We start from the raw sequence: 72,089 nt of genomic DNA on the forward strand, positions 1-72,089 counted from the left end.
TAATGTATTGGTACCCTCTTTCCGATGAGATCTAATATGAGGCGCGGCAACCCTCTCCGGTAGATATAAAAGATCACATGTAACTAGTAAATGGTAGGAGAAATCTCCAAGTGTCTTAGCTATCATTTATTCTTTTGCCAGTGTCACTGAAAAGTTACGATTTAGTGGGACAGGGCCAATGTCAAATTTCCGTGACATCATGAATTTTACCTTTTCATTGGGCTTCATTTACAGCATGTTAACAAGCAGCTGAAAGAAGAGAAAAGAGAAGATCAAACACAGACATTCTTCGTTTGGAGATGAAGACCCCACGCCAGGAAACTGGCGCAAAATGGCAACCGATTCCCCGTTTTGCTGGGGGCAGCAGGGAGACAGCGTAGAACCCGCAGCTCTAGCTGCCGATATGGCCCTGAGAAGTTCCAGTTTCGTGGCCATGCACGAGCACGGCGGCAGCCTGAAGCGACCGCGCTGTGTTCCATGGCAGACTCAGCCCGCGGACTCGGACTGGAAAAGTAGTGCCTCCCTTTGGCCGCTTGCCGCCTTGGACCGCCCGCCCACAGTGCCCTCAGCCCCAAATCAAGCCACCCCTGCCCATGAATCGGCCCTCCCCCGACGGTGGCGGAGCCGGACTGAGTCCGCAGAGGCCACGCAAGGTTCCCGGACGGTGTGAGCACAAATAACCCACGCCGTCAGGGCTCAGCCGGCCGGGGATAGAGTATCACAGGGCAGGCCTCAGGCAATGGCCTGAGGCCATGGATGTGTGGCGCAGCGTACTCTTAGAGTACGCCGCTTTTCAGGGGGCAGAGAATACAAAATCCTGCACCGCTCCCGATATTGGCATCAAAACAGATTCTCCGCACCGTCGCCGAATGCGATTTTGGCGTAGGGGGAGAATCCAGCCCAGGGTGTGAGCTCAGGGTGGCAATGGCTTAGACTTTTTTTGTGTGGCCCATAGGAGCACTCTTACTCCTCCTGATCCCAAGGGAAGGTTAAAACTGAGAAGGGCATCTGAAAGGAGGACTGTCAGAGAATACAACAAAATATAGATAGATTGGAGAGTTGGGCAGAGAAATGGCAGATGGAGTTCAATCCAGGCAAATGCGAGGTGATGCATTTTGGAAGATCAAATTCAAGAGCGGACTATATGGTCAATAGAAGGGTCTTGGGGAAAATTGATGTACAGAGAGATCTGGGAGTTCAGGTCCATTGTACCCTGAAGGTGGCAACGCAGGTGGATAGAGTGGTCAAGAAGGCATACAGCATGCTTGCCTTCATCGGAAGGGGTATTGAGTACAGAGTTGGCAGGTCATGTTACAGTTGTATAGGACTTTCGTTCGGCCACATTTGGAATACTGAGTGCAGTTCTGGTCGCCACATTACCAGAAGGATGTGGATGCTTTGGAGAGGGTGCAGAGGAGGTTCAGCAGGATGTTGCCTGGTATGGAGGGTGCTAGCTATGAAGAAAGGTTGAGTAGATTAGGATTGTTTTCGTTGGAAAGACGGAGGTTGAGGGGGGACCTGATTGAGGTCTACAAAATTATGAGAGGTATGGACAGGGTGGATAGCAACAAGCTTTTCCCAAGAGTGGGGGTGTCAGTTACAAGGGATCACGATTTCAAAGTGAGAGGGGGAAAGTTTAAGGGAGATATGCGTGGAAAGTTTTTTACGCAGAGGGTGGTGGGTGCCTGGAACGATTTATCAGCGGAGGTGGTAGAGGCGGGCACGATAGCATCATTTAAGATGCATCTGGACAGGTATATGAACGGGTGGGAACAGAGGGAGTAGACCTTGGAAAATAGGAGACAAGTTTAGATAAAGGATCTGGATCGGCGCAGGCTAGGAGGGCCGAAGGGCCTGTAATTTTCTTTGTTCTTTTGTTCTTTGAAATATTTATCATGGATTTTACAGTGCAGAAGGAGGCCATTTGGCCCATCGAGTCTGCTCCGGCTATTGGAAAGAGCACCCAAGCCCACGCCTCCACCCTATGCCCATAACCAAGTAACCCCACCTAACCTTTTTGGACACTCAGGGCAATTTAGCATGGCCAATTCACCTAACCTGTACATCTTTGGACCATGTGAGGAAACTGAATGTAAATTGTCATCGACCAGTGGGACTGGAAGATCCTGTCTAAGGCCAATGGTGAGGCACATCCGTCATGGGAAAACCTGCCATAGGGAAGTCGGGAGGGGGGCGTGAGGGGAGCTTGAGAATTCCAACCAATGTTTCAGATCAATGCAGTGGAACTCTCTGTTGACGGGGTAGTCCAGTCGGCCGGTAGTGTACCCAAGCCTGCGGGTTTCCCGACAGCGTGGAATGGCCACAATGGGGAACCCCATTGGCTGGCTGCGGCAACGGAAAATCCCGCTGAAGGCGGGGGTGCGCCGCACTGGTAAATGCAGCTGGCGAACCTGAGAATCCCGCCCTGGATCTTTCAACATAACTTGGAAAAGTTAAAAATGTGATAGGCTTTGAGTAAGGTGTGGGCGGGACAAGGGCAGATGAAGGTCTGTCATAGAGTGGAAGACAGTAGAGAATGAAAGACAGAACAGTCTTCCAGGGCCAAAGGGGATGGTGATGGGGCAAGAAAATAAACAAAGAAATTAAAGATGTGACTAGAGCAGGTGCGCTGCTGACTGAAAGTAAAATCAAGAGAAAAACCCAAACAAGCAGAGAAAAGGAAACACAAATGGGAGCAGAGATTATGGTGTGAAACTGTTGAACTCAATTTTGAGTCTGAAAGGCTGTGAAGTGGCCATTTGGAAGATGAGGTGCTGTTGACTGGAACAGTGCAGCAGGTCGAGGACCCAGATGTCAGTGTGAGAGCAAGGTGGCAAATTAAAATACCAGGCCACCAGAAGATCAGGGTCATGTTTGCAAAATAACATTCAGGCTACATGGTAGCAGAATTCATTGTTAAATATAACAAAGGATGGAAATTAACTGAACAGCTCTTTGAAATTATTTGGGAATATTTTATCCAAGCTGATAAGGGGCAGCAGGGTAGCATGGTGGTTAGCATACATGCTTCACAGCTCCAGGGTCCCAGGTTCTATTCCCGGCTGGGTCACTGTCTGTGTGGAGTCTGCACGTCCTCCCCCTGTGTGCGTGGGTTTCCTCCGGGTGCTCCGGTTTCCTCCCACAGTCCAAAGATGTGCGGGTTAGGTGGATTGGCCATGCTAAATTGCCTGTAGTGTCCTAAAAAAAGTAAGGTTGAGGGGGGGGGGGGGTTGTTGGGTTACGGGTATAGGGTGGATGCGTGGGTTTGAGTAGGGTGATCATGGCTCGGCGCAACATTGAGGGCTGAAGGGCCTGTTCTGTGCTGTACTGTTCTATTCTGAGTAAGGGGAAAAACAACAATTTGACTTAGAGCACTAAACTGTGAACCTTCCAAGCCCGTGTCCATTAGTGGATTCCTCTACAGGACTTAAAGACATTGTCCGCTTGTCTCCGTTCCAGGCCCCTTCCACTCCTCATCTCTGTTTGGCCCCTGGACTGGCTTTTTCCGCACATTTTTCTCCTCTTTTTCCCCACCTGTTTTGCTAAGGTTGGGGGAACGAATTGCTGAGTTCTCTGGCGAGTTTTTGATAAAAAGTGGCCATTTTGCAGGTCTGCAGGAGGAGAGCCAACTGTCATGGTGACTTCTCAGCACATCGTCGTCACCGGACGTGATGGTCTCCTTTTCTGAGGAAGGATGTTCTAGTTATAGAGGTAGTGCAGTGAAGGGTTACCAAATGTGGTGGTATGATTAGCATAGCTGCCTGCCATTGGTGCAGAACACCGGCTTACCATTGGCCCTGGTCAGTCATGTGCCTCTCGACCGATTGGTTGAGACCAGTCATGTGACGGCTCCCCGATTGGTCGAGAGGCTGAGTTAACCCCGCCTCCAGGGCGGGGTATAAATACCCAGTACTCCGGCGGTCGTCCTTATACTGTAATCGACCGCAGGGCTAACATCTAGCTGATTAAAGCCATACTTTGTACAGCAACTCGTCTCGCGTTCAATTGATGGTACATCAATTTAATCAGCTAGAATTTTGAAGATGGAGCTCCGGATCAAGCCCGAATGCCTCCGCATCAGCCCGCAAACTCCGAACGCATCGGAAATCTTCAAACATTGGCTGGCGTGTTTCGATGGCTACCTGGCGTCCGCAAGCAGCCCCCCCACCATGGCACAGAAGCTTCATATTCTCCATTCCAACGTGGGCATGGCGGCCTACGCGATGATAGGGGAAGAAAAAGATTACGACGCGGCCATGGATAAGCTGAAAGGACAGTTTCTTAAGCCGGTAAACAGAGTGTTGGCCCGACACCTGCTGGCTACCAGACAACAGCTCCCCGGTGAGTCCTTAGACGATCTTTACCAGGCCCTCACTGTCCTAGGGAGGAATTGCACCTGCCTCCAAGTTTCAGCCACTGAGCACATGGAACTTTTGATTAGAGATGCTTAAGTGGCTGGGATGTAGTCTGCCGCTATCCGCCAGCGGATGCTGGAAAAAGACGACCTCAGCCTAACTGAGGCACGGACTCTCTCCACCTCCCTGGAGGTCGCCGACTTAAACGCCCGCACCTATGTCCCCAGCCGTGCTGCAGCACCCTGGGCCTCCTGGCACGCTTCCCCACCGCCATCCACCGCTTCCGACCCCCCTCAGGCCTGCGCCGCGGGACGCCCCGACAAGTCCGTGGGGCCCCGCTGCTATTTCTGTGGGTTTGCGAAACACCCTCTCCCGCGCTGCCCGGCCCGTTCCGTCCTTTGTAAGAGCTGCGGGAAGAAGGGCCATTTTTCATCGGCCTGCCAGGCCAAATTGGTCGCTGCTGAGCCGCGCAGCGACCGGGGATCCCCCCCTCCGGGCCTTTCCGGGCCCTTCCAGCGCACCGCGCCAATCTCTCCCCCCGCCTCCGGGCCCCTGCGCCCGGCCTGTGCGCCTCTCTGCCCCCGCTCTCAGCCGCTCCGATCGGCCCGCCGGCACCTGCTAACCCCGCCTCCAGCAACCATGAGGGTCCCCCGGGCGCCGCCATCTTGGGCCCCGGAAACCACGTGTGGGTCCTGGGCGTCGCCATCTTGGGGCCCCGACTCCACGTGCGGGTCCTGGGCGCCGCCATCTTGGGGCTCCGACTCCACGTGCGGATCCTGGGCACCGCTATCCTGGACTGGCACACAAGGTCCTGCCAGCACCTACTCGGCTGACAACGACTACGACGATGGATCTTCTCCACGGCTCGCGGCCATTCAGCTCAACCAGTCACGTCCACGCACGCTCGCCAAGGCGACGACGCTAACCCACCCCAATGGGCATGAGATGGGCTGCCTGCTGGATTCCGGGAGCACGGAAAGCTTTGTACACCCTGACACGGTAAGACGCTGCGCGCTCCCTGTCCATCCTGTAAAACACAAAATCGGGTTAGCCTCAGGTTCGCACTCCATCCACATCACCGGCTGCTGCATTGCGGACCTCACGGTCCAGGGGAAGGCTTTTAAAAATTATAAACTCCTTATCCTCCCCGACCTTTGCGCACCGGCACTCCTAGGACTGGACTTTCAGTGCAACCTGCAGAGCTTGACCTTCCAATTCGGCGGCCCTATACCCCCCCTCACTGTCTGCAGCCTCGCGTCCCTCAAAGTGGGCCCCCCTGCCTCGTTTGTTAACCTCACCCCCGATTGCAAACCCGTCGCGACCTGGAGCAGACGGTACAGCGCCCAGGACCGGACCTTCATCAGGTCCGAGGTCCAGAGGTTGCTGAAGGAAGGGGTCATCGAGGCCAGCAACAGGCCCTGGCGAGCCCAAGTGCTGGTGGCCCGGACTGGGGAGAAAAACCGGATGGTCATCGACTACAGCCAGACCATCAACCGGTTTACGCAACTGGACGCGTATCCTCTCCCCCGTATTTCCGCCATGGTAAACGAGATTGCGAAATACAAAGTCTTCTCCACTGTGGACCTCAAGTCCGCCTATCACCAGGTCCCCATCCGCGCGAGTGCCCGCAAGTACACCGCGTTCGAGGCAGATGGGCGCCTCTACCACTTCCTCAGGGTTCCATTTGGTGTCACAAATGGGGTCTCGGTCTTCCAACGGGAGATGGACCGAATGGTCGACAAGTACGGATTACAGGCTACCTTCCCGTACCTCGATAATGTCATCATCTGCGGCCATGACCAGCAAGACCATGACACCAACCTCCGAAAACTCCTCCAAACCGCAAATCTCCTTAACCTAACTTACAATAAGGATAAGTGCGTGTTTAGCACCGACCATCTAGCCATCCTCGGCTACGTAGTACGTAACGGAGTGATAGGCCCCAACCCTGAACGCATGCGCCCCCTGATGAAACTCCCTCTCCCCAATACCCTCAAATCCCTCAAACGCTGCCTGGGTTTCTTCGCTTACTACGCCCACTGGGTTCCCAATTACGCCGACAAGGCCCGTCCCTCATTCAGTTCACGACCTTCCCGCCATCGTCAGAGGCCTGCCAGGCCTTTAGCCACATCAAAGAGGACATCGCAAAGGCCACAATGCGCGCCATCGACGAGTCCCTCCCCTTCCAGGTCGAGAGCGACGCATCAGAAGTAGCTCTGGCGGCCACCCTGAACCAAGCGGGCAGACCCGTGGCCTTCTTCTCCAGAACTCTCCAGACTTCCGAACTCCGCCACTCCTCAGTAGAAAAGGAAGCCCAGGCCATAGTTGAAGCTGTGCGACATTGGAGGCACTATTTGGCCGGCAGGAAGTTTACCCTCCTCACAGACGAACGGTCAGTGGCCTTCATGTTCGATAATGCACAGAGGGGCAAGATTAAGAACGACAAGATCTTACGGTGGCGGATCGAGCTGTCCACGTAAAACTACGATATCTTGCATCGTCCTGGGAAGCTCAATGTGCCTCCTGATGCCCTGATGCGCCAGCGCGCAGATAGACCGCCTCCACTCCCTCTACGCGGACCTCTGCCATCCAGGGGTGACCCGTTTCTATCATTTCATAAAGGCCCGCAACCTGCCCTTCTCCATCGAGGAAGTCAGGACAGTAACCCGTGACTGCCACATCTGCACAGAGTGCAAACCGCACTTCTACCGTCCCGAGCGCGCGCATCTGATCAAAGCATCCCGCCCCTTCGAAAGTCTCAGCATTGACTTCAAGGGGCCCCTTCCCTCTAGCAACCGCAACATTTACTTCCTGACGGTAATCGATGAATACTCCCGCTTCCCCTTCGCCATTCCCTGCCCCGACATGACCACATCGACCGTTATTAAGGCCCTCCTCTCCATCTTCTCCCTGTTCGGCTACCCCGCGTACATACATAGCGATCGGGGGTCCTCATTTATGAGCGACGAGCTGCGTCAATTCCTGCTCAGCAGGGGCATTGCCTCTAGCAGGACGACCAGCTATAACCCTCGGGGTAACGGAGAGGTCGAGCGGGAGAATGGTACCATCAGGAAGACCATACTACTGGCCCTCCGGTCCAGTGATCTCCCTATTTCCCGATGGCAAGAGGTTATCCCCGATGCCCTACATTCTATCCGCTCACTCCTCTGTACCACAACAAATCGGACACCTCATGAACGTCTTCTTGTTTTCCCCAGGAGGTCGTCCTCCGGATCCCCTCTCCCGACGTGGCTGGCTGCCCCCGGACCCATCTTGCTCTGGAAGCATGTGCGGGTGCACAAATCCGACCCGTTGGTGGAACAAGTCCAGTTACTTCACGCTAACCTGCAGTATGCGTACGTGGAGTACCCCGACGGTCGGCAGGACACGTTCTCCCTCCGGGACCTGGCACCCACCAGCGTGCGGCCCTCCCCCCCTTCACCACAGACCCCCCCCGTTCTTTTTCCCCCAGCGCCCCACCCAGGCCACTCCTCCCCCATCCATGGCGTCTCCACCACCAGCCCGGGTTACGGAGACAGTTCAAGGACCATCGCTCCCGGAGTCCAGGACATCAGCTGAACCACCACCATCAGCTAAACCAGCGTCACCAACTCATGTGCGGTGGTCTACCAGGACGTCACGGGCAACGAAAAGGCTGATCGAGTCCATTTAACTTTCAACACCACCATGGACCTTGTATGGACAGTATGTACTGTTGTTAAATGTCTGGGCCAGTGGGAAGCCAAGGATACATTTTTTTTTCCTTCTCTCATTACTACTCATACCACCAGTTCTCCCCCCCCAGCTCTCGTTGACACCCACCCCCCCCCCCCGGCTTCTTTCTCCGCAAGGGGTGAATGTGGTGGTATGATTAGCATAGCTGCCTGCCATTGGTGCAGAACACCGGCTTACCATTGGCCCTGGTTGGTCATGTGCCTCTCGACCGATTGGTTGAGACCAGTCATGTGACGGCTCCCGATTGGTCGAGAGGCTGAGTTAACCCCGCCTCCAGTGCGGGGTATAAATACCCAGTATTTATAGCAATTAGAAAGGTCGTCCTTATACTGTAATCGACCGCAGGGCTAACATCTAGCTGATTAAAGCCATACTTTTGTACAGCAACTCGTCTCGCGTTCAATTGATGGTACATCACCAAACTGATTCTTGGGATGGCAGGACTGAAATATGAGAAGAGATTGAATCGGTTAGGGTTGCATTCGCTGGAGTACAGAAGACTGAGGGGGGATCTCATAGAAACCCATAAAATTCCTACAGGATTGGACAGGGTAGATGCAGGAAGGATGTCCCCGTTGGTGGGTGTGTCCAGAACCAGGGGTCACAGTCTGAGGATACGGGGTAGACAATTTAGGACAGAGATAAGGAGACATTTCTTCACCCAGAGAGTGGGGAGCATGTGGAATTCGTTACCACAGGAAGTAGTTTAGTCCAAAACATTGCAGTTAGGTATAGCACTTAGGGCGAAGGGGATCAAAGCATATGGGGGAAAGCGGGATTAGACTATTGAGTTGGATGATCACCCATGATCATAATGAATGGCAGAGCAGGCTTGAAGGGCTGAATGGTCTCCCCCTGCTCCTCTTTTTCTGTTTCTAAGGGGATTTAGACAGGCAAAGTGATTGAGCAAGTACTTTTAAAATGCAACATAATGTGGAAAAATGTGAAGTTATCAACTTCGGTGAGAAAAAAGCAGAAATTCAGAATATTTCTTGGATAATGGGAGATTGCGAAGTGTTGGTGTCCACATGTACCTGAAGTCCTTGTTCACAAGTCACTGAAAGTTAACATGAAGGGGCAACAAGCAATTAGAAAGGCAGATGGTATGTTGGTCTTCACTGCAGGAGGATTTGAGAAGAGAGCACAGGTTAGACCACACCTGAAGTGTTGTATGCAGTTTTGATCTCCTAACGCAACGATAAAAAGATTCACCAGGCTGATTCCTGGGATGGTAGGATTGTCCTGTGAGGAGACTGGGCCTGTATTCTCCACAGTGTAGAAGAGTGAGAGGGGACCTTATTGAAACATGCACCATTCTTACAGGGCTCAACAGATTTAGGAAGGATGTTTCTCCTGGCTGGGCAGCAGTGGACACTTACAGTCTCGGAATAGGAAGTACACCATTTAGGACCAAAATGAGGAGAAATTTATTCACACAGATGGAATTCTCTACCCCAAAGTTATTTTTATTTCATGTTTTTATTCGGTTTTGTATATACATAACAAAGCTAAACACTAAGGATCTAGGAAATATGTAACAAGACATATTCTTCTATTTTCTTCTATTCTTCATATCCGTGGGTTGGAAGGACCCGTGATGATTTCTTCATATCTCTTCTATTTTCTCTTTCTTTTTACAGAACATCAAACTAGGATGAAGATGCGCCGGGGTAGTGCCCCCTAATGCTATTTACATTCTTTGATGCAGATGCAGATGCCTCGGCATCGGCCTTGCTCGTTTCTACTTGCCATTTTTACTTACTTTCACTTGCCGTGCTGTGGTTGTTCCGCCGTTGTCTTCCCCTGTGCTCTCCCCCCCCATTTTTGTTCTCTTATCTCTTCCCCTCTTCTGGCTCTCCTTTTTTGTTCTTCCCCCCTCCCCGCGTCCCTGCCCCCCTCATTCCCTACTCCCTCCCTTCCCCCCTGCTTCACTGCTGCCTCCATTAGTTTCCTGCTGGGTTTGGCTACCTCATCTTCCTCCTCCTCCCCTCCCCCTGGTCCTCCCTCCCTTTCCTGATTTCTATCTTGTCCTGGCTATTTATCCCTGGCTTCTGGCTACTTATTTATTTATGTGTTGGCCATAAACAGGTCCCAGACCAGCGAGTGAACGGCTCCTATGTTTGTGGAAGTCCTCTTCCAACCCACGGATGGCGAATTTGATTTTCTCCGTTTGGAGGAACTCTGACAGGTCGGTCAGCCAGTCTGCAGCTTTAGGTGGTGCTGCTGACCGCCAGCTGAGCAGGATTCTATGGCAGGCGATCAGGGAGGCAAAGGCAAGGGCATCCGCCCTCCTCCCCATTAAGAGATCTGGCTGGTCTGATACCCCGAAAATGTCACCTTCGGGCATGGCACCACCCTCACCTCCACCACTTTGGACATTGCCTCAAAGAAGGCTGTCCAGTACCCCGCAAGTCTGGGGCCAGACCAGAACATGTGGGTGATGAGACCATCAATTCACGCGACACGTGGTTAGAAGTGAACAGTGGTTTTAATCGTCTTACAACAGAGCCTGCCTGTGATGGGATGAACTCGAGATGAACTGGCAGCAGGCTCACAGCACTGATCTTTATACTTCCGGCTGGGGGACGAGCCATGGGTGGAGCCCAGTACAAACTCCTCATCTCCCCCTATGGGCAGGGCCGCGCGATTACACACAATCCGGTACAGAGTACAGGCTCAATACATGTGGTACAATACAGTGTGAATTACTGAGGTTTATAATTCACCACATTCACCCCCTGTGAAAAAAAATCAAGACCGGCGGGGGTGATGGGTTTACAAATTGAGTCTGTCCGGTGGCCGAGTTGTCCTTTGTGATTGGCAGAGCACCGGAGTTGCAGCCTCTTCCGGTGGCTGGACGATAACGGTTGGTTGGGGTACGATGGCGGACTCCGGGGGTGATTCTGTCCGGGCTTCGTACCCGCCTGGTTCGACTGTAGACTGGGGGCGCTGGAAACTTGTGGGCGTGGGTGCGTGGAACATGGGTAGCGAACTGGTATTGGGGTTTCGAGTGGAGTAGCAGCACTCTTTCTACGAGTGGGTCAGTTTTGTGTGCCCTGACGTGCTTCCGGAGGAGTACTGGGCCCGGTGTCTTCAACCATGCTGGGAGCGAAGCCCCTGTGGTAGTGCCCCTGGAAAAAGCAAAGAGCCGCTCGTGAGGGATCTGGTTGGTGGCCGTACATAGGAGGGACCAGTAGCATGGAGCGCGTCGGGGAGGATCTCCTGCCAATGGGAGTTCGGGAGCTTCCTGGACCGGAGGGTCAGTAAGACGGTCTTCCAGACCGTCGCGTTCTCCCTCTCCACCTGCCTGTTCCCCCTGGGGTTGTAGCTGATAGTCCTGCTCAAGGCGATGCCCTTGTCGAGCAGGTACTGACGCAGCTCGTCGCTCATGAAGGACGAACCCCTGTCGCTGTGTACGTAGCTGGGGAAACCAAACAGGGTGAAGATGCTATGCAGGGCCCTAATGACTGGGTGAGAGGTCATATCGGGGCACGGGATAGCAAAGGGGAAGCGGGAGAACTCGTCGATGACATTCAGGAAGTACACATTCCGATTAGTCGAGGGGAGTGGCCCTTTGAAATCGAGAGCGAGGCGTTCAAAGGGCCGAGAAGCCTTGACCAGGTGGGCCCTGTCTGATCTATAGAAGTGCGGTTTGCACTCCGCACAAATCGGGCAATCCCTGGTGATGGCTTTTACCTCCTCAGTGGAGAAAGGCAGATTTCGGGCTTTGACGTAGTGGGCGAGCCGGGTGATCCCCGGGTGGCAGAGGTCATTGTGGATGGCTTTCAGGCGGTCGTTTTGCGCGCTGGCGCACGTACCGCGGGACAGGGCATCTGGGGGCTCGTTGAGCTTCCCCAGTCGATACATAATGTCGTATTTGTAGGTGGAGAGTTTGATCCTCCACCTCAGGATTTTATCATTTAAAATTTTGCCCCTTTGAGAGTTGTCAAACATGAAGGCAACCGATCTTTGGTCGGTGATGAGGGTGAACCTTCTACCTGCGAGGTAGTACCTCCAGTGTCGTATAGCCTCCACAATGGCTTGTGCTTCCTTTTCGACCGAGGAGTGTCGAAGTTCCGAAGCGGAGAGAGTTCGGGAGAAAAAGGCGACTGGTCTCCCTGCCTGATTTAATGTGGCTGCGAGAGCGACCTCTGAGGCATCGCTCTCTACCTGAAAAGGGACAGATTCATCCACCGCCCGCATGGCCGCTTTGGAGATGTCCTCCTTGATCCGAGTGAAGGCCTGACGAGCCTCATCCGATTGAGGGAAGAGTGTGGCCTTAAATAGTGGGCGGGCTTTGTCCTCATACTGAGGGACCCACTGGGCATAATACGAGAAGAATCCCAGGCACCGTTTGAGGGCCCTGGGACAATGGGGGCGAGGGAGTTCTAAGAGGGGGCGCATACGGTCCAGGTCGGGGCCCAGGACACCGTTTTCCACGACATAGCCGAGGATGGCTAGTCTGGTAGTGCTGAAAACGCATTTCTCCGTGTTGTAAGTGAGGTTGAGTTTCTGGGCAGTCTGGTGAAATCGATGGAGGTTAGCGTCGTAGTCCTGCTGGTCATAGCCGCAGATGGTGACGTTATCCAAGTATGGAAACGTGGCCCGCAGCCCGTACTGGTCCACCATTCGGTCCATTGCTCGTTGGAACACCCAGACCCCATTCGTGACGCCAAAGGGAACCCGGAGGAAATGGAAGAGGCGGCCATCGGCCTCGAACGCCATGTAGTGGCTGTCCTCCGGGCGGGTTGGGAGCTGGTGGTATGCAGACTTCAGATCCACCGTGGAGAAAATCCGATACTGGGCTATCTGATTCACCATGTCTGCAATCCTGGGGAGGGGGTACGCATTGAGGAGCGTGAACCGAATTTTTCCCCGGTCTTGACGACGACCACCTGAGCTCTCCAGGGGCTGTTACTGGCCTCTATGATCCCCTCACGTAGGAGCGTCCGGACCTCGGTTCTGATAAATACCCTGTCCTGCAGGCTGTATTGCCTGCTGCGAGTGGCTACGGGTTTACAGCCCGGAGTGAGATTGGCAAAGAGTGGAGGGGGGAGTTTCTTAGCGTTGCTAAACTGCAGATAGTGAGTGGGGGTAGGGGTCCGCCGAAGCTGAGTGTGAGACTTTTGAGGTTACACTGGAAATCAAGTCCCAGTAAGAGTGGGGCGCAGAGTTCGGGCAGGACGTATAGCTGAAAATTCGAGTAGCTAGCGCCTTGGATCGTTAGAGTTGCGACGGTGCGCCCTTGGAGGTGAACAGAGTGGGAGCCCGAAGCGAGGGAGATAGTTTGCCGTGCAGGAAAAACAGGGAGTGAACAGCGTCTTACCAGGTCAGGATGTACGAAGCTCTCGGTGCTCCCGGAGTCGAAGAGGCACGGTGTACTGTACCCGTTGATTTTAACGGTCATCATCGAGCTGTGGAGGTGTTTCGGACGCGACTGGTCCAACGTGACCGCGTTGAGTTGCGGGTAGTCGGCGGCTCGATCAGCTGTGCTGGAGTGGCCCCGTGATGAATGCCCGCTGAGGTCGCAGTCTTCGATTTGAGTTTCTGAGTTTGGAGAGGATGGAGCCCAAGATGGCCGCCCCCGTGGATTGCACGTGGCGGGCGGCGAGGAAGATAGCGTCCAAGATGGCGGTCCCCATGAGTCGCACGTGGCCGGCCGCGTGGTGGGGTGTTGCCAAGATGGCGGCACCCATGGGTCGCACGTGGCGGTTGGGGGCTGAGTCGGAGTACGGGCCGCAGCGTTACGGGGCCTGCGAGTTCGGGGAGCGAGTGCTCTGGGCTGCGGGAGAGTTTGGAGAGGGGGATTTCTTCGCCAGGCAGACGCGGGCATAGTGTCCTTTGTCACCGCAGCTGTTGCAGGTCGTGTTGCGGGCCGAGCAGTGCTGCCGCGGGTGCAGGTGCTGTCCACAAAAGTGGCACGCTGGTGCAGTATAGTGGCTGGGTGGCCGCGCAGCGCAGGCCTGGGGCAGTCGCTGGTCAGGGGCCCATGACGGGGTCGTGGGGTCCGCAGGGAATGAGGTGAGGCTGCGGAATGAGACCTCCATAGTAGTGCCGAGTTCTACAGTGTCTTCTAAGTTTTGGGCCCCCTTCTCAAGCAACCACTGGCGCACGTAGTTGGACCTGAGGCCTGCAACGAACACATTTCGGACAGTGAGTTCCCTGTGTTCGGCAGCAGTTACAGCTTGATAATTATAGTCCCGGGATAAGGCTTTTAAATCGCGCAGGAATTCTTCTAGCGATTCTGTGGGGCGCTGGCAGCGAGTCGTAAAAACGTGGCACGCGTAGACCTCATTGATGAGCCTCACGTACATTCTGTCGAGCAGGGCCAGGGCCTCCGTATATGAGTTGGTACAATTAAGTTGAGTAGAGATACGATGGCTCACCCTTGTGTGCAGTAGGCTGAGTTTCTGCTCCTCCGTAGTTTCTGATGTACTTGATTCAGCCAGGTAGGCCTTGAAACATCTGAGCCAGTGTGAAAAGATTTATTTCGCCTCTGCATCCTGTGGGTCGAGTTCCAGTCGATCAGGTTTGAGGGCTGATTCCATCGTCGTTTTTTACTGTTTCTTAAGATGATTAAATTGATGAGACCATCAATTCACGCGACACGTGGTTAGAAGTGAACAGTGGTTTTAATCGTCTTACAACAGAGCCTGCCTGTGACGGGATGAACTCGAGATGAACTGGCAGCAGGCTCACAGCACTGATCTTTATACTTCCGGCTGGGGGAGGAGCCATGGGCGGAGCCATGGGCGGAGCCAAGGGTGGAGCCCAGTACAAACTCTTCATCTCCCCCTATGGGCAGGGCCGCGCGATTACACACAATCCGGTACAGAGTACAGGCTCAATACATGTGGTACAATACAGTGTGAATTACTGAAGTTTATAATTCACCACAGTGGGTATGTTTGGTCCGGCCTCCTTGGCACCATTCACATCTATCCTCCATCTCTGGAAACAACTAACTCATTCGGGTTCTTGTTAAGTGGGCTCTATGTACCATTTTTAGCTGTGTTAGGTTGAGCCTCGTGCATGTGGACGTAGAGTTGACCCTGTGCAGTGTTTCGCTCCAGAATCCCCACCCTATTTCGAACCCCAAGTCTTCCTCCCATTTCCTCCTTGTCGTGTCCAGTTCGGTGTCGGCCCTCTTTAGCAGTCGTTCGTACATGTCACTATAATTCCCTCTGCCCAGGATGTCTGCATCCAGTAGCTCTTCTAATAGTGTCTGTTGTGGTGGTCGTGGGTATGTCCTTGTTTCCTTCTGTAGGAAGTTTTTAAGCTGCAGGTATCTGAGTTTGTTGTTTTAACTAGTTGGAATCTCTCCGTCAATTCATCCAGTGTTGTGACCCTACCGTCAGTGTATAAGTCCCTTATTGTCAATGTCCCCCATCCTGTCTCCACCTTTTGAAGGTGACGTCAGTGATTGCTGGTGTGAACCTGTGGTTATTGCAGATGGGAGCCTTGACATTTCGGTCAGTCCGAATTGCTGCCGTAGTTGGTTCCATGTCTGGAGGGTGGCAACCAACACTGGGCTGCTGGAGTGTTTATTGGGCATGGATGGGTGTGCCGCCGTGGCGAGGGCCCGAAGAGAGGGTCCTCGCAGAAGGCCTCTGCCGTGCGTATCCACTCGGCTTCTGGCTCCTTTCTCCATCCCATCACTCTTTGTGCTGTCACTGCCCAGTGGTAGTATTGTAGGTTTGGAAGGGTTTGCCTTCCCCTGGAGTTTGTTTTCTGTAGGACCTTCTTTGTGATCCTGGCATTATTTCCCCCCCATACAAATGCCATGATTAATTAGTCCAGTGAGTTAAAAAAAGGCCTTGCGGATATAGATGGGATGGATCTTAGTAGGAAGAGGTACCTGGGCAGTACTTTAATTTTGATCATCTGCACTCTCACTGCCAGGGAGAGTGGGAGTGTGTTCCATCTCTGCAGGTCCTTTTTGACTTCTTCCTTCAGACTGGTCAGGTTCCATTTGTGGACCCCCGTCCAGACATGGGCTATTTGAATCCCCAGGTAGCAGAATTTGTGTTGGGCTTGTTTAAATGGCAGTCCCACCAGTGCTGCCCCTCCCCCTTGTGGGTCCACTGGGAGAATCTCGCTTTTGCTCATGTTGAGTTTGTAGCCTGAGAAGGCCCTGAGCTCTTTCGGGAGCCCAATGATTCCGTCCATGCTGCTTTGTGGGTCCGACATTTAGAAGAGCAGGTCATCCGCATAGAGAGAGACTCTATGCTCTCTGCCTTCTCTTTGGATCCCCCTCCAGTTCTTTGCTGTTCTGAGTGCGATCGCTAATGTTTCGATCGCCAAGGTGAACAGCAGCGGGGACAACAAACATCCCTGCCTGGTGCCCTTTTACAGCTGAAAGTATTGGGAGCTAGTGTTGTTTGACCTACGCTCACCATGGGATCGTTATACAGGAGCTTCAAAGTGATCTGTATTTGACCAAGGTTTTCAGCCACCGCATCTTTCACCACGGCCTGTATGCCCATTTTGGGCAGCACGGTAGCACAATGGTTAGCACTGTTGCTTCACAGCACCAGGGTCCCAAGTTCGATTCCCGGCTTGGGTCACTGTCTGTGCGGAGTCTGCACGTTCCTGTGTCTGCGTGGGTTTCCTTTAGATTCTCCGGTTTCATCCCACAAGTCCCGCAAGATATGCTGTTTGGTGAATTGGCTTTTAAAGCAGACCAAGGCAGGTCAGCAGCATGGTTCAATTCCCGTACCAGCCTCCCCGAACAGGCGTCGGAATGTGGCGACCAGGTGATTTTCACAATAACCTCATTGCAGTGTCAATGTAAGCCTACTTCTGACACTAATGGTTATTATTATGATTATTATTATTAATTTCTTGCAGATGCTCTTTCAGTGCCTCTGATAGGGATGCTGTCCAGTTCCCAGTGAGGGAGGGTTTTGTACTTGGCTGGTCTGCCCTTTTCGCTCCGGCGAGATTTGCTGGTCCGCTCATCCGATTGCCTCTGTTCCAGACCTTTTCCACTTCTTGTCTCTGTATGGCCCCTGGACTGGCTTTTTCCCATCATTTGTCTTTCTCCTTCTCTCGTTTCCTGTCTTCTTAACATTTGGGGAACAAATCAGTGGGATCTTTGGTGAGTTTTGTTAAAAAGTGATTGTGTTACGGATCTGCGGGACCACCTGACGTGTGATTGCTCAGCCCAACGTCATCACCGGTAGCTTCTACCCCGAAGTTATTGAGTATGTTCAAGACAGAGATAGATAGATTTCTATTTCTTAAAAATATCAAAGGATATGGGAATAGTGCAGGTAAATTGAGTTGAGGTAGGAGATCAGCCAGGACCTAGTTAAATGATGAAGCTGGCTCAAGGGCAGAATGGGCTGCTGATGCTCCTGTTTCCTATGATTAGTATGAGGGGCTACAGGAGGCAAAACATGTTGTGGTTTTGTAACCAACTGTTTACGCACAAGGATTGAGAAGGTCACTTGAGGAGGAGGGGGGCAGTGCTGTCGGTGAAGACAAAAGCAAGAACTCAAATTGAGCCTGAAGGCCTGGTGTTTGCAACTTGTACAACCCCTCTTCCAAGCCTTGACTCTGGGTGGAGGATATTAATGTCCATTACAAAGATACTGTGGCTAAAATGCACATCAGAGGCTGGGAATTCTGTATCCCTAAAACTTGTCCACCATCTGCAAGGCAGAAGTGTGATGTAATGCTCTGTATTTGTCTGGATGAAGGCAGTTCCAACACTTATGAAGCTTGACACCATCCAAGAAAGCAGCCTACTTGATTGGCATCCAATCCACTACCATAAACACTTATTCCCTCAAGCACTTGGGATAGATCCTCTTCATCGACGGGCCTTAAGGTTCAACATTAGGTCAAGCTGAGCAGAGCTCAGAGTGTACTATTCCCTCCAACACCGACCGTCCACTGCTCTTACTGTCTCCACCATCCACCCTTGCTCACTTGTGATTTGTGAGGCATGAAGTGAGAACAAAACTCTCTTCCTTTTTGGTGCCACCAAATTGCGAGTATCTGAGCTGATACACAGCTTGCAAGGGTGTTGTGATGGTGTACCTTCATAGGGTAACACGGGTACAAAGTTTGCTGAATGGCAGGAAACCGAGAGTAGTGGTGAACCAGAGGAAACATTTTAGTGGACTTCCCCAGGGGCCAGTGTTAGGACCTTGCTCTTCCGGATATACAGTAATGACCTAGACCTTGGAATACATGGCACAATTTCAATATTTTCTTATGACAGCAAATTTGGAAGCATTGTGAAATATGAGGTTGCTAGTGTTAAATTTCGAAAGGACATAAGTTGGTGGAATGGGCAGATAAAGTGGCAGATTAATAAAAAGAAAATAGAAGTACCCAATTTTTTTTTTTCAATTAAGGGGCAATTTAGCATGGCCAATCCCCTACCCTGAACATCTTTGGGTTGTGGGGGTGAGACCCACGCAGACACGGGGAGAATGTGCAAACTCCACACGGACTGTGACCCGGGGCTGGGATCGAACCCGGGTCCTCGGCAAAGTGAGGCAGCAGCGCTAACCACTGCGCCATCGTGCTGCTCGTAAAATGGCAGATGAATTTAATGCAGAGGAATGCGAAGTGATTAATTTTGGTCGGAAGAACGTAGAGACAATAAAGGGTACATTTTGAAAGTGGTGCAGAAGCCGAGGAACCTGGGCATAAATCATTGAGAGCGCAGTTAATAAAATGTATGACATCCTTATTCAATGCCTTTTGGCCATCCAAATCTTTATGACATCCTGGGTGTTTTATATAGGGGCACAAAAGCAAGGAGGCTATGTTAAACTAAATATGTTAAACCCGTATAAACACTGGTTCAAACTCAACTGGAGTATTGTGTCCAATCGTCCGGATGCTACACTTTAGAAAGGGTATGAAGGAACTTGGGGGGGAGGGGGGGGGTGCAGAAAGGATTAATGAGAATGGTTGCAGGGATGTAGAGCTTCAGTTACATATATATATATTGGAAAAGTTGGACTATTCACGTTGGAGAAGGCTAAGAGGAGATTTGATAGAAGTGTTCAAATTGGTGAGGAGTCTGGACAGGGCAGAGGGGATAAACTGTTCCCACTGGTAAAAGAGCAGGGACAGGTTTAAGGTCATCAGCAAAAGAAGCAATGACAACATGAGGGGAAATGTGTTCATAGTTATAACCCGCACGTATCTTACCGGGTGGGGATGATTAACTACCCTGCAGAATGCGAGCTCCGCAGATAAGGGGGCAGGGGACCATTAACAATACTTGGGTTTGTGTAAGTAGATCGACTAGAGGAGACCCAGTAGGTAACTCCTAGAGCTGTATATAATAGTAATTGTAAAATAAAGTAAGTTTTATTTTGACCTACTCAGTGTGGACTTTTGGTTGCCCTTACAAAATACAGCTTGTGTTTAGGATCTGGAATACCCCAGATGCAGTGGAGGCAGATTCAATTGAGGCATTCAAGAAGGAATTAGATAATTATTTGAAAAAGAAAAATGTGCAGGGCTATTTGTAAAGGTTCCAGTGGAACTGCATCTGCAGGAGGAATGCAAGTACAGGAAGGACCGATTGGCCTCCTTCTGTGCTGTAACTATTCTATGATTTGAAGTGTACTGAGAAGTAAGATATGGATATATTTGCAAAGCTACTTTACAATTCTGATATTTAGTTACTGAATACCAATTGAATCGAAAGACTGTTTTTGTTTGGATGGCCCTCAAGTGCGCTCTTTTGCTCCCTCTGCTGGCTGCAGCCTGACAACACAATGGAGGCAGCGCCATCTCGCGGCACATGGCCGCATGACAGTGGCGCCAGCGGCCGGAAACCTGATCAGCGCCACTTGGCGACAGCACCGCGCCGTCTCTGAGAACTCAGCTTTACGGCAGCTGCTGCAGCATGGCGAAGTTAGGGAAAGTGGGGGAGGACTGTCCGCAGCCAGCCCCGGGCATTAGGCAGAAACTCTCCTTCCAGCAGGCCTGTTCCCTCATTCAGAGCCCGTACTCGTGCCTGGTGATGGACACCTGCAGGAGGCACATCGCCCTCTCCCCCATGTACCTGAAACGGCAGAGATCCGGTATCGAGAGGCAGCTCCGCACTGAACTGCTCCGGTTCTCGGAGAGGTGAGGAAGGGAGGGTGAGGGAGGGGGAGGGGGCATGTGGGGGGAGGGGGCATGGGGCAAGGGAAGTGGGGCGAGGGGGCAAGGGAAGTGGGGGGAGGGGGCAAGGGAAGTGGGGGGAGGGGGGCAAGGGAAGTGGGGGGAGGGGGCAAGGGAAGTGGGGGGAGGGGGCAAGGGAAGTGGGGGGAGGGGGCAAGGGAAGTGGGGGGAGGGGGCAAGGGAAGTGGGGGGAGGGGGCAAGGGAAGTGGGGGGAGGGGGCAAGGGGGAGTGCGCATGGGGGTGTGAGAGGGGGCAAGGGGGGTGGGAGGGGGCAGGGGGGTTGGGAGGGGGCAAGGGGGGCAGAGTGGGCAAGGGGTGGGGGCAGAGCGGGCAAGGGTGTGGGGGAGAGTGGGCAAGGGTGTGTGGGGGAGAGGACAAGGGGGTGGGGGGGAGAGTGGGCAAGGGGGGGGGGGGAGAGTGGGCAAGGGGTGGAGGTGAGAGTGGGCAAGGGGTGGGGGGAGAGTGGGCAAGGGGGTGGGGGGGGAGAGTGGGCAAGGGGGTGGGGGGGAGAGTGGGCAAGGGGGTGGGGGGGAGAGTGGGCCAAGGGGGTGGGGGGGGAGAGTGGGCAAAGGGGTGGGGGAGAGTGGGCAAGGGTGTGTGGGGGAGAGGACAAGGGGGTGGGGGGGAGAGTGGGCAAGGGGTGGGGGGGAGAGTGGGCAAGGGGTGGGGGGGAGAGTGGGCAAGGGGTGGGGGGGAGAGTGGGCAAGGGGTGGAGGTGAGAGTGGGCAAGGGGTGGGGGGGAGAGTGGGCAAGGGGGTGGGGGGGAGAGTGGGCAAGGGGGTGGGGGGGAGAGTGGGCAAGGGGGGTGGGGGGGGAGAGTGGGCAAGGGGGTGGGGGGGGGAGAGTGGGCAAGGGGGTGGGGGGGAGAGTGGGCAAGGGGGTGGGGGGGAGAGTGGGCAAGGGGGTGGGGGGGGAGAGTGGGCAAGGGGGGGGGGGGGGGAGAGGGGGCAAGGGGGTGGGGGGAGAGTGGGCAAGGGGGGTGGGGGGAGAGTGGGTAAGGGGGGTGGGGGGAGAGTGGGTAAGGGGGGGTGGGGGGAGAGTGGGTAAGGGGGGGGGGGGGGAGAGTGGGGCAAGGGGGGGTGGGGGGGGGAGAGTGGGCAAGGGGGTGGGGGGGAGAGTGGGCAAGGGGGTGGGGCGGGGGGTGGGGCGGAGAGTGGGCAAGGGGGTGGGGGGGAGAGTGGGCAAGGGGGTGGGGTGGAGAGTGGGCAAGGGGGTGGGGCGGAGAGTGGGCAAGGGGGTGGGGCGGAGAGTGGGCAAGGGGGTGGGGCGGAGAGTGGGCAAGGGGGTGGGGCGGAGAGTGGGCAAGGGGGTGGGGCGGAGAGGGGGCAAGGGATGGGGCGGAGAGGGGGCAAGGGCGGGATGAGAGGGCAGGGGGCAGAGTGGACAAGGGTGTAGGGGGCAGAGCGGCAAGGGTGGGGGTGGCGGGGATGGGGGGGTGAGAGCGGGAAGGAAAGGGGGTGGGGGAGTGCGGTCAAGGGGGTGGGGCAGAGCGGTCAAGGGGGTGGGGCAGAGCGGGCAAGGGGGTGGGGCAGAGCGGGCAAGGTGGTGGGGCAGAGCGGGCAAGGGGGTGGCGGGAAAGCGGGCAAAGTGGTGGAGCAGAGAGCAGACAAGGGAGTGGTGGGTAAGCGGGCAAGGGGGTGGTGAGAGAGTGGGCACGGGGCTGGGGGGAGAGCGGGTGGGGGGGGAGAGAGCGGGCACGGGGATGGGGGCAAGCGGGCATAAGGGTGGGGGAGAGCAGGCAAGGGGGTGGGAGGAGAGCGGGCAAGGGGTTGGGGGGGAGAGAGTCGGCAAGGGGTTGGGGCAGAGAGCGGGTAAGAGGGTTGGGGTCGAGAGCAGGCAAGGGCGTGAACAGGTAAGGCAGATGAACTTAGAGCTTGGATTAGTACTTGGAACTATGATGTTGTTGCCATTACTGAGACCTGCTTGAGGCAAGGACAGGATTGGCAGCTAAACGTTCCAGGATTTAGATGTTTCAAACGGGATAGAGGGTGATGTCAAAGGGGTGGAGGAGTTGCGCTACTGGTTAGGGAGAATATCACCGCTGTACTATGGGAGGACATCTCAGAGGGTAGTGAGGGTATATGGGTAGAGATCAGGAATAAGAAGGGTGCAGTCACAATGTTGGGGGTTTACTACAAGCCTCCCATCAGCCAGTGGGAGATAGGTCGACAGATTTTGGAAAGGAGTAAAAGCAACAACAAAAGTTGTTGTGATGGGAGATTTTTACTTCCCCAATATTGACTGGGACTCACTTAGTGCACGGGGCTTAGACAGGGCAGAGTTTGTAAGGAGCATCCAGGAGGGCTTCTTAAAACAATATGTAGATATTCCAACTAGGGAAGGGGCTGTCCTGGACCTGGTATTGGGGAATGAGCCTGGCCAGGTGGTAGAAGTTTCAGTAGGGGAGCATTAAGAATGGTCCTAGGGTGAATGTGCTAAATTGGGGGAAGGCTAATTATAACAATATTAGGCGGGAACTGAAGAACATAGATTGGGGGCGGATGTTTGAGGGTAAATCAACACCTGACATGTGGCAGGCTTTCAAATTTCAGTTGAAAGGAATTCAGGACCGGCATGTTCCTGTGAGGAAGAAAGATAAATATGGCAAATTTCGGGAACCTTGCAAAACAAGAGATATTGTAGGCCTCATCAAAAAGAAAAAGGAGGCATTTGTCAGGACTGGAAGGCTGGGAACAGGTGACGCCTGTGTGGAATATGAGGAAATTAGAAGGAACTTAAGCAAGGAGTCGGGAGGGCTAAAAAGCAAGAGGGTAGCCAGGGAAAGGGTTGGCCCACTGAAGGACAGGGGAGGGAATGTATGTGAGGAAATGGGCGAGGTACTAAATGAAGACTTTGCATCAGTATTCACCAAAGAGAAGGAATTGGTGGATGTTGAGTCTGGAGAAGGGTGTGTAGATAGCCTGGGTCACATTGAGATCCAAAAAGACGAGGTGTAGGGCGTCTTGCAAAATATTAAGGTGAATAAGTCCCCAGGGCCTGATGGGATCTACCCCAGAATACTGAAGGAGGCTAGAGAGGAAATTGCTGAGGCCTTGACAGAAATCTTTGGATCCTCACTGTCTTCAGGTGATGTCCCGGAGGACTGGAGAATAGCCAATGTTGTTCCTTTGTTTAAGAAGGGTAGCGAGGATAATCCAGGGAACTACAGGCTGGTGAGCCTTACGTCAGTGGTAGGGAAATTACTGGAGAGAATTCTTTGAGACAGGATCTGCTCCCATTTGGAAGCAAGTGGACATATTAGCGAGAGGCAGCACGGTTTTGTGAAGAGGTGGTTGTGTCTCACTAACTTGATAGAGCTTTTCGAGGAGGTCACAAAGATGATTGATGCAGGGAGGGCAGTGGATGTTGTCTATATGGACTTCAGTAAGGCCTTTGACAAGGTCCCTCATGGCAGACTGGTACAAAAGGTGAAGTCACATGGGCTCAGAGGTGAGCTGGCAGAATGAATACAGAACTGGCTAGGTCATAGAAGGCAGAGAGTAGCAATGGAAGGATGCTTTTCTGATTGGAGGGCTGTGTCTTGTGATGTTCCACAGTGTTCCATGCTGGGACCTTTGCTGTTCGTAGTATAAATAAATGATTTGGAGGAAAATGTAACTGGTCTGATTTAGTAAGTTTGTGGACGACACAAAGGTTGGTCGAGTTACAGATAGCGACGAGGACTGGCAGGATTTAGATCGTTTATAGACTTGGACAGAGAGATGGCAGATGGAGTTAATCCGGTCAGATGTGAGGTAATGCATTTTGGAAGGTCTAATACAGGTAGGGAATGTACAGTGAATGGTAGAACCCTCGAGTATTAACAGTCAGAGAGATCTAGGTGTACAGGTCACTGAAAGGGGCAACACAGGTGGAGAAGGTAGTTAAGAAAGCATACGGCATGCTTGCCTTCATTGGCCAGGGCATTGAGTATAAAAATTGGCAAGTCATGTTGCAGCTGTATAGAACCTTAGTTAGGCCACGCTTGGAGTCTGGTGTTCAATTTTGGTTGCCACACTACCAGAAGGATGTGAAGGCTTTACAGAGGGTGCAGAAGAGATTTACCAGGATGTTGCCTGGTATGGAGGGCATTAGCTATGAGGAGAGGTTGAATAAACTTGGTTTGTTCTCACTGGAATGACGGAGGTTGAGGGCCGACCTGATAGAGGTCTACAAAACTATGAGTGGCATAGGCAGAGTGGATAGTCGGAGACTTTTTCCCGGGGAGAGGGGTCAATTACTAGGGGGCATAGGTTTAAGTTCCGTGGGGCAAGGTTTAGAGGAGATTTACGAGGCAAGTTTTTTTTATACAGAGGGTAGTGGGTGCCTGGAACTCGCTGCCGGAGGAGGTGGTGGAAGCAGGGACAATAGTGACGTTTAAGGGGCATCTTGACAAATACATGAATAGGATGGAATAGAGGGACACGGACCCCGGAAGTGTGGAACATTTTAGTTTAGACGGGCAACATGGTCGGTGCAGGCTTGGAGGGCCGAAGGGCCTGTTCCTGTGCTATACCCTTTGTTCTTTTGTGGGCGGAGAGAGCGGGTAAGGGGGTGGGGGGAGAGAGCGGGACATGGAGTTTGGGGGAAAGTGGGCAAAGGGGGCGGGGGCGGAGAGCGGGGCAAGGGGGTGGGGGCTGAGACGGGGCAAGGGAGTTGGGGGAGAGTGGGCAAGGGGGTTGGGGAGAGGGTGCAAGAGGGTTGGGGGAGAGGGGGGCGGGCAAGGGGGTTGGGGAGAGCGGGCAAGGGGGTGGGGAGAGAGCGGGCGGTGGGGGTGGGGGGGAAAGTGGGCAAGGGGAATGGGATGGGGGAACCATGTGGGCAAGGGAAGTAGTAGTTGAGGGGGTGATGGGGGGCCATGTGGGGTTAAAGGGTTGACTGGATGTCGGGGTAGGGTTGAGAGAGTTAGGGTAGGTGAGGGAAAGAGTGAGAGGGTTGAAAAAGTCAGGGGAAGAAGGGAACAGGATGGGGGGAAGTGAGACAGGTTGGTAGCATTTTGTGGAATTACTGCCTTTGTCTTTCCTAGTGGAGGCTTCTCAGTGCAAAACCCAGCGTTGATTGTGTTTTAAAATCCATTAAATATTGAGCTTGAGGGTAGCACAGTGTGCAGTGGTTAGCACTACTGCCTCACGGCGCCGAGGACCCGGGTTCGGTCCCGGCATCGGGTCATCGTCTGTGTGGAGTTACACATTCTCCCCATGTCTGCGTGGGTCTCACCCCACAAGCCAAGGGTCGCTAAATTGCCCCTTAACTGAAAAAAAATAGTGAGCTTGGAGTTGGCAATTTTTGAAATAATTGTCTAAATTGCTAACATGAATCTTAATATCTAGTCTCGGATGAACACAAGAAGTAGGAGTGGGATTAGATTGTACTGCCCATTGAACCTACTCGACCATTCAATACAGTCATGGCTCATCTTGGCTTCAATTCCTCATCCCTTGAGAGGCTAGGAGGGCATGGTAGCACAGCGGTTAGCATTGTCACTTTACAGTAGCATAGTGGTTAGCACTGTCACTTCACAGCTCCAGGGTCCCAGGTTCAATTCCTGGTTTGGGTCACTGACTGCGGAGTCTGCACGTTCTCCCCGTGTTTGTGTGCGTTTCCTCCGGGTGCTCCGGTTTCCTCCCACAGTCCAAGGATGTGCGGGGTTAGGAGGATTGCCTATGCTAAATACTCTTAGTGTCCCAAAAAAAGGGTAGGTGGGTTTCAGGGATAGGTTGGATGTATTGGCTCAAGTCGGGGGCTCTATGGCCTCCTTCTGCACTGTAAATTCTATAATTCTAAAAATCTGTCTATCCCAGCCGTAAATGTATTCAACGATGGGGCACCCACAACCCTCTGGGTAGAGATTTCACAAGAGAGACAAAAGTCTGACACACGCACAAACAGATTCGAAAACAGCTTCTCTGTTGTTACCAGGCTCCTCAATGACCTCTTATGGACTGACCTGATTAATACTACACTCCTGTATGCTTCACCCGATGCCGGTGTCTATGTATTTACATTGTGTTCCGTGTGTTGCCCTATTATGAATTTCTTTTTCATGTACTAATGATCTGGTTTGAGCTGGCTCGCAGAAAAATACTTTTCACTGTACCTCGGGTACATGTGACAATAAACAAATCCAATCCAATTATCCAGTTTGAGGATGAAGTTCCGCCATTTCTCGACCAAGGGGACTAGAGGGCGAACTGATTTAAAAATGATGATATGCTTGAAAAGTTATATATTAAAAAAAATAAATTTAGAGTTACCCAATTGATTTTTTTCCAATTAAGGGCAATTTGCGTTGTTCAATCCACCTACCTTGCACATCTTTGGGTGTGTGGGGGCGGAACCCACATCAAACACGGGGAGAATGTGCAAACTCCACACAGACAGTGACCAGAGCCAGGATCGAACCTGGGACCTCGGTGCCGTGAGACTGCAGTGCTACCACTGCGCCACCGTGCTGCCCCTTGAAAAGTTATATTGATAATTTATGCTAGAAAGTAAAAATGCAGAGGCTGCCATCTAATTTCCAATCATTGGAAATGTGAGAGTACTGGAGAAGGTTTTAGAGCTATGGAATTAGGGGAGACTAGCAATCCTGCATTGAACATAGGAATAGAAGCAAGAGGGGGACCATATAGTTCCTCAACTCTGCTCTGCCAATGCTGCATCTATATCTGGCATTGCTGATCAATACTGTCATTGCTGATCTTCAGCCTTAACTCTACTTTCCTGCCCACATTCTCCCTTATGCCTTGATTTCCCGCCAAGAGACCAAAAATTGGTCTACCTCAGCTGTAAATATATTCAACATGGAGCATTTGCAACCTCGGTGTAAACAATTTCAAAGGTTCACAGCCCTTTGAGCGATAGTAATGTCTCCTCATCTCAGTTTTAAATGATTGGCCCCTCATCCTAAGATTGTGCGTCTTTGTAAAAGTCTGCTTTTCTATTCTTACAAACAAATTGAATAACCTCACATTACAATCTATTTGCCATCTTGTTTGACCACGATCGCCCAACCTGTCTATATCTCTTTGCAGTCTCTGTTACCCTACAGCTCACCTTCCGTCTAGCTTTTTATCATCTACAACTTCGGACACATTACTCTTTCTCTTCATCTACATCATTAATGTAGGTTTGTAAATGGCTGAAGCTCCAGCACCGATCCTTGTGGCACTTTCCTCATCACAGCTTGCCCATTTGAAAATGCCCCGTTTACGCCCACACTTTGCTTCCTGTTAACCAAACTTGTCTCCATGCTAATTCCAGAGCTCTCATTGCCTATTAACCTTTGGCACCTTATTAAATGCATTTTGGGCCATCCAAATCTTTATGCCAACTGGTTCCCCTTTATCTACCCTATTAGTTGCATCCTTAAAAACCACCAATAAATTTGTTAAGATTTCCTTTCTTTGTAAACCATGTTTCTTGGTCTTTTTCAGACTTCCTTAATTCCAGCATTTTCCCAACTGATGTTGGCATGACATAGAAAACTATAGAAAATCGGCAGGAGTAAGCCATATCGGCCCTTTTGAGCCCTGCACCACCATTCAATATGATCAAGGCTTGGTCATGCAAATTCATTACCCCACTCCTCTCTCTCCGTACTCCTTGATCCTTAGCTGAACGGGTCATGTCCAGCACACTCTTGAATATATCAAACGAACTGGGCCCCACCAGCTTTCTGCGGTAGAGAATTCCACAAGTTCACAACTCGGAGAGAAAAGTTTATTCCTCATCTCCGTCCTGAATGGCTCACCCTTATTCCCTTAGGCTGTGACCCCCCTAGTTCTGGACGTCCTCAACATCGGGAACATTCTAACCTGACCAGTCTCATCAGGATTTAGTTGTGAAAATCATCCCTTAGATGTCGAGAAAATCCTCCATCGCATTGCTCCAGTTTTGATTAGCCCAATCAATATGCAGATTGAAGTCACGTATAATAAACTGCTATACCCTTACTGCATGCATCTCTAATTTCCTGTTTGATGCCATCCCCAACCTCGCAACAACTGTTTGATGGTCTGATCACAACTCCCACTACCGTTTTATGCCCTTTGGTTTCCGCAGCTCCACCCACCAATGTCCTTCTTTGTTAATCTCTTTAACCAGCAACGCTACTCCATCTCCCTTCCTTTCCTTCTATCTTTCCTGAATATTGATACCCCTGGAGCTGAGTTTCCATCCTGGTCACCTTGTAGCCAGGTCTCTGTGATCCCAATTACATCATATCCGTTAATGATTGTCAGCGCAGTTAATTCATCAACCTTATTACAAATGCTCCTCGCGTAGAGACACAGAGTCTTCAGGCTTGTTTTTTTGACATTTATTGCCCTTTTAAAATGATGAAGTAATGTAATGTGGCCTTTGATTTTTGTCTTTGATTTCTCTGCCTTCCACTTTTCCCCTTTACTGCCTTTTGTTTCTGTCCCCACCTTACTTCCCCCACCGACTTCCTGCATTGGTTCCCATTCCCCTGCCATATTTGTTTAAACCCTCCCCAACAGCAAGGTTCCTGTTTTCTCTCTCCCTCTTTCTTGAAAATCAGTGTAACATTTGCCAACTATTCCAATCCAGTGGAACTGTTTCTCGAATGTAAGGGAATTTTGAAACATCACAGGCAGCATATCCACTTCACATTTTCCATCATGTAAAACATTGTGATCATTGAACCTTGGTACATCTGTGGTTCTGGGCACATTCTTCTAAACTCATTTGTGTCAGTCCCCTGGCTTGGTGGTGATGATAGTGGGAAATATGTTGGGCCCTGTAGTTACAGATTTTGGTGGTAAAGCCATAGAATTCCTAGTGCAGAAGTAGGGCCGTTCGGCCCATCAAGTCTGTACCAACCCTCTGAAAGAACTCTATCTAGTCCTTATCCCCGTAACTGATAATGGCCAATCCACTTTGGACTGTGGGAGCAAACCCGAGCACCCAGAGGAAACCCACGCAGCAACGGGGAGAACGTGCAAACTCCACACAAACTCCAAGGCTGGAATCATAGAATTCCTACAGTGCAGAAGAAGACCATTCAGTCCATCGAGTCTGCGCTGACCCTGTGAAAGAGCACCCTTCCTGGGCCCTATCCCCGTAACCCCAGCTAACCTACACTGGCTAAAACTGATTATGGGGACCTCGGGAAAGAGGCTAAATAGATCATCCTGTTGGCCCTTCTGGTAAAGATGGTTGCAAATGCTTCATTCTTGTCTTTTGTACTTGTGTGCTGGGCTCTGCAGTGGGTTCATATGCATAGATATTTCATGGTGGCAGGCTGTATTGAGAGCTTAGTTAGTAAAGCATATGGGACCTTATGCTTCATAAATAGGGAAGCCATGCTGAACCTGTACAATGATGCCCATAAGGGTGATGGGAATTTGAGAAACTGAATGGTTTCAGAAGGAATTGGATGGACAGTTGAGGGAAAATAAACTTACAGGGTTATGGGATAGAGAGAGGCTGGGATAGTTTGGATTGCTCTGCAGTGAGCCAGCATGGTCGGATGGGCTGAATGACCCTCTGTGTCATACCGATTAGTGTCATGATATTCTAGAATAGATTGATGAAGTCCCTCTTAAGTGACTGTTAGTTTCTAGTTGAAACTCGTGGAATTGAAGGCAAATTCTTAACCAAGTTGGAAAATTGGCTGACTGGTAGGGTGTTGGGGCCTCAACTATTCACTCTTAATGACATTATAATGGCTTTGATGTTTGGATGGGAAACCAAAATTTGCCAATGACATGAAGATCAATGGTGATGTAAGCAGCGTAGATAGAAGCATAAGTGAATAGGTAAGATATTGCTGAAAAAAGATATTGGATCGTAACTTCCTTGGACCTCCCGATTACTCAGCAAAATGTTTTACTGTGTCTGGCTTGTACTGACCTTCCGATCGAGAACTAGGCAGCACAGAAGTCCAGCAGAATTGGATTGAAATATGATGCCCACTTCTTTACGGCACTAGCTGCTGTAAGGCAGGTGAGTTTAATGATCCGATTGAAAATTATAGGCCAGGGAGAAGGTAGATGGATAAGTTTTTTGGGGGGGGGGGGTGGAGATGGTGGGTGGGATCAGGGGGAACTGGTTGGACGTCGGTGATGATGATCGGGCCTCAAGGTGGAGGGTTGGGTCAGGCCTGCAGTGGAGCCAGTGGGGGGGGATGCCTGGTAGGAAACACATGTTTTGGGGGGGGGGAGGGGGGGGGGGGGGGGGGGGCGCATGTGTAGACTGGGTCTTTATGATAGTTACTTCAGAGGTTAGAAGAAGTTTTCATTTTTAGAACTTTTTCTGAGTAACTTAGCGTCACCCTGTCGGGACTATCTGAAATTTGAGATTTAAATCGCGTTTTTGTATGGTTCTCGGGGCAATTGCCATGGGGAAATGTACACTTCTGGGCAATTGCATAGCAAATATACTTGCATGTGAAGTTGCAAGAGGGATTCCCCAGCGCATCTTTGGGGTACACCCCCATTAAACCATGGGAATCTTAGAATTTACAGGCCATTTTGTAGAAGCTTTTCGGATTGCACTCATCAGGACAAACTCAAGAATACCAGTGTCCAGCAGAAAAAAACAACTTTATACTGTAAGAGAAGAGAGTGCTGATTGGTTGACAAGTGGATTCTGATTGGTAGAGGTGTTGCCATGGAGAATGCACCAATTAACAGCCAAACATTATTTGAAATTTAAACCAGGCAGCTTGACTCTGATTGGGTAAAGACTTTGTCCTGAGGAATGAACCAGTGAATGGCTAGCTGAAACAGCTGCAGTGTCTGTGTATGTTCTTTCTATCTGTAAAGAACAGGACTCCTGTGTATTCATATATGTGGCTTCCAGTGCACGCAAATGCACCACACTGCAAACCCGACTGACAATCTTAAATGGGTTGTCAGTAATTATTAGCACACCGGACTATTTCGCAAATGTTGTCCCAATTCGCAGAATCACACCTAATGTTGGACATTGTGGTCTTGAGCTTTGCAAGCATGGATGCATTTTGGTGCAGTATGTATCTTGTCTGTTTGTGAACAGCAGATGGAACCATGCTATGTGAATCCACCAGTTTCTGGGACATATTCTTGGTGGATCGCTGTTGTTTCCCTGATGTATTTGCTGCAATTGTCCTGGTGAGAACAAGACGGAAAGCTTCGACAAAATGTTTTTTCAGCAATCCTCGTGCTCTCTACTACCAAACGATTATTGAATTGGCAAACCTGGCAAATTTGACGTCATCCACTGGACCATAAAGGACCTGACAGGATAGTTTCTAAATGGTGAAAAATCGGCCACAGTGGAGAGCTAGAGAGACTCTGGGGTCTATGACATCATTATTCAAATATAAACAGGTACATAGAGTAATAAAAAAGGCTAATGCAATTCCAACCTTTCTAGCCACAGGACTGGAGTATGAGGATAACATTCTGTTTCAGCAGTACAAAGATTTTGTTCGACCACACCTGGAGTACTATGAGCAGTTCTCAATACCGAGCATCGTAGGAAAGATGTTTTCGCCTTGGAGAGAGAGCAGTGTAGATTTACCAGAATGATATCTGGGTTCAAGGGGTTAAATTATGAGGAGAGGTTTCACAGACCAGGGTTGCATTCGCTGGAGTTTAGAAAGCTTGATTGAAATTTAAGATCTGGGATACATATAGGATAGGGAGAAACCCTTTCTCCTTGATGGGGAGTCTGTGGCTAAAGATTGGAGCCTGACCTTTCAGGAGTGGAGTTACAAAGCACCTTTACACTTAAAGGATGGTCGAAGTCTGGAGCTCTTCCACACACAGCAATTGATGCTCACAAGATCAACTAGTATTAAACTATCCTTTCTGCAGTTTTCTTTTACCATACTTTGTGTGTACAACATAAGCCCAAACATCTGAACCCGTCCTTAGCTTCTTGATAGGATTTTGGCTAATGAAGATTGGCTTAAATGAGTAATTACATTGCTCTTCATTGATGATGCTTAAATAACATAAAATTATGCAATTTCTATTCTTGTACTTTGTAAATCTGCATTACCCGTAGACCAGATTGATGCCTTGGAGTGAGTTTCTAATTATTGAGAATTTAAATTTTTTAGAGTATCCCATTCTTTATTTTTCCGATTAAAGGGCAATTTAGCATGGCCAATCCACCTACCCAGCACATCCGTTTGAGTTGTGGGGGTGAGACCTAAGCAGACACAGGGAGCATGTGCAAACTCCACACGGATAGTGACCTGGGGCTGGGATTGAACCCGGATCCTCCGTACTGTGAGGTAGCAGTGCTAACCACTGTGCCAACGTGTTGCCCAATTATTGAGATTTGTAAATTAAATTGAATGTATGCATGTCTTTAATTTTGTTGTAAAACTTCCCTGCAGCAACTGTCAGTGCATTGGTGGCCATACAAGATTGATGTTTATGTTTTTAGATGCAGCAAGTAACTTTCGTCCTGACTCCCCAAAGCCTATCCACCATCGACTAGCCAGACAGGAGTGTTATGCAATACTCTACACTTAGCTGGATGAGTGCAGCTCCACCAACACTCGGAAAAGTTGACACCATGCAAGAAATAGCAGCCTGTTTGAACAGCACCCCCTCTTATCACCTTGAACATTCACTCCCTCCATCACTATATATAGTGGCTGCAGTGTGTACCCATCTGCAAGATGCACGGCCATACTCGCTAAGCCTCCTTTGATAACACCTTCCATATCCTTGTGTTCTGCCACCTAGAAGGACAAGGGCAACAAGTACAGAAGAAAACCACCACCTGCAAGTTCTCCTTCAAGCCATACAGCATCTTAACTTGGAGCTATATCACTATTCCTTCATTATCACTGTCAAATACATGGATCTCCCTTCCTAGCAGCATTGTTAGAATATCTGCACTAGATGAGTGGTAAAGATTCAAGAAGGCCGCATACCATCACCGTCTCAGGGGCAAGTGGGTAGGCAGCAAATACTAGCCTGGCCAGCAATGTTCACATCCATAAAAACAATTGTATGGCGGCATAACGTCATATTTCTGAATTATGTCCATATCACAACTGAGGTTATTCGGATGATGTACCCCAATAGAGTGAAAACTAAGCAGATTGTGTTTAATGTGATATTTTGTTTTTTGCCAGCTTTGCTTAAATAGTAGCACTTTGGTCTCTTAATCACAAGGTTTGGATCCAAGCCCCATTCCAGAGATTTCAGTGCTTAATTTAACTTAGACTGCCACAGTACTGAGGGAGGTGCAGGCCTAACATAAACTGTTTTTTAAAAAAATCCTGGCTATCATACTTAATGTTTGAAGAAAGCAACATTTATCCCATAGCCAGTATCACTAAAACAGATTACCTGGTCATCCATCTCCTTGCTAATCGCGGGACCTTGTGCAAATTCGCTGATGCATTGCCTGCATTAGAACAGTGGCTCCAATTCAAAAGTGCTTCACTGACTGAAGGGCCCTAAAACATCTTGAGATCATTGAAGAAACATTATAAATAGAAGCTCTTTCTTTCTGTAACATTTTGGAAATCAACTGTTGATTTTCCAGTTGGAAAAATAAGGAATGATTCACATTTTGATTTCCTTTTGGTGGAGACATCACATGGATATTTGCAGCTGGGAAGAAACCCAATGTGCCATTAAATTGCCTATACGATCTGTGCTGCATATGTTATAATTAGAATTATGAAGTTAATTAAAAGGCAGTAATGTTATCTTGGGTTCAGATAATTATTCAAAATCACGAGTTACAATTTTGTGGTTTCTGATCTCATCTGGAACCCTTAATGAAATGATTGCCTGTAAGGAAACCTATGATTCTATTGCTCACTGTATAATTCTCATCAACTTTTAATTAGACTTGGCTTAGTGAATAATGGAACCACCCAGTTTCGTGTCAACCTATATCATACAGAAGATTCAGGTGTGATTTCCAGTCTTTTGAGTTAACTGCTTTTAGCAACAAACAGGAGGATTGTTACAGTTGGCCCAATGCTTGTAATCAGGAGAGGAAAAATGCTGAATGTACATAGGAGACAGGTCAGCCTGTTATGTCATGTATCTGTTCTTTGTCTCACCTCATGACAAGTGGTCATTTGGGTGAAGTAACACAAGCCTACTGATGCCAGGCCTGGGAATCAGTACTTCACTCCCAGGAGGGAAGGAAAAAACATTCTCTTTCTGGACACCCACCATTGAATTGGACACAACATTCTGCCCTGTGGTTACTTCCACAGACTTCATCAATGCTGATCCTTTGTTCCAGAAGATGAGTTTGATGTTTTGGCCAAAACTAATGACACTAATTCTCTTGGGTAAACTTAGAGAAAACAGAGACTGGGAATCATCTAACTAGTATTTCACAATTGCAATTTCAGTCTCCACTGAGCATTTTGTAATTGTTGGAAGTAAATAGTTTACCCTTTAGAATCCACCATGTCTGCTGAACCTTCATTTACCTCTTTAAGATTTATAGTAGTACTAAGGAAAAAAATACTTCCAGCCATTTCCATTTGGATAAAGCACCTGTTTTTCAGATTGGAATTTAAATTGCATTTTTTACAAATTAGTTTCTAACACTCAATGTAGTTAAGTTTTTACCTAACAAGTCTGTTGGAATGATTGTATAATCTTACATATTTGTTAGTCTGCAGGGTGTCCCAATTGCTTTCGATAAATTCAGATTAATTGGTGAATTAGGCGACATCTACGACGACCAAGGATATATACATTTCAACATTGAAGCAGACTTTGTTATCTTCAGGCCTAAAATGGGACAGAAACTGGTGGTAAGTTTTACGTTTCATTGGGAGGGGAAAGAAGGAAATAAATTGCACATAGTTAGAAAGCAGAGGGCCAAAATGGTTTGAAGTCTAAAACAACTGATTTAATATTGGGGTTTCTTCAGAGCATCACTTGAAATTTTAGACTTGAGCCAGGCTAGATATTGGCAAGAAAATAGGTTTTAAGGTAGACTCACCAAAATTAGTTAATACCAAAACAGTGTTGGACAAGGAGCTATGTTGGCATGTCAGACAAGTGTTGTAGGAAAACAATTAGTAAGAAGGATCGTAGACTTTTAGGGTGCTTGGGCACCTCTTCATCCTGTACTGAGTAAAGGAATATAATTTGTGGAATTAAACCTATTGGGATCAGATAATACAAGAATGAAATCCTGATTATTCTGCTTAACACCTACAGATTGAGGTGGGACAACCATTTTGAATTCCTAATGCTCTAATTATTTGTATCGGGGGATGAAGTCATTGCGAAGAATGGATAGCCATGCAGCTGGTGCATTACAAATAGTGACTGACAAATGGGCCTCGCTCATGATTAAACACATATTGTAATATTTTGTTGATTGCAGTTTGGTGGATCAGCGTATTCATGTACCATGATTCTGAAACGGGAGAGGATTTCCTAGTGCATTTTGACTTGTAAATAGTCCAATAGCTTATTCATTGAAGGAAACCAAAGTTTGAGGCAAATACTGTGTTTTTCTCATTAATTCCTAGTGGCTTGTTTAAGAGCGCAAGTGGAAATAAATCTGCCGCTTTCCTTTCTACTTTGGGAATGAAAAGGTTTTTAAAAAGGTGGAGAGAAGTATTTCCAGATTAGGGTGGAGTAAAAGAGAATTTGTTTAGAAAAGGCAGGATTATATCATGTATATTGTTCTCATGGCTTGTTGATTTTTCAGTTCAGGATCTGCACTCAAAGTGAAAATTGCACTTTTTGAGGGAATACAGATTTCATATGATTGGTGTAGTCAAATCTAGAAGTGACAAAAATAAGGATAAATGGTTTCAGCTGCAGAAGGACTGAGACAGATGGGGAGGCTGGCAATGTTATGGAAATGCAACTGCTTGTTGTTTGTGCTGGAAATTACATAGGCTCAGAAGCATGTGGTTGAAAAGGATGCAAAGGCTGTTGATGGGTTTTCTTCACACTGAGACAGTTACTGGGGAGAGGGGATGGAATTGCACATGAGGGTACAGAATTTGTAATGGGGCTGAAGATGACATCTTTGGTCTTTCCAGTTTTAACTTCAGAAAATTTAGGCTCATCCAACACTGGATCTTGGCATTTTATTCAGTTTGCAGAAATGAATGTGCTTGTCTCAACTTAAAAACAAAATTATTTGCTCCGCTGTAGATATAGCCTTTCATTTTTTTCAAGGAACTGCCACCATTTTCAGCCAACAGGACTGTTGATTATACAGTGAGGGTCAGTGCCTTTTAAAAAGCAACATCAAATCAGAAGTTGATATTTTACTTTTTTCTACAATGCTTTTAAATGCATGACGACAATAGGTTAATCACTTTGTGTATTGAACTTTTTCAGGGTATTGTGAATAAAGTTGCTCCAAGTCATCTTGGTTGTCTGGTACATGGGTGTTTTAATGCTTCAATACCCAAGCCACATCAGGCAAATGGAACGTGGCCAGATTTTGCTGTAACTGTGGGCGATAACCTGAAGTTTGAAGTTCTGCAGCTGGATGCTGATGTCGCTGGTGTATTGTGCATTCGAGGACGGTTGAGTAAAGGACACCGGTAACTACACTACTTGCTAGCGTTGAAACATTGTATGAGTGTTGAATGGAAGTATGTTAATACTGCAGTGATTAATCTAATTTTTGACAGCGTTTCAATGCAAATCAAATTTGGCACATAGGACCTTGTAATTTGAGTAAATTGTTGGGCTGTGATTCCTTTGAGTGAAAACTGGGAAAATGCCTCCTTTTCATCATAATTAATGACCTGACACACACTTTCCACTTTTCAAAGCTGCAATGTTCTGCAATTTAATTTGGCCATTAAGAAAAGAGAATGGGCATTCTTGTCATTTCTTTCACTTTTTAACCTCACTGTTCCTATATAACTGCAGTGGCTTTATTATTAGACTATTAAGGGTAATTATAATTTCATCTACCCGATAGCTCATGATTTTATATGTAGCCAGTGTGAACCCAAAATCCAAAATTTGATAATTCATAAAAAATGTAGGTCAATAAAACTAGTTTGTGCCTTGTGTGGTAATTTGAACTCTGAGGCACATGCATTCCTGTCGGCTCTGTTTGCATTTGCTCTGAATGTTTTAATAACTTTATGAGGCAGTTAGAACATTGCACACACAGATATCTGGATACAAAATCAATTGGCATTTTTCTCATGAGAAGCAAAATACTACAAGTGCTAGAAATCTGAAAGAATAGAAAATGTCAGAAATTCTAAGCAGGTCAGGCAGTATCTGTGGAGAGCGAAGCAAAGTTGTCATTTCAGGTTAATTCCCTTTTTACAGAACTGGATAAAGTTAGCGATGTAACAGATTTTAAGCAAATACAGAGGCAGAAAAAAAGGGGGAAAATATCATCAAGAGCCTGTTATAGGTTGGAAGGTGGGAGAGATTAAATGATAATCCAAGGCAAAAGGAGGCGAATGGAACAAGTAAAGAAAGAAGTGTGAATGGCATCTGAAAAAAAGGAGCAGAGGTTATGGTCTGAAATTGTTGAACTCCGTATTGAGTAAAGTGGTTAATTGGCAGGCTGTGGTTGGAGTTTAAGTTGGGAGTGAGGTGAAGAATTAAATTGACAAACAACCAGAAGCTCACGACTATGGTTGCAGACTGAATGGAGGTGTTCTCCAATGCAGTCACTCCAGTGTAGAGAAGACTGCAGTATGAATGGCAGTACTGCATACTAAATTGAGAGAAGTACAAGGAAATCACAGTTTCACTGGGGAGGAGTGTTTGGGGACACTTGATGGAGGGAGGATGCAAAAGAGCAGGTGTAGCACTTCCTGTACTTCCACAGGAAGGAAAGCAAGGGGGAGGAAATTTTAGATGTGACTGGAGTGGATCAGGGTATCACAGAGGGACTGATCCTTTAACGGGAAAGGCATGTTTGATTGTGGCATCATGCTGGAGGTGCTGGAAATGGTGGAGGATGGTCTATTGAATGCAAAGTCTGATGGGTTGGGAGGTGAAGTGAAAAGGAACCTTATCGTGGTTCTGGAAGGAATTGGAAGAAGGGAAAGCAGAATTGCAAGAAATGGAACTACCCTAACCACAGTGGAGGAGAATCCTCGATGGAGCGGTTCAAGAAGGCAACTCACCACCAGCTTCTGAAGGGCAACTAGGGATGGGCAACAAATGCTGGCCTAACCAGCGACGCCCACATCCCAGAAACAAATTTTTTAAAAATAGTGGCAGCACAGGGATGGAAAGTGTCATTGCCAGTACAGCTTGATGGAGAGACTGGGAGAATGGAATCGTGGCTTTGCAGATTGTGCAGTAGGAGGAAGGGTAGTGGAAGTAACTTGGGGTTGGTGGGCCATTGTTGGATTACTATTCTAGTTGATTGTCTATGTCCCGGAATGGAGATAAGTTGAAGTGAGGAAGCGAAAAGTCGGAGATGGACCATAGGGAGGGTGGAAATTAGAATTTGCAATCACACTCTGACCCCTCTGCCTCCTGCACTGTTCCAATGAAACTTGACCAAAGTTCAAAGAACAACATCTCATCATTCAATTAGGCACTTTGTCTTCTGGGCTCATCAATAAGTTCAGCAATTTTGACGCATAACCTCTGGCCCCATTTTTTCTGAGGGCAGATGATTCTGCCATTTTCACTTATACCGGTAGATCTTTTCAATTATTATTTACTATTCCCACTCCCCCCCCCCCCCCCCCCCCCCCCCCCCCCCGGCAAATGGTCCCTCTATTGAGTCATTCTATCATTTTCTGTTTTTATACCACTTTGCTAGCTTGCGTACTAAAGGGATATGTAGATGAAACAACTCTGTAACATTCAGACTATCTATATTGACAATCGTGCATAGTAACAATGGAAGAATTTTGACAGCTTGATATCTTGATCAATTTTAGCTTGCAAAGGTGAACAAAATGACTGTGATATAAACTGAAAGTGGTTGCATTTAGAACATAGAACATACAGTACAGAAGGAGGCCATTCGACCCATCGTGACTGCACTGACCCACTTAAGCCCTCACTACCACCCTATCCCCGTAACCCAATAACCCCATCTAACCTTTTTGGTGACTAAGGGCAATTTATCATGGCCAATCCACCTAACCTGCACATCTTTGGACTGTGGGAGGAAACCGGAGCCCCCGGAGGAAGCCCACACAGACACGGGGCGAACGTGTAGACTCTGCAGACAGTGACGCAGCAGGGAATCGAACCTGGGACCCTGTTGCTGTGAAGCCACAGTGCTATCCACTTGTGCTACCGTGCTGCCCAAATTAGATAGTGTTTATTTAGATTTATTTCGATAAATCACTATTTAGATAGTGCCTTTCATGACCATAGGATCTCCCAAATTGCTTCACAGCCAATGAAGTAGGAAATGGAAACAGCCAATTTGAATGATCTCAGAAAATGCAATGAGATCTGTTTCGTGATAACGGTTGAGAAATAATATTAACCAGGACTGTGGGAAGAACTCATCTGGTTTTCTTCAAACTTGTGTCATGGGATCATTTATATCCACTGAGTTATTATAATGCAGTCATCTTGACGGGTTTATAGTAAATAACCTCCACGTAGTTTCATATGGTGGGGTTTGTGGTCATGTTAGGAAATTTGTATTATTGGTAAATATTATACATTTAGACTAGGGATCATTGCAAAACAACAGCAAGCTCTGTGTGGACGTATAAGCACAAACAAAATGCAATCGAGACAGACCAAGAGGACCACATTGAATGATTAACCATTCAGTTAAATTATTCTTCATTGTAAATTCTATACAAACTTTTAAAGACCAATTTGTCTTATTTTTACAACATGCAGCTCAATTGCAAGTATCTAGATTCATTATGAAATGACCATTCTCTTGGTAGAAGAGATCATGTTGTTTATTATGAAATAATTTTTCAGTCCATTTTAGAAGACATGGAATGATATCCTTCCAAAATAATTTGGATATTGCACTAAACAAGCTTATTTTTCCTTCATACACCCAGCTGTTACTTATTCAACAAAGGATGCTACATATTTTACTCCTAACAAAATTGTGATCACAATTGTATTGAAGTAGCATATTGAGTGAGAAATCATTCAGTGCAGTCCATTACTGAATCTCTTGCCCATTAAAAATCATATAACAAGAGCAACAATAGGAGTAGGCCCGACTTATCCGATGCACTTATAGCTAGTCTCCCATGTTCTATCCTCCATAAGCTTGAAGACGTGCTTAACTCACAGCAAGCCCTGGTTCCTCATCACCCCTTTGCTGAACTATGTTAGCTTCCAGTCGAGCATATCTTGATTTTTAAAATTTTCATCAATGCTTTCCGATTTCCTCCATGATCTCGCCCTCCCCCAAATCTGTAATCTCCAACCCCACAACTCTTGGGACATCTGTGCTCCTCTACCTTTGGCCTCTTGTGCATTCCCAAGCATAATTGTCCCACCTTTGGTGACTGTCTCTTCCATTATCTAGGTCCCAAGCTCTGGAATGATCTCTCTACATCTCCCCACCTTGCATTCCTCTTTTAGGATACTTCTTAAAACTAGCTCTTGGACCAAGCATTTTACCTAATTTCTAGTTATATGCTTCAGTGACATACGTTGTTTAATAATGCTTCTATGAAGCACCTTGGTTTTATTATGTAAAAGGCACTACATAATATAAGTTGTTGAGTAGGCCATACAGCCCCTCAACTGCTCTGTCATTCAATAAGGTTATGATTGATCACCTTAGTCTCATCTTCATTTGCCTGCCTGTTCCCCAAAACAATGGCTTCCTTTCCAATTCATACAAACATTTGAAATCGGAGCAGACGTGCGCTATTCGGCCCCATAAACCTGCCCCACCATTCAGTAAGATCGTGACCGATCTGTGTTTTGAATTCCACATTCCCATCTACCCCCATAAGACCATAAGACATAGGAGTGGAAGTAAGACCATTCGGCCCATCGAGTCCACTCCGCCATTCAATCATGGCTGATGGGCATTTCAACTCCACCTACCAGCATTCTCCCCGTAGCCCTTAATTCCTCGCGACATCAAGAATTTATCTATCTCTGCCTTGAAGCCATTTAGCGTCCCGGCCTCCACTGCACTCCGCGGCAATGAATTCCACAGGCCCACCACTCTCTGGCTGAAGAAATGTCTCCGCATTTCTGTTCTGAATTTACCCCCTCTAATTCTAAGGCTGTGCCCACGGGTCCTCGTCTCCTCGCCTAACGGAAACAGTTTCTTTGCGTCCACCCTTTCTAAGCCATGTATTATCTTGTAAGTTTCTATTAGATCTCCCCTTAACCTTCTAAACTCCAATGAATACAATCCCAGGATCCTCAGCCGTTCATCATATGTTAGACCCGCCATTCCAGGGATCATCCGTGTGAATCTCCGCTGGACACGCTCCAGTGCCAGTATGTCCTTCCTGAGATGTGGGGCCCAAAACTGGACACAGTACTCCAAATGGGGCCTAACCAGAGCCTTATAAAGGCTCAGTAGCACATCGCTGCTTTTATATTCCAACCCTCTTGAGATAAATGACAACATTGCATTCGCTTTCTTAATCACAGATTCAACCTGCATGTTTACCTTTAGGGAATCCTCGACTAGCACTCCCAGATCCCTTTGTACTTTGGCATTATGAATTTTCTCACCGTTTAGAAAGTAGTCTATGCTTGGATTCTTTTTTCCAAAGTGCAAGACCTCACATTTTCTCACGTTGAATTGCATCAGCCATTTCCTGCACCACTCTCCCAAACTGTCTAGATCCTTCTGCAGCCTCCCCACTTCCTCAACACTACCTGCCTGACCACCTAACTTCGTATCATCGGCAAACTTCGCTAGAATGCCCCCAGTCCCTTCATCCAGATCATTAATATATATGGTGAACAGCTGTGGCCCCAACACTGAACCCTGTGGGACACCGCTGGTCACCGGCTGCCATTCCGAAAAAGAACCTTTTATCCCAACTCTCTGCCTTCTGTCAGACAGCCAATCCTCAACCCATGCCAGTAGCTCACCTCAAACACCATGGGCCCTCACCTTACTCAGCAGCCTCCTGTGTGGCACCTTATCAAAGGCCTTTTGGAAATCCAGATAGACCACATCCACTGGGTTTCCCTGGTCTAACCTACTTGTCACCTCCTCAAAGAATTCTAACAGGTTCGTCAGGCACGACCTCCCCTTACTAAATCCATGTTGACTTGTTCTAATCCGACCCTGCTCTTCCAAGAATTTAGAAATCTCATCCTTAACGATCGATTCTAGAATTTTACCAACAACCGAGGTTAGGCTAATTGGCCTATAATTTTCCATCTTTTGTCTTGATCCTTTCTTGAACAAGGGGGTTACAACAGCGATCTTCCAATCGTCCGGGACTTTCCCTGACTCCAGTGATTTTTGAAAGATCTCAACCAACGCTTCCGCTATTTCTTCAGCCACCTCTCTCAGAACTCTAGGGTGTAGCCCATCGGGGCCAGGAGATTTGTCAATTTTAAGACCTTTTAGCTTTTTTAGCACCATCTCTTTTGTAATGGCAACCATACTCAACTCAGCCCCCTGACCCTCTATAATTTTTGGGATATTACTCATGTCTTCCACTGTGAAGACAGACGCAAAGTACTTATTAAGTTCTCCAGCCATTTCCTCGTCTCCCATCACTAGCCTTCCGGAATCAGTTTGAATTGGCCCAATGTCTACTTTGGCCTGTCGTTTGTTTCTTATGTATTGAAAGAAACTTTTACTATCATTTCTTATATTACTGGCTAGCCTGCCTTCATATTTGATCCTCTCCTTCCTTATTTGTCTCTTTGTTAACCTCTGTTTGTTTTTGTAGCCTTCCCAATCTTCTGAATTCCCAGTGCTTTTGGCCACTTTATAGGATCTCTCTTTTTCTTTGATACATTTCCTGACCTCCTTTGTCAACCATGGCTGTCTAATCCCTCCCTGGATAATCTTTCTTTTCTTGGGGATGAACCTCTGTACAGTGTCCTCAATTATGCATACAAACTCCTGCCATTTTTGCTCTGCTGTCTTCCCACTAGGGTCTGCTTCCAGTCGATTTTCGCCAGTTCCTCTCTCATGCCCTCGTAATTCCCTTTATTTAACTGTAACACCATTACATCCGATTTTGCCTTCTCTCTTTCAAACTGCAGACTGAACTCAACCATATTATGATCGCTGCTTCCTAAGTGTTCCCTTACTTTAAGATCTTTTATAAAGTCTGGTTCATTACAGAGCACTAGGTCCAGAATAGCCTGCTCCCTTGTGGGCTCCATGACAAGCTGTTCCAAAAAGCCATCTTGTAAGCATTCCATGAATTCCTTTTCTTTGGATCCACTGGCTACGTTATTTACCCAATCCACCTGCATATTGAAGTCCCCCATGATCACCGTGACCTTGCCTTTCTGACATGCCTTTTCTATTTCCCGGTACATGTTGCGCCCCTGGTCCTGACCACTGTTAGGAGGTCTGTACATAACTCCCATTATGGTTTTTTTGCCTTTGTGGTTCCTCAATTCTACCCACACAGACTCCACATCATCCGACCCTATGTCGTTTAGTGCCATAGATTTAATTTTGTTCTTAACTAACAAGGCAACCCCACCCCCTCGGCCCACCTCCCTGTCTTTTCGATAGGTTGTATATCCTTGGATGTTTAACTGCCAGTCCTGAACCCCCTGCAGCCATGTCTCTGTGATGCCAACCACATCATAATCATTCACGATGATCTGTGCCATTAGTTCGTCTACTTTGTTACAAATGCTACGAGCATTCAGGTAAAGTACCTTAATGCTAACTTTCTTATCATTACAGATATTGGAAGTCCTAAGATGTCCAAAGTTATCCTTCCTTTTTGTTGAATTCCTAGTCTGCCTCAAGCTTAAATCCACCTGCCTACATGTTATCCTCCTGCGTATCTTGCCATTTAACTCCATGCTCCCTGTCGCTTTCACTTTCCCTTCCCCCCAACTCAGAAGTTTAAAGTCCTACTGACCACCCTATTTATCCTCTTTGCTAGAACACTGGTTCCAGATCGGTTCAGGTGGAGACCGTCCAACGGTACAGATCCCCCCGGTTCCAAAACTGATGCCAATGTCCCATGAAGTGGAATCCCTCTTTCCCACACCAATCCCTTAGCCACGTGTTTACTTCCCTAATTTTCTTGTCCCTATGCCAATTGGCACGTGGCTCGGGCAGTAATCCGGAGATTATGACCCTTGAGGACCTGTATTTCAATTTTCTTCCTAGTGCTTGATAGTCCCCGAACAGGTCCTCCACCCTAGCTTTACCTATGTTGTTAGTCCCAACGTGGACCACAACAACTGGATCCTCCCCCTCCCGCTCCAATATCCTTTCAAGCCGGTCAGAGATGTCCCGCACCCTGGCACCGGGCAGGCAACACACCATGCGAGACTCCCGATCCGGCTTGCATAGGATACTATCTGTCCCCCTAATTATAGAATCCCCTATAACAACTACTTGTCTTTTTACTCCCCCCTCTTGAATGGCCTTCTGCACCATGGTACCGTGGTCAGCTGGCTCATCCTGTCCAGAGCCCTTTTCCTCATCCATACAGGGAGCAAGAGTCTCATACCTGTTGGACAAGGTCAAGGGCTGAGGCTCCTGCACTCCTGAACTCAGGTTCCCCCTGCCTGCCTCACTAACAGTCACACTCTGAAATCCCTGATCACTTACTGAATGTGACTGCCTCCTGAAACAAAGTGTCCAGGTAACTCTCCCCCTCCCGGATGTGCCGCAGTGTTTGAAGCTCAGATTCCAGATCATCAACTCTGAGCCGGAGTTCTTCCAGCAACCAACACTTGCTGCAGATGTGGTCATTGCCATTCACAAGAGGAACAGCCAGCTCCCACATCATACAGCTACAGCACATCACCTGCCCAGCCATCTCTGATTAGTTAATTAATTTATTACTTTGTATAAATTTCAGTTTAAAAAAAAACAAACTTGGATACCTCTGCTATAGTCTTTTTCAACCTAGTTCTGGTTAACAAATAAGAAAAAGAAAAATAATAATGTAATAAGGTACTCACCTGCTCACCCCAATGGATCAGATAACCTTTGATTCTGTTGCCTAATAAGAATCTGTCTACCTCCGCCTTAGAAATATTCAATGACCCCACCTCCACTGCCTTTTGAAGCAGAGTTCCAAAGTCAAATAACCCTCTGAGAGAAGAAAATCTCCTCTTTGTCCTAAAAGCGTGACCCCTAATTTTAAAACAATGTCCCCTAGTTTTGGACTCACTCGCAAGAGGAAACATTCTTTCAGTATCCACCTTGTCAAGACCGTTCAGGGTCTTACATATTCAGTCATGACTCCCCCCACTCTTCTAAACTCCGGTGGGTACAAGCCCAGTCTGTCCAATCTTTCCTCACAAGACAACCCGTTCATTTCTGGCATCAATCTAGAAAACCTCTGAACTGCCTCCAATGCATTTACATCCTTTCTTAAATAAGGAGACCAAAACTGTACACAGTATCAAAGATGTGGTCTCACCAATGCCCTGTATATCTTATGTTCAATTTTTTTCATAATGAAGGGCAGCATTCCATTAGCCATCTTAATTACTTGCTGTACCTGCAGACTAACCTTTGTGACTCATGCACTACCACACCAGGGGCGGCATTCTCCCATACCCGGTGGGGCCTGGGGGTCCCGGCGTAGGGGAGTGGCGCTAACCACTCGGGCGTCGGTCCCCCCCAAAGGTGCGGAATTCTCCGCACCTTTGGGGGCTAGGCCTGCGCCGGAGCGGTTGGCACCACACCGACTGCCGCCAAAACCGACACCAGCTGACGTCACCACCGGCGCATGCGCGCTGGGGCATTCTCTTCTGCCTCCACCAGGGCGGAGGCCGTGGCGGTGGCGGAAGAGAAAGAGTGCCCCCACGGCACTGGCCCACCCGCCGATCGGTGGGCCCCGATCGCGGGCCTGGCCACCGTGGTGGCACCCCCCCGGGGTCCGATCGCCCCCCCAGACCCCGGGGGCCCACTTGCGCTGCTGATCCCGCCGCCACCAGAGGTGGTTCAAACCTCGGCGACGGGAGAGGCCTCCCAGCGGCGGGACTTTGGCCCATCACGGGCCGTAGAATCGCCACAGGGGCCTCTCCGATCGGAGTGGCGAGATTCCCGCCCCCGCCACTTCCCGGCTGGCGGAGAATCTCTGCCACGGCGGGGGCCGGATTTTCGGCGGCCCCGGGCGATTCTCCGACCCTGCTGGGGGTCGGAGAATTTCGCCCGAGATCTCTGCACCTCCAAATTCTGCAGTCAGTCTCAGGTTAACTAATCGTCGTCTTTTTTTATTTTTCTTGCCAAAGTGAACAACCTCACATTTTCCGCACATTTTTCATCTGTTTTTTGCCTAAACACTCAGCCTATCTATACCTTCTGCAACCTCCTTAGGGCAGCAAGGTAACACAGTGGTTTGCAATGTGGCTTCACAGCAACAGAGTCCCAGGTTCGATTCCCCGCTGGTCATTGTCTGTGCAAAGTCTGCACGTTCTCCTGTGTCTGCGTGGGTTTCCTCCGGGTACTCTAGTTTCCTCCCATGGTCCAGAGATGTGCAGGTTAGGTGGATTGGCCATGCTAAATTGGCCTTAGTGTCCAAAAAGGTTAGGAGATAGTTATTGGGTTACAGGGGTAGGGTGGAAGTAAGGGCTTCAAGTGGGTCGGTGCAGACTCGGTGAGCCGAATGGCCTCCTTCTGCACTGTATGTTCTATATCCTCTTCTCAACATAACTTTTTATACCTAAAATACAAACAGAAAATGCTGGATAAACTCAGCAGGTCTGGCAGCATCTGTGGAAAGAGAAACTTTTTTGTCTCCGTATGAGCCTTCTGCAGGTCCTGCAATAGAAGGGTCATATGGTCTCAAAATGTTAACTGTTTCTCTCTCCACAGATGCTGCCAGACCTGCTGAGTTCATCCAGCATTTTCTGTTTTCATTTCAGATTTCTAGCATCCGTGGTATTTTGCTTTTATACTTTCCTACCTATTTTAAAAAAAAATTATTTATACCCAATTCATTTTTTCCAATTAAGGGGCAATTTAGCGTGGCCAACCCACCTAACGTGCACATCTTTGGGTTGTGGGGGTGAAACCCATGCAAACACGGGGAGAATGTGCAAACTCCTCAGTGACCCAGGGCCGGGATTGAACCTGGGACCTAGGCGCCATGTGGCATCAAGCTAACCACTGCCCGAGCTTTCCTACCTATCTTTGTTTCATCTGTAAATTTAGCTAACAAGCTTTAATTTCCCACATCAAAGTAATTGATGTAAATTGTGAAAAGTTGAGGCCCCAGCACAGACTCCCACAGGACTCAACTCGTCATATCATGCCACTCAGAAAAAGATCCATTTATGCACACTCTCTCTCTTTTCTGCCAGTCAACCAATCTTTTAACCATGAGCTTTTATTTTCCACAATCGCCTTTGAATTGGCACCTTATCAAATGCCTTCTGGAAATCCCAAGTACAGTACACCTACGGGCTTCTCTTTACAGTGCATATTACTCCATCAAAGAGCTCCAATAAGTTGGCTCAACATGATTTCCCTTTCACAAAGCGATCCTGACTAACCGATTACTTTGAGTAAGTTCCAAGCTATAGCCTATTAAGTGATCAGTTCTAACACCATCGGTTTGCTCAGTACTGCTTCCCTCGTGATTGTAATTCCACTCACCAAGTTCCTCTCTCCCTTCCACCACCTGATTCACAGCTACTACTGGCATATTTTTGTAGCTTCATTTGTGAAGACAGAAGAAGCAAAATATTTTTTAATTTCATGAGCCATTTCCTTATTATCCACTACTAACGCAACATTGTCACTCTTTAGAGTAATGTTTTTCAAACTATTTTCCCGGGACCCGCTTTTGCCAACCGGCTGACCTTTGCGACTCACGCCGCGCTCACTTACCTTTAATGCGAAAGGGGAGCCTGCTTGGTCCTCATGATCTCTCCCCAATCGGATTCACAGGAGGAGGGAGCAATGCACATATCAGGTGCAGACATCAGCCAGTTCCTTTGTGCCGTCTTCATCCTCGTGAGAAGAGAAAATTCAACCTCGCACATGTATGTTGTCATGAAGGGCAATAGCAACACCAAATGTATGTTTTACTCGGCACCGGACACACTTGGGAGATACTACTCCAGAATGCTGACAACCTCATGGACTTTTGGCATGTTTTTAATGTGCTGTCACATGTCAGGTACAGCAATGCAATATTTTCATTTGGAGTCAGCTGTAAGTTAATAACTGACTCAGGTCTCGACCTCAAAAGGAATTTTTCACCCAGCATTTTGCTGTGAAAATCTGAAACTTCTCTCATTTGCCAGTACTTCCTTGCATATAACACACATGGGTTTTGCATTTTTTTCATTGCACAATTGACAAAACCATACCTCAAGAAATCATCTTTATTGATCATCTGTTTTGTTCCAAAGTTTCTTCTTTGTGGGTTGTTAATCAGAGGCCCTGGAGCTCTGTACAGAGCTAACACTAGCACTGTTCTGTTCTGCCCTGGACTCTCCTGAGAAACTGCTCTCCTGCAGATTCAGGTGTGAGATCCTGGCCGTCTCTTTCTTGTATTAAAACTATTCATCTTCACAGTCCTCTTGCCTTGCATGCTAGCAGCTAGAAAATGGAAGAAACCCTCCTCCTTAATTTGGTGTCAAAAGCAGGTACATACAGGGCACTTGATGTGTACATGCAGGCCACGTGACCTGCTCACTGCTGCCGCTTATGTCCGGAAGACTGCACACAGCCTCATTTTGTTCTCAAAAGGCGGTAGCGGCCACCATTCTCAATAAAAATCCCGGTAGTGGCCATTGGGTGCCTTTCCCGTGATCGGGATCACCGGGGAATGGTGTGATAAACGGGGTGGGTTGCAACCGCACTTTGAAAAACTCTGCTTTTGAGGACCAACCCTCATTTCCTGTTTAAATACCTGTAGAAACTTTTGATATGTTTTTACATTTCTAGCTCGCTTCCTCTCAAAGTCATAATTTCTTTTTCTTAACCTTTGTCATTCTGTCATTTTTTATATTCTGACCGATCACTGGATTTTGTGCATTTATAAGCTTTTTCCTATAGTATGACATTTTCCTTATTTAGTTAACCAGAGATGGTGAGTCCGTGCCTTAGAATTTTTATTTATAGGAATATACTTACTCTGAATATTCTGAAATATCCCTATAAAAGTCTGCCACTGTTTCTCTATTGATTTACCCCTTGGCCTAGTATCCCAGTTCACTTCAACCAGCTTGGCTTTCAAGCCCACATGGTTGTGCTTATTTAAGTTTAAAATACTAGTCTTAGACCCACACTTCTCCCTTTCAAACTTGGTGTAAAATTTAATCATATTGTGGTTGCTACCTTCTAGTTTTGCTTATATTAAGAAGTAATTCACTAATCATGTCACATTATATAATCCCAAGTCTAATATGACTTGCTCCCTCGTTGGTTAAAAAACATGCTGCTGTAAGAAACTTCCAAAAGCATTATATCAACTCCTCATTCTGGATAATATGGCCCATTTGATTTTCCGAATTATATGTAGATTAAAATCGTCCATAATTATTGGTGTTCCTTTTATCACAAATGCCCAATATTCCACTCCCACCACTGAGAGTAGACCACTCCCACCAGTGACTTCTTCCCTGCTGATTTTGTTCCTCATTTCCACCCAAACTGATTCTACATCCTGACTGAACCATGGTCATCTCTAATTACTGTACCAATGCCATCCTTACTTAACAGTATTACCTCTCCACCTTTACCTAGCTTCCTATTCTTAAGTGAATGCCACCATAATTCTCAGTAAGAAGTCTTACAACACCAGGTTAAAGTCCAACAGGTTTGTTTCAAACACGAGCTTTCGGAGCACGGCTCCTTCTTCAGGTGAAGGAGCCGTGCTCCGAAAGCTCGTGTTTGAAACAAACCTGTTGGACTTTAACCTGGTGTTGTAAGCCTTCTTACTGTGCTCACCCCAGTCCAACGCCGGCATCTCCACATCATGGCTACCATAATTCTCAACATTCAAAAAAGCTGTCTCTCTAATATGGAGTATATTCAATGACTCTGCCTCCACAGCTATCTAGGAAAGAGAATTCTAAGGATTCATGACCCTCTGAGAAGTCGTCCTCCTTGTAAATGGGTGATGCTTTATTCTGAAATTAGGCCTCAAGTTCTGGATTCCCCTATGGAGAGGGAATGTCTCATCAAGCCACCTCAGAAGCTTATGCATCAAAAAGATCACCCCTCATTCTTCTAAACTCCAGTAGAATTAGGACCAATCCTGCTCAACCTCTTTTCAGGACAACCACCTCATAGGAACATAGGAATGTGGAGCAGAAGTAGGCAATTCTGCCCTTCGAACCTGCTCCGCCGTTCGTTCAGATCATGGTCTCAAATCCACCTCCCCACCTGTTGCCCATATCCTGTTAACATGTTTTTTTTATCTGAAACATATCTATCTCCTTCTTGAAACCATTTAATGACTCCGATTCCACCGCACTATGGGGCAGCGAGTTCCACAAATTCACCACCCTCTGCAAGAAGTTGTGCCTCCTCACCGCAATTCTAAATCTACTGCCTCTCAACCTATATTCGTGACCTCTCGTTTTAGAGTGCCCCACAAGGTGGACATTTGGTTTACGATTACTTTATTAATCCTTTTTAGTATTTTATAGACCTCGATCAGATCCCCTCTCATCCTCCTAAACTCCAGCGAGTATAAGCCCAAACTGTTTAATCTCCTCATATGTCAACCCTTTCATCCCTGGAATCAGTCTGGTGAACCTCTTCTGAACTGCCTCCAATGCCACCACATCCTTCCTCAACTCAGGAGACCAAAACTGGTCACAATACTCCAGATGTGGTCTCAACAATACCCTATACAATCGCAACAATGCTTCTCTACTTTTATACTCCAGTCCTTTTGAATAAATGCTAAAATTCCATTTGCCTTTTTAATTATATGCTGTACCTGCGTACCAATTTTCTGCAATTCGTGGACAAAGACACCCAGATCCCTCTTTACAGATGCATCTTGAATCTGCTTTCCATTTAGATAATTTGCCTTTCTATTTTTTTGACTTTCTGTCAGTCAGCCATTCCTCAATCCAAACTAGTACTCTACCCCTAATTCCTGCTATTTCGCCTTCTGGATCAGTCTTTTATGTGGTACCTTGTCAAATGCCTTCTGGAAATCTAGTGATACTACATCTGCAGGTTTTCCATTATCTTTGCTGGTTATTTCCTCAAAGAACTCGAGCAAGTTTGTCGAGCATGACTTATCCATCGTAAAACCATGCTGACAATGGTGGATTGAGCTTTATCTTTCCAAATGTTCACTCATCTCCTCCTTAATGATTGATTCCAGCAACTTGTCCACTTCAGAGGTCAAGCTAACCAGTCTATAATTTCCTACTTTTCGCCTCTGAATAGGGGCATCATCCAGGAATCAACCTTCTGAACCTTCCTTGAACTGCCTCCAGTGCAAGTTAGCGCTCATTATATAAGGAGACCCAAAAGTGTACACAGTATTCCTGGTGTTGTTCACCAATGCCTTGTTTAGCTAGACGAAGACATCTGTACTTTTAACACAGCCCCCTTGCAATAAATGGCAATATTCTATTTGTTTTCCTAATTACTTGTTGTGCCTAGAATAATTGAATGGTACAACATGGAATGAGACCATTCAGCCACTTGAGTCCATGCCAGTTCTCTAAGGGGCGAGGCCACATTGGATTTGGTACTGGGTAATGAACCCGGCCAGGTGTTAGATTTAGATGTAGGTGAGCACTTTGGTGATAGTGATCACAACTCGGTTATGTTTACTTTAGCAATGGGCAGGGATAGGTATATACCGCAAGGCAAGAATTATAGCTGGGGGAAAGGCAATTATGATGCTATTCGGCAAGATTTAGGAGGTATAGGATGGGGAAGGAAACTGCAGGGGATGGGTACAATCGAAATGTGGAGCTTTTTCAAGGAACAGCTACTGCGTGTCCTTGATAAGTATGTACCTGTCAGGCAGGGAGGAAGTTGTCGAGCAAGGGAGCCGTGGTTTACTAAGGAAGTTGAAGCACTTGTCAAGAGGAAGAAGAAGGCTTATGTTAGAATGAGACATGAAGGCTCAGTTAGGGCACTTGAGAGTTACAAGTTAGCCAGGAAGGACCTAAAGGGAGAGTTAAGAAGAGCGAGGAGAGGACACGAAAAGTCGTTGGCGGATAGGATCAAGGAAAACCCTAAGGCTTTCTATAGGTATATCAGGAACAAAAGAATGACTCGAGTAAGATTAGGGCCAATCAAGGATAGTAGTGGAAAGTTGTGTGTGGAATCAGAGGAGATAGGGGAAGCATTAAATGGATATTTTTCGTCAGTGTTTACACTGGAGAAAGACAATGTTGTCGAGGAGAACACTCAAGTTCAGTCGACAAGGCTAGATGGAATTGAGGTTCAAAAGGAGGAGGTGTTAGCAATTTTAGAAAATGTCAAAATAGACAAGTCCCCTGGGCCAGATGGGATTTATCCTAGGATTCTCTGGGAAGCCAGGGAGGAGATTGCTGAGCCTTTGTCCTTGATCTTTATGTCGTCTTTGTCGACAGGAATAGTGCCGGAAGACTGGAGGATAGCAAATGTTGTCCCCTTGTTCAAGAAGGGGAGTAGAGACAACCCTGGTAATTATAGACCTGTGAGCCTTACTTCGGTTGTGGGTAAAATGTTGGAAAAGGTTATAAGAGATAGGGTTTATAATCATCTTGAAAAGAACAAGTTGATTAGCGATACTCAACACGGTTTTGTGAAGGGTAGGTCATGTCTCACAAACCTTATTGAGTTTTTTGAGAAGGTGACCAAACAGGTGGATCAGGGTAAAGCTGTTGATGTGGTGTATATGGATTTCAGTAAGGCGTTTGATAAGGTTCCCCACGGTAGGCTATTGCAGAAAATAAGGAAGTATGGAATTGAAGGTGATTTAGCGGTTTGGATCAGTAATTGGCTAGCTGAAAGAAGACAGAGGGTGGTGGTTGATGGCAAATGTTCATCCTGGAGTTCAGTTACTAGTGGTGTACCGCAAGGATCTGTTTTGGGGCCACTGCTGTTTGTAATTTTATAAATGACCTGGAAGAGGGTGTAGAAGGATGGGTTAGTAAATTTGCAGATGACACGAAGGTCGGTGGAGTTGTGGATAGTGCTGAAGGATGTTATAGGATACAGAGGGACATAGATAAGCTGCAGAGCTGGGCTGAGAGGTGGCAGATGGAGTTTAATGCGGAAAAGTGTGAGGTGGTTCACTTTGGAAGGAGTAACAGGAATGCAGAGTACTGGGCTAATGGCAAGATTCTTGGTAGTGTAGATGAACAGAGAGATCTCGGCATCCAGGTACATAAATCCCTGAAAGTTGCCACCCAGGTTAATAGGGCTGTTAAGAAGGCATATGGTGTGCTAGCCTTTATAACCAGGGGGATTGAGTTTCGGAACCACAAGGTCATGCTGCAGCTGTACATAACTCTGGTGCGGCCACACCTGGAGTACTGCGTGCAGTTCTGGTCACCACATTATAGGAAGGATGTGGAAGCTTTGGAAAGGGTTCAGAGGAGATTTACTAGGATGTTGCCTGGTATGGAGGGAAGGTCTTACGAGGAAAGGCTCAGGGAATTGAGGTTGTTTTCGTTAGAGAGGAGAAGGCTGAGAGGTGACTTAATAGAGACATATAAGATAGTCAGAGGGTTAGATAGGGTGGACAGTGAGAGTCTTTTTCCTCGGATGGTGATGACCAACACGAGGGGACATAGCTTTAAATTGAGGGGTGAGAGATATAGGACAGATGTCAGAGGCAGTTTCTTTACTCAGAGAGTAGTAGGGGTGTGGAACGCCCTGCCTGCAATAGTAGTAGACTCGCCAACTTTAAGGGTATTTAAGTGGTCACTGGATAGACATATGGATGAAAATGGAATAGTGTAGGTCAGATAGGCTTCAGATGGTTTCACAGGTCGGCGCAACATCGAGGGCCGAAGGGCCCGTACTGCGCTGTAGTGTTCTATGTTCTATGTTCTAGTAGCTCAGTTAGTCTAACGCTACCTTTTTTCATAGTCCTACAAATTTCTACTCTTCAAATAGTTAGCCAATTTTGTTTTGAAAGCCAAGATTGAATCTACCACCATCACACATTCAGGCACTGCATTTCAGGTCCTAGTCACTTGTGGATCAAATTTTTTTCCCTTGTGTCACCTCTTTTTTTGACGTCATCTTGAATTAGTATCTTCTGATTCTTTAACCTTCTACAAATGAAAACTGTTTTTCTCTTTATCTACTCTGTCCATTCCCCTAATGATTTTGGACATCTCTGTCTAATCTCCCCACAGCCTTCTTATCTATAAGGAGCACAGCTCCAGCTTCACCAATGTATTAACGTAGCTGAAGTCTCAATCCCAGAACCACTCTCGTAAATCTGTTCTATAACCTGTCAAATACTACCACATCCTTGCCCAGAATTAGACCTACTGTAATTCAGGCCAAACCAGAGTTTTATAATTGTTCAACCAAACTTCCTTACTTTTATATTCTTTGCCACTATTTATAGAGCATGGGATCTCGTATGCTGTAACTGCTTTCTCAATCTGTACTAATACCTTCAATGATTTGCATCCGTCAAGTGTCCGTCCATTCTATCAACTGGTCTGTATTCTCTTGAAGTCTGTCACTGTCCACCTTACAGTTCACATACTTCCGAGTTTTTTGTCATCCGCATATTTTTAAAATGTGCCTTACACGCCCAAATCTAGGTTTTTAATATAGATCAAGAAAAGCAGGATCCTAATACCAATCCCTTGGGAATCCCATTATATATCTTCCACCAGTTCAAATCAATATTCACCACCATTCTGTTTCATGTCACATAGCCAACTCATTTCCATATTGCACTGTCCCTGTTATTCATTGGTTTCGACTTTGCAGACAAGGCTGTTTGTGGCACTTAATCAAATGCCTTTTGGAAGTCCATGTACAGCAGATGAAGTGTGTTACCCCCATCAATCCTCTCTTGTCACCTGATCAGAAAAACTCAATCAAATTAGTTAAATTTACCCTTGACAAATCCATCCTTAATCAATTCGCCTTTTCCAAGTGACTGTTAATTTTATCCCAGATTATTATTTCTAAAAGCTTTCGCACCTATGTTCTTCAACTGACCAACCTGTCGTTGCTGGGTTTAACCGTACAACCTGGTTTAATAAAGGGTGTAACATTTACAATTCACCAGTCCTCATGAACCAGCCTCGACCCGAGGAAGATTGGAAAATTATGGTCGGTGTCTCCAACATTTTCACCCTTTCTTCCCTTGGAGGCATCTGATCCGGTCCTGATGGCTTAGCAAATTTTCAATTCCTAATACCTTCTCTTCAGTTTTAGCCCATCCAATGTTTCAACTACCAACTCTTTCACTATGACTTGGGCAGCATCTTCTTTCTTGGTAAAGGCCTTTTTACTCATTTAGTACCTCAACCATACCCTCTGCCTCCACATGTAAATCCCCTTTTTGGCCCCTAATTAACCCTACTTTTACCACCCATTTACCAGTTTATATGCCTATAGAAGTCTTTTGGATTCCCCTTTATGTTTGCTGCCTGTCGCCATTTGTTGGTTGTGATTATTTTTGCATTTCCTCTTTCTTTATCTTTCTATATTTTGCTTGTATAATCAACCTGACATGAGTCATACCCTTTTGCTGCTTTGGACCAGATTTTCCTTCCCCTATGCGGCATGTTCTGCAGCAGAGGGTGGCTCACCAGTGGCTGGTGGTGGAACCTTCTAGTCCCGCTCTTGTCAACGGGGTTTCCCGTTGAATGCGTCATCGTCGGCAAGAATGTCCATAAAATCCCATCCTTTATCTTACTCTTTACCTTTGATCATCCAGAGAATTCTGTCTTTGTGTCTCCTACCTCCTCGCCTTCAGCTAACCATTGTGTATAGGGACACCCAGATCTATTAATTACCACAGCATTTTGTAGACTCTCTATTTATGATATTTTGCTTTTCTGTTCTTCCTAACAAAGTGGAGAATCTCACATTTACCATATTGTATCCCAACTACCAAATTTTTGCCAATCACTTAACCTACCTATTGGGGTGGCACAGTGGCTAGCACTGCTGCCTCACAGCTTCTGGGCCCCAGGTTCAATCCCGACCTTGGGTGACTTTGTGGAGTTTGGCAGGATTTGAACTTGTGCTTCTTGCATTATTAGTCCAGTGGTTTAACCAATTTAAATATGGTGGCAAAGTGGTTAGCAATGCTGCCACACAGCACCAGAGACCCGGGTTCGATTCTGACTTCGGGTGACTCTCTGTGCGGAGTCTGCATATTCTCCCCATGTCTGTGTGGGTTTCCTCCGGGTGCTCCAGTTTCCTCCCACAGTCCAAAGATGTGCAGGTTAGGTGGATTAGCCATGCTAAGGTGCCCCTTCGTGTCCAAAAGGTTAGCTGGGGTTACTGGGTTACGGGGATAGGGTGGAGGTGTGGACGTAAGTAGGGTGCTCTTTCCAAGGGCCGTTACAGAACGAGTGGCCTCCTTCTGCACTGTAAATTCTATGATACCCCTTTGCAGACTCTGTCTTGCACACATGTTGCTTTCCCATTGATCTTTGTAGTGCCAGCTAATTTGGCTACACTTTGTCCTTACATTCAAGATATTAGCATAGGAATGGAAGTTAAATATAAATTGCACTGTTAACCTATCTCTGATATACACTGATGATGAGGGGTGTCATTCAGCCCGTCAAGCCTGCATCGGCCCTCTGGAAGAGCACCCTAGCTAGGTCCAACTCCCTCACCCAATCTCAGTAACCCCACTTATGGGCAATTTAGCATGGCCAATCCACCTAATCTGCATGTCTTTGGACTGTGGGAGGAAACCGGAGCACCCGGAGGAAACCCACGCATGAACCCGGGTCTCTGGTGCTGTGAGGCAGCAGGGCTAACCACTCTCCCACGGTGCCATCATATTTATATTGGTTAAACCACTGGACGAAAAATGTAAGAAGCACAAGTTCAAAACCTCCTATGGTAGATTGAGAATTTAAAATCAGTTCTAAGAAACAAATCACACATCCGTAACAATAACCATGAAGCTGTGGTGTTTTTATAAATGTCCAATTTATTTACTATTGTCCCATACCTGTGCCATTGACTCTTATTTGTCCTGTGAAGGTTTATTAAGACTATTATTCTGTACTTTGCAAACAGTCCCGTCCCGTCCCCCCCAATTTCTCAGAACTTATCAGGAGGGGCAATAAACGCTGGTCTTGCCTCAAGCGAATGAATTTAGTAAGAAGCGATCTTGCATTTTTCATTGCCAATGGAAAATGTTGCATTCTGAAAGATTTGGATATGGACATTGCAAGTTATGAACAAGGCAGAAAAGATTTTTAACAGAATGCTAAGATTATGCAAGTTCATAACCCAAGATTAAAAATAGACTCAATCTATTATGCTACAGAGTTTGTTATTGACTCATTTGCTTACCAGTTTAACCATATGGAAACTATTATCGTTGATGTATTGAGGCCCGCTATTTGATTCTGGAATAGTGAACATCTGCATGGGCGCCCCATGCTAGCCATGGAACAGAGCCAACGAGAGCTCGGAACCGTGGATAAGTTTACTTATTGTCATGTGACTGAGTTATGATCAAAAACCAGAAGTGTTCTTGTATTGATTCATTTGATGTTTACTGAAATGATTTGTTGCTTTAACTTCCAGTGTACAGGCAGCATGTGGCGTGGCTTCTGCAGAATCACTGGAAAATAATAGTGAAGAATCATTGGGAAATAATAGTGAAGGACATGATTATGAGATGGTAAGAAAGAAGAAAAAGAAGAAACGTGACAAATGCATTGAAGAAGGGACAGCTGAAGAGGCTGTAGGCTATGAGATTTCAGACAGGATTCTTCAAAAAGATGGAATGGGAAATGTTGAAATAATTTTAGACAGTAAGAAACCCAAAAAGAGAAAGCGAAGGACTCTGGAATTAAATGCTGACACTGAAAACCATGAGAGGGATGACAGTGATTACCACAGTGACAAAGCCATTAAGAAAAAAAGAAAAAAAATGTCTGAGGATGATTCCGAACCCACTGATTATGCACAACCAAAACTCAAAAGAAGAAAAGTGTGTTAACAAATATATATTAAAATCTGCCTCATCAGACCACTGCAGATGTGCCTTAACACCTTCATGGAAATGAGAGAAGGAAGACCATTCAATTCTGAGAACAGACTCCCTGGAATTATGTTTGTTATTATACTTGGATAAATTAAAACTGTTTATTACATTTCCAGCTGCACAATCGTCTTACTAACTTGTTAAAGTTTAGAGTGGCCTAATATGAAGCATTTATATTATGCACCTGCTACCAACAGCTATTATCAATGCTTCAAACATGAGAAACCAAATTTACCAAAATATGGGAACCAGAGGCTGATAGGAACATAATTGGAAAATTGAATATTGCAATGCAGAAGATTCACATACCCTGCATTTTTATTTTGAGATTGTTTTATTATTATATCATTCCCTTCACTAAGTTGGACATGTGCTGAAACAGTATGAACTGTTCTACAGAATGTATTGTAATGCTTTGATTTGCTGATGCTTGTGTTACAAGTAATGGGGCATTTGGCTCGTGCGCCAGGATTGAGTCAAATTTAGTGATGCAATTTTTATAGTTGTTGGTTTCTGACTGATGAAAAATTATTTTAAAGCAGCTGCGTGTACCTCTCCTTGTGCTTCTGCAAATTGCACGACATATCTTTACAATTATCTATATACGGTTGCAAATTTGTGGTCAGCATTTTAAAGATGGTTAATTATCATCCATACTTTATTGGATTGGATTTGTTTATTGTCACGTGTACCAAGGTACAGTGAAAAGTATTTTTCTGCGAGCAGCTCAACAGTTAAGTACATGGGAAGAAAAGGGAATAAAAGAAAATACATAATAGGACAACACAAGATATACAATGTAACTAGCACTGGCATCGGATGAAGCATACAGGGTGTAGTGTTAATGATGTCAGTCCATAAGAGGGTCATTTTGGAGTCTGGTGACTGGGGAAGAAGCTGTTTTTGAGTCTGTTCGTGCATGTTCTCGGACTTCTGTATCTCCTGCCCGATGGAAGAAGTTGGCAGAGTGAGTAAGCTGGGTAGGAGGGATCTTTGATTATGCTGCCCACTTTCCCCAGGCAGCGGGAGCTGTAGATGGAGTCAATGGATCGGAGGCAGGTTCATGTGATGGACTGGGCAGTGTTCACGACTCTCTGAAGTTTCTTGCAGTCCTGCGCCGAGCAGTTGCCATACCAGGTTGTGATGCAGCCCGATAGGTTGCTTTCTATGGTGCACCTGTAAAAGTTGGTAAGGGTTAAGGTGGACATGCCGAATTTCCTTAGTTTCCTGAGGAAGTATAGGCGCTGTTGTGCTTTCTTGGTGGTAGCGTCGATGTGGGTGGACCAGGACAGATTTTTTTCGAGATGAGCATCCCTAGGAATTTGAAACTGCTAACCATCTCCATCTCGGCCCCGTTGATGCTGACAGGGGTGTGTACAGTACTTTGCTTCCCGAAGTCAATGACCAGCTCTTTAGCTTTGCTGGCATTGAGGGAGAGATTGTTGTCGCTACACCACTCCACTAGATTCTCCATTTCCCTCCTGTATTCTGACTTGTCGTTATTCGAGATCCGGCCCACTATGGTCGTATCATCAGCAAACTTGTAGACGGGAGTTGGAACCAAGTTCTACCACGCAGATGTATGTGTACAGGGAATAGAGTAGGGGGCTAAGTACAGAGCCTTGTGGGCCCCAGTATTGAGGACTATTGTTGAGGGGGTGTTGGTGTTCATTCTTACTGATTGTGGTCTGGTCAGAAAATCGAGGATCCAGTTGCAGAGTGGAGAGCTAAGTCCTAGGTTTTGGAGCTTTGATATGAGCTTGGCTGGGATTATGGTGTTGAAGGTGGAACTGTAGTCAATAAATAGGAGTCTGATGTAGGAGTCCTTGTTTTCGAGATGCTCTAGCGATGAGTGTAGGGCCAGGGAAATAGCGTCTGATGTGGGCCGGTTGCAACGGTATGTGAATTGCAGTGAATCAAGGCGTTCTGAGAGTATGGAGGTGATGCGCTTCATGATCAACCTCTCAAAGCACTTCATTACGACTGAAGTCAGGGCCACCGGACGGTTGTCATTGAGGCATGTTGCCTGATTGTTCTTTGGTACCGGTATGATGGTGGTCTTCTTGAAGTAGGTGGGGACCTCGGAGGGAACTCATTTAAGTTGGTCTCTGAGTTCTTAAATATGGACCAGTCCACTGACTCTAAGCAGTCACGTAACAGCTCTTCTGTCTCCTCGGACCAGCACTGCCCACCTTCTTAGCTAGATTCTCCCGCTTGAGTTCCTGCTTGTATGCCGGGAGAAGGAGCCACCGTCTTATGGTCTGATTTCCCAAAGTGCGGTCGGGGGATGGAACGGTAGGCGCCCTTGATTTTTGAGAGCAGTGGTGGAGAGTGTTGTCGCCCCTGGTGGGACAGGAGATGTGCTGGTGGAATTTTGACAGTACATTCTTGAGGTTGGCCTTGTTGAAGTCTCCGGCCACGATGAATAAGGCCTCCGGGTGTTCTGTTTCGTAGTTTATAACTGTGTACAGTTCATCCAGCGCCTTCCTCACTTCTGCCTGGGGTGGGATGTAGACCGCTGTGATAATGGCTGAAGTGAACTCGCGTGGAAGCAGTAGGTCGCCACATCCAAGCACCAGGAGGAGTTGATGAGGAGGCAAACCCCTCCACCCTTCACTTTGCATGATGACGTGGTGCAGTCCGCCCAGTGAATTGAGAAGCCTTCAGGTTGTATGGCACAGTCCAGTGAGGCGGGGGTGAGCCATGTCTCTGTGAAACAGCACACAGCAGTCTCTTACTTCCCTCTGAGAGGTAAGTCTGGCGTTAAGTTCATCCAGTTTGTTTTCAATCACTTGGACGTTTGACAGGAGTATGCTGGGGAGAGGGGTCTTGAAACCGCGTTGCTTCAGTCTAACCTGCAGACCGCTGCGTTTCCCTCGCTTCCTCGGTCGGCGGCTGCTGCTGGATGATCCTGGGATCCGATGGGAGACGTCGGCTCTTATGGAAGGTAGAAGGTTGCATCTGGCGGGGTCCAGGGTGCTGGCGGGGACCAAGGCGCTGTTTACGTATCTGGGGTCGCGCCTGGCAGGGTCCCGGGCGCTGGTTGAGGTAGAGGGGTTCCTAGAGAGACATGTTTGCGATCCGGATGGATCCCGGCGTTCTGCGGGCAAGGGAATACCTTGCAGCACGTTTGGGTCCTGGGTCGTGGACAGGGGCTTCCTGAGGCAGGTTGGACTAGGTCCCGTGGTCTCTTTCCTCCCTGGGCGCTCCTGGGGTCGGATCTTTAAGTAGGCCCGGTCGGGCCTACACATGGATTTTTCTTTCTTCCATCACCAGGTAGGTTGGGTTGTTGGGTGGGCCTCTCTGGGTCGGGTCGCTGGGCGGGTCTCAAGGGGTCGCGTTGGGCCAGGTCTTGTCGTCAGGGGTCGGGTCGGGAGCTCCAGGGACTGGGCCAGGCGATCCGGGGGCTGGCGTCAGTAGTTAGGCCGGGTTGGGAGCTCTGAGGTCCTGGTCGGCTCCAAATCGAGGTCGGGGCTTCACTTCCAGTTTGGGCCCAATCTTCCATGTCGCGAAGGTCAGGTCGCGTCGGGTCAAAGGGCCTCGGAGGATGTTCAAGTCTGCAAGAGAAGATAAAAGATACTTTACAGTTTCATCTTTGAAAATTGTCTCCAGGGCTGCTTCAGTTTGCTAGAAACTTTTATTATCAAGTCATTCTGAGTCAGCTACAACATTGGGTATAGCATTTTCAATGTTTATAGTATCTGAATGTTGGGGTGAGCTGAAGACTGGTACTGTGCTTTCCACATTAGCACAGTATTTTGAACTATTTTGAAATGGAGAAAGGAATCGACAGTATTCCCAGTAAATGATATTGTCTATGGAGAACATTTTTACACCTGTATTTTTTCTGTGTTTACTTTTAAAGCACCCATAACTGCTAGTTACGATTTCAATTGGTTGACAAAATGCTCTTTACGGAGCTCCTTCCAGAAACAAATTATCTATAATGAAGCCGTAACAGAGAATTACGTGCATTGTGGCCTTTAATTGTTGCTTTTTCCTTTTTATATTTCTACGATGGTTTTGATTTTGAGTATGCATTGAATGGTCTTTTCCTGTCTGATTACACGCGGATGATCCAGATAAAGCAGTTTTTTCTTGGTCAAAAACAAAATCAAGAAGTATTTGCAATGTGTAGTAGTATATTGGAATCAATGTGGTGTAAAAATTATACCGTAGCCAGTATATTTTTATATGGTGCTAGATGTGTTGTGGTAACTTTAATTTGTCGTAAATTGCCTCCCATCTAGTAGGCAATTCAGCCCCATCCATGAACCTGTTCTGCCATTCAGTGCAATCATAGCTGACCTCATCTTGGCCTCAACTCGACTTTCTTGCCTGTTCTCCATGAAAATCTGTATCTCCTCAAAAGTACTCAATATCCAGGCATCCACTGCACTCTGCGGTAGTGAATTCCACAGACTCATGACCTTTGAGAGTAGGAATTTGTCCTCATCTCTATTTTAAATCTGCTATCCCTTATATGAAAACCATGGCGCCTCATTCAATCCCCTTTATCATCTTGTATACCTCAATTAGATTTATCCACATTCTTCTAAACTCAAGAGAGCATAGGTTGAAACTGCTGAGTCTCACTTCATACGACAAACCCCATATCCCCGGAATCAATCTAGTGAACCTCTTACCTGCCTCCAATGAAACGACATCTCAAATAAGCGCACCAAACCGGACAATACTCCAAGGGCGGTCTCACTAATGCTTTGTACAAAGATACAAACTAGAATCAGGAATAGGTCATTTGGCCTTGGAGCCTACCTTGCCATTCAATGAGACCTGATTGAGGCCTCAAATCCACATTTAACTTACCCCTGACAATCTTTGACTTCCTTGTTAGTCAAGTATCTACATGTGATATCATTCTAAAGATTCTCATCCCTCTGAGGAAAAAGTTCTTCTCATCTCTACCCATAATCGTCACCACACCTAATTCTTATAATGCTCAAAAAGTTTGGAATGTAACCGAAGTTATGGAGGAGGAAAAAAAAACAATAATGGTGTGTTTTTCAGAGTGCATGTGGAGATGGTCTAAATATGTACATGCCAACTATCTTAATTTGAAAAATTTCTAACACAATTACTGCTTTACTGGAGGCAGGTTTACTTGTAACTTTTGTTTTCCATGCTTTGAGAGACGAGTAACTCAAAATATTGTATTATGTACCTTAAATAAAGTTTTATTTTGTTGATCTGTAGTGTAATTTGCTTTTCAATTGTCAGGAATAGCAGTAATCAGTATGACCTGTAAAAATGCATGCCTTACTGAGACTTTCCACTGTTAAACTACACACACTTTTTCAATAATTGGCTGAATATAATCACACCTCTTCAGAGAGTATGTAGTAAAGTGACGAGTTTTACTTTCCAGTGACTTGAGAACAATAAATTTTGATGTAAATCAGATGATAGCTCTCAATAGGCTAATAAGGCTCAGAAGAAAAATCCATAGAGTAGACAGCATTTATCCCATAGTGAGGGTCGGCACGGTGGCCGAGTGGTTAGCACTGCCACCTCACTACGCCAAAGACGTGGGTTCGATCCCAGCACCAGGTCACTGTGTGGAATTTGCACATTCTCCCCATGTCTGAGTGGGTCTCGCCCTCACAACCCAAAGATGTGCCGGGTAGCTGGATTGGCCACACTAAATTGCCCCTTAATTGGCAAAAAAAGAATTGGGTACTTTAAAATAAATTTATCCCACAGTTCTCGAGGAAACTAGGAAGGGAGAAGATGAAAATCTCAATCCCTTGTCTCTGTTGAACTTTTTCTGGTGATGCCACTTTCAATACCAATGTCTCCAATTTGTTCTTTTTTCTCAACCTACGATTCTTTTCCATGGTGGCAGACTGTCCATACCATTCCCCATATATCAACACGTTTTTTTACCTTCCAGTACCAATGTAGGGTGCATGTTGTCTTTGCCTTTCACCCCACCAGCCTCCACATTGAACAGACCACCCTCCATCATTTAACAGTGTGATGCCAACACTAAACATATACATCTTCCCCTGTCAGCATTCTGCTCCCGCTGAGAGATCCTGGTCCACTCAACCAACCAATAAGACTTAGAAGCAGAAGTAGGCCATTCGGCCCATTGAGTCTGCTCTGTCATTCAATGGGATCATGACTCATCTGAAATGATAATCCTCAACTCCTCTTTCATGCCTTCGCTTCTCATGTCATCTGCTCTCGGAAGTGCTCGAGATCCAATGCCTGCCCTTTTCCCATGATCTAGGTTCCAAAACACTCCTTCCAGATGAAACACTGGGTTGATTTTACAATAGAGTGGGTTTCCTGCACCACAACACCTCTGCAGCCATGTGTGGTGGGGCATGTGGATTGGCCATGGATATGCTGCCAATGTCATAGCATCCTAATTTGCAGGTACACCTTTCTATTTTCCAGTCTGCAGTTGGCCTGTAAAATTAAGCCCATGGAATTTAAGCTTCCTATGTTTTCACTTTGGGATGATGTATTTGGCCCATGGAGGTAACTGGATACCCTTTCTCCAAATGACTTGGAGTATTTCCCCCAATTGACACTGATTAATTGATATTTATGAACAATTATTTCAGCAAAGTTCATATGGATATGGCTCTTTGGATGGATATGGTGGAGCTACTACTCAAAAGGAGCGACAGGTGAGAACCTAGAAATGATAATTGTCACTAAGGAGGTAGTGTTGTGCAAGCTAATTGTGCTAAAGGTAGTCAAGTCTCCTGGCCCTGATGGAATGCACCCCAGGGTACTAAAAGAGGCGGCTGGGGAAGTAGCAAATGCGCTCATAATTTACCAAAATTCGCTGGACTCTGCGGCGGTTCGGGCAGATTGGAAAAGGGCAACGGTGATGCCACTGAGGTAGACAAAAGGCAGGTAACTATAGAAAATGCTTGAATCTATCGTTAAGGAAGAAATAGCAAGACATCTGGATAGAAATTGTCCTATTGGGCAGATGCAACATGGGTTCATGAAAGGAGGGTCATGTTTGACTAATTTAGTGGAATTCTTTGAGGACATTGCGAGAACGGAGGACAATGGGGAACCGGTGGATGTGATGTATCTGGATTTCCAAAAGGCATTTGACAAGGTGCCGCACAAAAAGCTGCTGCATAAGATAAAGGTCCATGGTGTTATGGGTAATGTATTAGCATCGATAGAGGATTGATTAACAGATAGCAAAGAGTGGGGATAAATGGGTGTTTTTCTGGTTGGCGATCAAAGGCCAGTGGTGTGCCTCAGGGATTAGTGTTGGGCGTAACTGTTTACAATTTACATGGATGATCTGGAGTTGGAGACCAAGTGTAATGTGTCAAAGTTTGCAGATGACACTAAGATGAGTGGTAGAGCCAAGTGTCCAGAGGACACAAAGTCTGTAGAGTGATATAGATAGTTTAAGTGAGTGGGCAAGGGCCTGGCAGATGGAGTACAATGTTGGTAAATGTGAGGTCATCCATTTTGGTAGGAATAATAACCAAATGGACTATTATTTAAGTGGTAAAAAAAAAATCATGCTGCTGTGCAGAGGGACCTGGGTGTCCGAGTGCATGAATCACAAAAGTTGGTTTGCAGGTGCAGAAGTAACTGAAGGAAAATGTAATTTTGTCCTTCATTGCTAGAGGGATGGAGTTTAAAAACAGGAAGGTTTTGTTACAACTGTATAGGGTGCTGGTGAGGCCACACCTGGAGTACGGTGTACAGTTTTGGTCTCCTTGCATGAGAAAGGATGTACTGGCACTGGAGGGTGTGCAGAGGAGATTCACTAGGTTGATTCTGGAGTTGAGAGGATTAATATATTAGGAGAGACGAAGTAGACTGGGATTATACTCATTGGAATTTAGAATGCGAGAGAATCTTATAGAAACATAAAATTATGAAGTGGATAGAAGCAGAGTGGGAGGCCCACCCTCCGATGCTCCGTCCCCTACCGGCTGACTTCCCTACGGTTCGGGTCTCTCATGGTCCTACCTGTCGGGAATTTGGTGTGGCAGCTGCGGACTCAGTCCAGTGCCGCCACAGTTGGGGGAGGGCCAATTTGCTGGCAGGGGGGATCTTGGGAAGGCTGGGGCACTGTTGAAGGGGCGGTCTGGGGCTCGCGAGCTAGCCAAAGGGGGGGGGGCACTATTTTGCAGGCCGGGCCCGCGTGCGACCGGTGCCATGTTGCATGGCATGGCCGCTGTAGGTTGCTGCCATGCGAGGTCTGGGGCCCGGCAATTCTCCGTGCTGGATTGGCAGCCAGAGCCGGATGCTCTACATTGCCTTCCTGCTAGCCCCCAGCCAAACGGAGGATCGGTGGCTGTTTTGTACCGGATTTTCGGCTGTAAAAGGCCATAGCCTGAGAATCGGAGAATCCAACCCTATATCTCCTCAAATTTGTTAAGTTTTGTGTCCACTGCACTCTGGGGTAGAGAATTCCACAGATTAACAACCCTTTGAGTGAAGTTATTCCTCCTCATTTCTGTTTTAAATCTGCTACTCCTTAGCCTAAAAGTATGGGGCGGGATTCTCTTTTGCTGATGCCAGAATTGGGTAACACGATTGGGCAAAGAATCGGTTCCAATGCCGAAATCACAAGTGCCGATTTCGTGCCAAATGTCAATTTTCCGTTGCCTCCATAGCGGCATCCATGCGTTCCAGAGCGTACGTACCGTAAACAACTTTGGCATATCATTAGTGGGCCCGACCCGGTGTTCTCCGGGATCTCTGCAATTCTCTAACTCCGATGGGAGTAGTTCACTTGTAATTTAAAAAATCATGAAACCGGCATTGTGACTGATGAGATATAGAGAGGAAATAGGAAACGGTGAAACATGTGGTGGAGTGCCGGTCCTGACACTGGCCACGTTGGCTGGGGTGGGGAGGGCAAGGGGAGGTGATGGAACGGGCCATGTGTCCAGGGTGACCCCCCCCCCCCCCCCCCCCCCCCCAAGCAGGACTGGGGTGGTGTCCAGGCGCAGGATGCCATTGCTGCAGTCTGAAAGGCAGTAATTTTGTTGCGCATCATACTGACCACCCACCTTGGCCTGTGGTTCTGCAGAGTGATGCCAGCCGTATGGGTGCCCCCTCCCCGCACCCCATCCTCCACCATACCACCCACCTCTCCCGGCCGCCACCGCTCAGTGAGGCATCAGGCGGCCTACCCAAGGGCAATGCCCACAGCCCCTATGGGGGTGCCGGACGGAGGCTGCGGAGCATACTGCTTGCACAGGCAGCACCAGCAGTTCCCCTGGTAGCAGGGATGGGCATCAGGGCCAGAGGCCCCCAAGGTGCTGGGCCCCAATGTGGCCAGGATTGTGGAGATGGGGAGGACGGGACATGCGGGGGGCAGGGCCCACAGTGCCAATCGGGGGCACTATGTAGCCCGTTGGATCTCGTTGGGCTTGAAGGTATGCTAACATGTCAGACTTGCACCCACTGCAGCCAATGGATATTGGAATTCAACCAGCATACCCTGCGACAGTACGAACTGGAGCTGCCCAAGGAGGAGGAAGCTGTAACAACGGAGCTTGCAGCGGTGGAGTGCCCCAGCGGAACAGGAGGCAGCTGCCCAGGATGGAGAGCCGACCATGCAACAGGTCGAGGAGCTGTAGGTGAAAAGGAGGCACCACATTTGGCCCCAGGTGTACCGACAGTGCCTGTCTTTTGAGGACCTAACGGATCAGGCATGCTCTCGAAGACTGGCTGAGCAGGGGGACAGAGCGATATATTTGCCAGATCATGGTGCACCTGGCACCACACGTGTATGGGGGAGGACACCCGCTCCTGCTGGCCATCAAGGTGCCGTTCGCCCTGAGCGTTTATGCCACGGGCTTCTTCCAGGTGCCGAGTGGGGACTTGTCCAAGATCTCACAGAGCTTGGTGGCCCGGTGCATCCGCGCCATCACAGAGGCCCTCTCATGCCCGGTCACACAATACACCCACTACAATGTGGACCGAGACAACAAGGATGCCTGGGCAGCGGGGTTCGCCGGCATCACTGAGATTCCTGGGGTCCAAGGGGTGATCGACGGGATGCATGCCCCCCAAGAGCCATGCTGCTCTACACCAACCGAAAGGGGTTCCACTTGATTGTGCAGTTCATATGTAATCATCAGATGCGTCTGATACCCGGACAGTTCACACAACACCTTCGTCCGGCACACTTGATGATTCCTGTCAAGTTCGAGACCCCCCCCCCCCAGCTGGGGGTTGGCTCCCGGGTGACAGGTGTTATCCACTGCGTTCGTGGTTGACGATGCCTATCCGGAGGCCAAAAACAACGCCGAGACCTGCTACAATGATGCCTGTGCATCGACCAGGCGTGTGATCGAGCGGTACTTCGGCCTCCTGAAGATGTGGTTTAGGTGCCGAGACTGTTCTGTTCAATAAGGTGAGCCGCCCGTATTGCGGCGGGTTGCTGCACCCTTCACATCGCACAGCAGAGGGATGATATGCTGGATGAGGAGGATGATGGCTGTTATATTACCTTGTGTAATATTGAACATAGAACTGTACAGCACAGTACAGGCCCTTCAGCCCACGATGTTGTGCCCAACTAGTCTGAAACTAAGATCAAATCAACCTACTCCCAATCATTTTACTGCACTCCATATGCCTATCCAATAACCGCTTGAGATATATATATATATATATATATATATTATATATATATAATAACATATGTTACTCATTTCCAACTTACCAAGATGATCCTGTATTTGATGTTCATCAAACTCTTCTAGTTAAAGCAAATTATTTATTGAGTAACGTAGACCCATTTCTGCCCCTCACCACCCCCCGCATCATCCCCAGGATCAGGTCCTGGTGTGTCTTGGGTCTTATGTCGAGAGCTTCCGTCCTTGCTGCTGTCCTCATCACTGCTCGGCACATAGAACAATACAGCACAGTACAGGCTCTTCAGCCCACAATGTTGCGAAGAAGGCAGAGACTATTCCCCAGGGTGGAAATGGCTGTCACGAGGGGACATAATTTTAAGGTGATTGGAGGAAGGTATAGGGGAGATGTCAGAGGTAGATTCATTACACAGAGAGTGGTGGGTGTGTGGAATGCACTGCCAGCAGAGGTGGTGGAGTCAGAGTCATTAGGGACATTTAAGCGACTCTTAGACAGGCACATGGACAGCAGTAAATTGAAGGGGTGTAGGTTAGGTTGATCTTAGATTAGATAAATGGTCGGCATGGAGGGGCTTATGCTGCGGCACTGGCTGGGGACCTGGGGATACCAGGTGGACCCACTCCATTGGCAGCAGATCCTGCAAGACGCAAGGCAAAATGCATGATTATATCATGGACTTGAGGGGTATGGGGGTGGTGGGGGTGAGGGTGGTATGGGGTGAGGGTGGTGTGGTGGTGAGTCTGGTATGGGGGGGAGGGTGAGGGGGGTGCAGATGGGTGTGAGGGTGGTGGGGGTGGTGTTGGGTGGCGACACACATGGCATGGGGAACCACAACTAAGCGGGTAAGATAATGAGGCAGGCAAATTGGAATTTTTGCATTAATTGCTAATGGAAGACAGTATAAAAAGAGGGAGGTTGCAACTGTATAGGACATTCCTGAAACCAAGATGGTGACTGTCCCAATCACCCTCAGCAAGAATATCTTTTAACAATATACTAGGTTCTGGCAAACCAACCTAAGGTCTACACAATATTTGGAAAAGGGTACTGAGAGTATGGTAGGGCAGTCATGTTGGTCCCCCTTTTAATCTTTTAAGTGAAGCCTGCAGAAAGACACAGCAGCAGAAAGGGCTGTGACACTTATGCCTTAAGAACCAGAGACTCTAACATGGCAAGGTCTCCAAGCCTGTTCCCTTTCGGGTCCACCAATCCAGCAAACTGACCTCCTGATGGTGCGACTACAAGAATCTAACTTTGTGACCTGCAGAGAAAATCCTTTGGGAGAATCCTGAAAATCACTTCAGCACATGTCTCCGATTGTTGAAACCACTGAAACTGCACCTCTGGTCTGGAGTGAAGATGTCTTTTCCATCAGGCCTGCAGCTCATGATTCCCAGAACATCGGAATTACGTGAATTATGCTTACAACTCATAAACGTTCACTATTCTCTTCACTTGGCTTTTCTTCAGTCTGTGTGTGTGTGACTGAGTAAATGCTGTACAATTAGATTTTAAGATACGGAGGACTTGGCCATTTGGTACTTCACCATTCAATAAGGTCATGGCTGATCAGGCTGTAGTTTCAATTCCAATTTCCTGTCTGTTCCTGCCTTGGCTCCCTTGTCTAACAAAAATCTGTCTGACACAACCTTGAATAAACTTAAAGACGCAGGGCGGGATTCTGTCATCCTGAGGCTAAGTGTTGACACCGTCACATTTCTCGACGGCGTCAACACAGTCTCAGGATCAGCAATTCTGGCCCCGAAAAGGGGCCAGCACAGCACTGAAGCAGTTCACGTCGCTCCAGCTGCTGATCCTGTCGTGAACTGGGCGGCACAAGATCCGTGCATGCGCAGTGGCTCCAGCGCCAACGTGCACATGCATAGTGGCTCCCTTCAAAGCGCCGGTCCTGACGCAACATGAAGCAGGACTACAGGGGCAGGGCGGAAGAAAGGAGGCCCCCAGCCAGAGAGGCCGGCCCGCCGATTGGTGGGCCCCGATCGTGGGCCAGGCCACATCGGAGGCTCCAACCCTGGGGTCAGACCCCCCCCCCCACAGGCCACCCCCAGACCCTTCCACGCCGAGTTCCTGCCGGCTGAGAATCAGCGGAGGGGGGGAGCCCATAGAGCGACCCTCAACCGCGCCACGCCAACCACACTGGCACCAATGGCGCCGATTCTCTGCTCTGCGAAGAATTGCGTGCTGGCGTCAGGGCGGCGTGGCGCGATTCCCGCCTGTCGCGGGGATTCTCCAGCCCGGCCCCGGGTTGAGAGAATCCCGCCCGTAGATTCCATTACCTTCAGGGGAATAGAACTCCACACTAAAGACCTTCTGAGAGAAAAAGTTATCCCCATCTCTGTCTTAAAAGGGAGACAGACCTCTTATTCTTAAACTATATCCCCGAGTTCCAGTTTCCCCCACAAGAGGAAAAAAAACCCAGCATCCATCCTATCCAGTCCCCTTAAGATCTTGGATTGAATTCTCCAGCTGTTGGGTTCTCTGCTCCGGCCAGCAGCACACCCAACCCAATGACTTCCCAGTGGTTTGGGCTGGTTTCAATGGGAAACCCCATTGAAATGGGAAATCACAACTGGGGGACAGGAGAATCTAACTCCTAATATGTTTAAATAAGATCACCTCTCATTCTTATAAACTCTAATATATATAAGCCTTATGTATTCAGCTTTCTTCATAAGGTAAACCCTTCATCCTCGGAATGGGTTGCATGAACCTTCTCTGAACTGCTTCTAAAGCTAATATATATTTTTTAAAATAAGCCCTTCATCCTCGGAATGGGTTGCATGAACCTTCTCTGAACTGCTTCTAAAGCTAATATATATTTTTTAAAATAAGGTGACCAAAGCTACACCATACTCCAGATGTGGTCTCAGCGTGGTCCTACACAGCTGCAGTAAAAGTCCATTGCTTTTATATTCCATTTGCAGACTCTATCTCCTCTTGACAAATTACTTTCCTATTTCCTACCAATGTTTTTGTCATCATAAAATATAGATACAGTCCCTTCATCCAA

The 72,089-nt window shown here is 47.7% G+C and overlaps 1 protein-coding gene across 1 annotated transcript; it reads left to right on the forward strand.

Moving 5' to 3' along the window:
• The first annotated feature begins 19,926 nt into the window (after positions 1–19,926).
• Positions 19,927–59,183, forward strand: polr1f (RNA polymerase I subunit F). The gene is made up of 4 exons (XM_038797461.1): positions 19,927–20,195; positions 34,852–34,993; positions 36,549–36,757; positions 57,967–59,183. The coding sequence occupies exons 1-4, from the start codon at positions 19,972–19,974 to the stop codon at positions 58,382–58,384; spliced, it is 993 nt and encodes a 330-aa protein (XP_038653389.1). The 5' UTR covers positions 19,927–19,971; the 3' UTR covers positions 58,385–59,183.
• The last annotated feature ends 12,906 nt before the right edge of the window (positions 59,184–72,089 follow it).

This window comes from Scyliorhinus canicula, chromosome 5, assembly GCF_902713615.1.
Source record: "Scyliorhinus canicula chromosome 5, sScyCan1.1, whole genome shotgun sequence".
Taxonomy (NCBI): Eukaryota; Metazoa; Chordata; class Chondrichthyes; order Carcharhiniformes; family Scyliorhinidae; genus Scyliorhinus; species Scyliorhinus canicula.

Coding starts and splice junctions, on each gene's coding strand:
- polr1f (XM_038797461.1), top strand. CDS start 19,972: ATGGCGAAGTTAGGGAAAGTGGGGGAGGACTGTCCGCAGCCAGCCCCG. Junction 20,196..34,851: donor CTGCTCCGGTTCTCGGAGAG/GTGAGGAAGGGA, acceptor CATATTTGTTAG/TCTGCAGGGTGTCCCAATTG. Junction 34,994..36,548: donor AAATGGGACAGAAACTGGTG/GTAAGTTTTACG, acceptor GAACTTTTTCAG/GGTATTGTGAATAAAGTTGC.